This window comes from Rhamphochromis sp. 'chilingali' (assembly GCF_963969265.1).
Source record: "Rhamphochromis sp. 'chilingali' genome assembly, chromosome: 15".
Lineage (NCBI taxonomy): Eukaryota > Metazoa > Chordata > Actinopteri > Cichliformes > Cichlidae > Rhamphochromis > Rhamphochromis sp. 'chilingali'.
This window is the reverse complement of record NC_137942.1, coordinates 22,301,800-22,373,888: the sequence shown is the minus strand read 5'-3', so window position 1 is coordinate 22,373,888 and position 72,089 is coordinate 22,301,800. Positions and strand designations below refer to the sequence as shown.

Here is a 72,089-nt window from a genome sequence, read left to right as displayed (position 1 = left end):
TGGGGAAGGAGGACCCAGGCGCGGTGCTCTATGTATGGACAGTGTTTATTTACAAAGTGAAAACCAACGTAACAATAAATCGTGTCGTGTCTCCCCGTGAATAGTCCGTGTTGCTGTGCTCTCCGCTCCCGTGTCAGCACCCCCCGGTGCTCGCTGCTCCCGTGTCTTCCACGCTCCTCATATGGGAAACAAAAGACGCAGCGTCAGGACACCTACAACTGCGGGCGCGCACACACACACACACACACACACACACACACACACACACACACACACTAACTAAGTAACAGGACGACTAACGTGGAGTCACATGCAATGATCCCGCGTCGGTGGGAGCTCCAAGACTCTCCTAAGTAGCTCCCCCGACGAGCCCTGATCAGCGGCAGGTGTGTGGCTTTGGGTGTGGCCAGTCCTTCCACAGGGCCACACCCCTCAGGCCTGCAGGTGGCTGAGCTCCATCCTCCAAGCATACCCGCAGACGTACGTACACACACACACACACACACACACACACACCTACAAGCATGGAGAAGAGCAGCAGCAACACCAAAATACATATAATAATAATAATAATATAATACATAACTGCTCAGGGATCCTGGGTCGCTGTAAGGAAGAGGACTCCCTTACTGCATTTATTTATATTGTATTGTCTGTATAGCACTTTAGAGCACACCTTTCACTTTATTAAAAGCACCTTATCAAGCACTTTATGTAGCATTGCACTTTAAGCATGGATTTGCACACAAGAAGTTTAAATATTTATTGTCTATTTATTGGGAATTTTAAAATCAGTTGGTAGCCTTATTTCAGATCCTGCACAGCTGCTCCTCGTCAAGGAATGTGGTGGTTGTCTGTCAGGAGAAAAGAATGGTGATTGAGATTGTGATTAAGGTTTACCAATAAGGAAAACTAATGCAAATGTGTGTGTGAAATCTAGGGAAAAGTGTTGCAAATAAGTGTTTGTAAGTTAATGATTACTCACCTTTCTTGCCTGTGTCCTCTTCAAGGTGTTTGGGCAAATCTTTCCCCGGGGGTCCAGACACCATTTAAAGGTTCCGGGAGAGACCATTGGTAAAGAGAGTGTGGTGAATCTTTTTGTGCTTGGGTTTCTGGGTTTTTATAATATTGGGTTTGGTGTAACATTAAGTGTGAAATATTTATTAATATGTAAATGTGAAAATGTATTTATGTATTTATTTATTCTTATTGATATATTGTATACTGTGGTGGAAGGTTGGGATTTAAGAATTTACCTGAGAGTGGAATAATGGTTGAGTCTGTGACAGCTGAACATATTTAAGGCTGCCACCAAAAGTGGGAGAAGGATTTGTCACGTCAGGAGCAAAGGTGGAAAGGCATGCAGCATCAATTTCAGCAAATCCAGCTACAAGTTAACGCTGTAACTGATAAGCCTGACCCACCAGAGGCGCCAGCGCCCTCTACAACATCTGAAGAACAAGAACTTGGATTCAATGGTGAAGACATTCCAGTGGCCAGTGGGTCCAGGTCTTTAATTGAACCAAAACTTTTTCCTCTGTCACCAGAAGATGACATTGAACATTTTCTGACTACGTTTGAAAGAATGGCAAACGTGTGTCGATGGCCCAGAGATGAGTGGGCTATTTGTCTGGTTCCCCTGTTGACAGGTAAAGCCCGCACAGCCTACATTCTTATGGATTTAACAGACTCTGAGAATTATGATAAGGTGAAAGAGGCAATTCTGGCAAAATATGAGATCACTGCTGACACCTACAGACGCCGCTTCAGATCTCTGAAAGTTGAGCCAGGTGAGACGCCACGTGAACTTTATGTAAGATTGAAAGACCTGTTTTCAAGATGGATTAAACCTGAAAAATCAAGTGTAGAAGAAATATCTGAGCAGATAATTCTGGAGCAGTTTTTGAGAATGGTTAATCCAGAGCTGGAGATTTGGATACGTGAGCATGACCCGAAGACTGCAAAGGAAGCAGCTAGCCTCGCAGAGGTTTTCACTTCAGCCAGAAAAGGAAGCAAGAGCACCTACTTCAGCCGGGAAACCCACTACGCCCAACCAAGTAAGTCCATTGGGGGTGAACAGGGTTCTGGTCAAGTTCAGGCTAGAAATCTTTCTAGTTCTAGGCAGCTCCCTTCCCATAGACCTCACAATGTGAAGAAATCCTTTAAGTCTTCAGTTCAGGATATTAAATGTTATCACTGTCATAACTTTGGCCATACACAACAATTTTGCCCTGCACTTAAGTCAAAACCATCTCTTTTATGTGCAGTTCCAAGACCAGCCACAGAGCCAGTAGGAAAGAAAGCTTGTACTGTCCCTGTTTTAATTAATGGGCGTAAAGAGGAAGCTTTGCTTGACTCTGGGTGCTTTCAGACTCTTGTACATTCTAGCATAATTTCAGGAGAAAAGCTAAGTGGGGTTGGGGCTACAATAAGTTGTGTGCATGGGGACGAACACAGGTACCCCACTGCTGAGGTTTACCTGACAGTGGGAGGTCAAACCTACTTGTTAGTGGTAGCTGTGGTTCCCAGTTTGCCATATTCAGTGATACTTGGTAATGACATCCCCACTCTTTTTGATCTAATACATCAGTCAGATTATGACCCTCAAGTGAGTGCTGAGAAAGACATTCAAGGCTTAGGTGATGAATCTGGAAGCTCACTTCCTCTAGATATGACAATTGAACCATTTAAACCCTGTCATGTAGTCACAAGAGCACAAAGTGCAAAGGAAAGGATGCAAGAACTACCCTTTTTTGAGGAGTCTCTCGAAACGGAGCCAGGGAAGATTAGGAAGTCTAGGGCTCAGAAAAGAAGAGAAAAGTTCAAAGGCTCAGGGGAAAAAGGTACAGCATTGTTCCCTAAGCCAAATAACCAACTCGAGTTTGATGTTCCCTCAGATTTAGGTGCACTCCAAAGAAGCGACCCTACTCTAAAACCCTGGTTTGAGAAGGTAACAGAGGTAGAGGGGGCTAGTCAAGGTCAGGTAAGCTGTCTTGCAGACACTGTTTACTCGATTAAAGGAGGCATCTTGTACCAGAGAAAGGGGAAGTGCGAAGCTGTGGCACTCCCACAACAGTTCAGAGACAAAGTTATGGATTTGGGTCATTCAATTCCATGGGCAGGTCATATGGCTTTTCACAAAACACTGAATAGGATCAGCAGCCATTTTGTTTGGCCAGGGATGTATGTCCAGGTTTCTGAGTTTTGCCGTTCCTGTGAAAAATGTCAGTTGACCTCAGGCAAAGGAGTAGCGCGAGCCCAGTTGCAACCATTGCCAATTATTGAAACACCATTTGAGAGGCTAGGCATGGATATTGTGGGCCCTTTAGAGAGGAGCTCCACCGGTCATCGCTACATATTAGTCATATGTGACTATGCAACACGGTTTCCTGAGGCCTTCCCACTCAGATCAATTAAAGCTCGTCACATTGCTAATTGTCTTCTGCAGCTTTTCTCTAGGGTAGGCATACCAAGAGAAATTCTGACGGACTGTGGAACGAACTTTCTATCCAAGTTGTTGCAGCAGGGTTATAAGCTGTTAGGGATAAAGGGACTTAAGACCACCCCGTATCACCCCCAAACGGATGGGCTAGTGGAGAGATACAACCAGACTCTCAAAAGTATGCTGCGCAAGTTTGTCTCTGACACAGGTGCTGACTGGGATCAATGGCTGCCCTACCTTCTGTTCGCCTACCGGGAGGTCCCGCAGGTTTCCACTGGCTTCTCGCCTTTTGAACTTTTATATGGTCGCCAAGTGAGAGGCCCCCTGGATCTGCTTAAGGACTGCTGGGAGGAATCCAAAGCAGAGGGCGAAAACATCGCAGCCTACGTCATCACCATGAGAGAGAGGTTGGAGAAAATGGCATCATTGATGCAAGACAACATGAAAGCTGCACAAAAACATCAAAAGACTTGGTATGATCAGAAGGCCAGGGATAGGGTCTTCCTTCCAGGTCAGAAAGTACTGTTATTGCTTCCCACCAGCGATAACAAGTTGCTGACAAAATGGCATGGACCATACGAGATCGTCAGACAAGTGAGTAAAGTCACTTATGAGCTGAATATGCCAGAAAGAGTTAAAAAATATCAGACATTTCACGTGAACTTGTTGAAAGAATTCCACAGCCGACAAGAGCCGGTCTATCAGTTACTGGTGCGTTCAGTGAAGGATGAGGAGGTGACTGAGAAGTTCTTTCCAACTAACAGTCAAGTTTGTGCTTCAGTTGACCTTTCTCATTTGTCTCCTACTGAGCAGGCTGATATTAAACCACTCGTGGACCCACAGCTCTTTTGAGAAACACCAGGCTTCACATCACTGGTTCAGCACAAGATACGGGTGAAGGAGGATGCACCCGTTCGACAAAAGAGCTACAGAATTCCAGAACGGTTGGTGCCAGTGCTGCAGAAAGAAATAAAACTGATGTTGGACCTGGGAATCATTGAGGTGTCAAGTAGTGAGTGGTGCAGCCCGATTGTTTTGGTACCAAAGAAAGATGACACCCTGAGATTCTGTATTGATTTCAGATATTTGAATGCAGTATCCAAGTTTGATCCCTACCCAATGCCCAGGGTGGATGACCTGCTGGAGAGAGTTGGATCAGCAAGGTACATTACAACACTTGATCTGTGTAAAGGATACTGGCAAGTGGCTTTGGCACCAGAAGCGAGAGAGCTGACAGCCTTCAAAACTCCTTTTGGTATGTACCAATTTAAAGTCATGCCATTTGGGCTTCAAGGTGCACCAGCGACATTCCAACGATTAATGGACCATGTACTGAGAGATGTGTCAGCATTCTCTGCAGCATATCTGGATGACGTGGTGGTGTACAGCCAGTCTTGGGAAGAGCATGTCATTCACCTACAGAAGGTGCTACACTCCATCAGAATGGCTGGACTGACTATCAATCCCAAGAAGTGCTCCATAGCCAAGAGAGAAGTGGAGTACTTGGGCTTTGTAGTTGGCTCTGGGAAGATAAAGCCGCAGGTTGGAAAGATTGAAGCAATTCAGTCCTTCCCAGTTCCGACAACAAAAAGGAAGGTGAGAGGTTTTCTGGGTCTAGTAGGCTGGTACAGGAAATTCATACCTTCTTTTGCAGAGCGATCCACTGTACTGAATGACCTCACAAAAGGCTCAGCCCCCAACAAAGTGCGTTGGACAGAAGACTGTGCAAGCATTCAGAGACCTCAAGGAAGCAGTTTGCACACATCCAGTTCTACACAGTCCAGACTTCAACAAGCCATTCATCTTGCAAACTGATGCTTCAGGAGTTGGCCTTGGTGCTGTCCTTCAGCAAGAGGTGGATGGTGAAAGAAGGCCTGTGGTGTTTCTGAGTCGGAAACTACTCGACAGGGAGACGAGGTATTCGACGGTGGAGAAAGAGTGTTTGGCCATGAAATGGGCTATTGAGGCCTTGAGGTATTATCTTCTGGGATGTCACTTCACTCTGGAGACTGATCATCGTGCCCTCCAGTGGTTGAACCGCATGAGGGATGCGAATGCCCGCATTGCAGGATGGTACCTGTCTCTGCAGCCTTATGACTTTACGGTCCAGTATAGGCCGGGGAAGTCAAATGTGGTTGCTGATTGTTTATCTAGGATGACAGAGGACTGAAGCACTTCGTGCTTAAGAGAGGGAGGAGGAAATGTAAGGAAGAGGACTCCCTTACTGCATTTATTTATATTGTATTGTCTGTATAGCACTTTAGAGCACACCTTTCACTTTATTAAAAGCACCTTATCAAGCACTTTATGTAGCATTGCACTTTAAGCATGGATTTGCACACAAGAAGTTTAAATATTTATTGTCTATTTATTGGGAATTTTAAAATCAGTTGGTAGCCTTATTTCAGATCCTGCACAGCTGCTCCTCGTCAAGGAATGTGGTGGTTGTCTGTCAGGAGAGAAGAATGGTGATTGAGATTGTGATTAAGGTTTACCAATAAGGAAAACTAATGCAAATGTGTGTGTGAAATCTAGGGAAAAGTGTTGCAAATAAGTGTTTGTAAGTTAATGATTACTCACCTTTCTTGCCTGTGTCCTCTTCAAGGTGTTTGGGCAAATCTTTCCCCGGGGGTCCAGACACCATTTAAAGGTTCCGGGAGAGACCATTGGTAAAGAGAGTGTGGTGAATCTTTTTGTGCTTGGGTTTCTGGGTTTTTATAATATTGGGTTTGGTGTAACATTAAGTGTGAAATATTTATTAATATGTAAATGTGAAAATGTATTTATGTATTTATTTATTCTTATTGATATATTGTATACTGTGGTGGAAGGCTGGGATTTAAGAATTTACCTGAGAGTGGAATAATGGTTGAGTCTGTGACAGCTGAACATATTTAAGGCTGCCAGTTGTCATTAGAGGATGGATTTTTGTGCTGTGAAGAAGCTCGACAAGTTAATTGTTTTAAGGAGAGCCATATAGCAAATAAATACTTTGTTCCACTACACTTGCCTTGGTCTGTCTCACTGTGTTTCCAGCCGCTAAGGGCTGCCCTGTTACAGTCGCCCAGTCCCAGGACCCTGACAGAGCAAAGGATAAGATGTTCATGTTCCTCATACACAGAATCCTTGTGATTTTTTTATTGTTTCTCTCCAGTGTGTCGTTGTGATTGTTTTTGTTTTTTCACTGAATGTCACTGTAAAAACATTCTCAACTTTTAGGATGTATAAGTTGGGTTTGAGATCCTGAGTCACTCCTTTACCCTTTGTCCAAAGTGCAACTAAATGTACGTGACCTTGTTGAGTAAAACCCTTCTCTGAGCTTTGTGTTGTAGTTTAAAAGGCACTGGTCTTCAGGTGAAATTAGTGGGTGATGAGATTTGTCTTTTTCTGCTTTTCTAATCTCTTACATCTTTGAAAGCTTTCATAAGTAGCTTTGAGTTCTGGCTCCTGCATTAAATTCCATTAACAGCTAACTGGAGGCCCACTGAACAAAATCATATCAGCTAGCCCAAATTGCAGCTGATTTTGTTGTTGAGCCCTGCCTTAGTTGTTGAGAATCATCAAATTGCCTCAAGATTGTATTAATTTCAGCAAATTGGTGATTATTATAATTTGCACACTCAGCCAAGTCCTAAACTTTTTTTTTCTCTTTAGCTTGGCATTGGCAAAGTTATAATTAAACAAACTTTGTGCAAAGTTTAAAAAAGAAAAAAAAACTACTCTTTATATAATAGCATATACAGTGGCTTGCAAAAGTATTCGGCCCCTTGAACTTTTCCACATTTTGTCACATTACAGGCACAAACATGATTCAATTTTATTGGAATTCCACATGAAAGACCAATACAAAGTGGTGTACATGTGAGAAGTGGAACGAAAATCATACATGATGCCAAACATTTTTTACAAATAAATAACTGAAAAGTGGGGTGAGCGTAATTATTCAGCCCCCTTTGGTCTGAGTGCAGTCAGTTGCCCATAGACATTGCCTGATGAGTGCTAATGACTAAACACAGTGCACCTGTGTGTAATCTATTGTCAGTACAAATACAGCTGCTCTGTGACGGCCTCAGAGGTTGTCTAAGAGAATATTGGGAGCAACAACACCATGAAGTCCAAAGAACACACCAGACAGGTCAGGGATAAAGTTATTGAGAAATTTAAAGCATGTTCAAGGCTACAAAAATATTTCCCAGGCCTTGAACATCCTACGGAGCAGTGTTCAAGCAATCATTCAGAAATGGAAGGAGTATGGAAGAAGGTGCTCTGGTCAGATGAGACCAAAATGGAACTTTTTGACCAAAATGCAAAACGCTATGTGTGGTGGAAAACTAACACTGCACATCACTCTGAACACACCGTCCCCACTGTCAAATATGATGGTGGCAGCATCATGCTCTGGGGGTGCTTCTCTTCAGCAGGGACAGGGAAGCTGGTCAGAGTTGATGGGAAGATGGATGGAGCCAAATACAGGGCAATCTTGGAAGAAAACCTCTTGGAGTCTGCAAAAGACTTGAGACTGGGGCAGAGGTTCACCTTCCATCAGGACAACGACCCTAAACATAAAGCCAGGGCAGCAATGGAATGGTTTAAAACAAAACATATCCATGTGTTAGAATGGCCCAGTCAAAGATCTAAATCCAATCGAGAATCTGTGGCAAGATCTGAAAACTGCTATTCACAAACGCTGTCCATCTAATCTGACTGAGCTGGAGCTGTTTTACAAAAAAGAATGGGCAAGGATTTCAGCCTCTAGATGTGCAAAGCTGGTAGAGACATACCCTAAAAGACTGGCAGCTGTAATTGCAGCAAAAGGTGGTTCTACAAAATATTGACTCAGGGGGCTGAATAATTATGCACACCCCACTTTTCAGTTATTTATTTGTAAAAAATGTTTGGAATCATGTGTGATTTTCGTTCCACTTCTCACGTGTACACCACTTTGTGTTGGTCTTTCACGTGGAATTCCAATAAAATTGATTCATGTTTGTGGCTGTAATGTGACAAAATGTGGAAAAGCTCAAGGGGGCCGAATACTTTTGCAAGCCACTGTATGTACAAGAAAATACCAATCAGCAACTTTTAAACAGTATTTTGAAATAGAATTTGAAATCGATACAGGTATTAAGCATACAGTTTTGTTTTTGTGTTAATGTCCAGGCAATGCTGATAACACATTTTCTAAATGCAATATTTAAAAAGAGCACTTGACAAAAAGCTTATCTCATATCTCAAAACATATCTTGGCATGGTGTGCCCAAGTGGACAACCAAACAGAAGATGAACACTATCTGAAAGTCATGTCCTTAAGAAATGGGAAAGAAATCCAGCAAAGACCTGACACAGTATCTAAAAGATGCATCTGAGCCTTTGGATGATCATTCTACTGTTCACTGAATCCTTAATGGAAACAGTCTTTGTTTAAGGATGTCTGCGAAGAAGTCGTTCTTAAAAAGAGAAACAGGGAGAAAGAGCTGATGCATACCAAAGTACACAAGAACTGGACTGAAGAGTAATGAGTCCAAATTAGAATTCTTTAGTTCAAATCATCATCATTTCATCACCAATAGGGAAGATAGGGAACAGATCAGGAGAGAGGTGAGTATGAGTGACTATCTACAGGCATCTATACAACATCCACAGATGAGCTTTGAATGCCTTTCAAGAAGCCTGGAGAACTATTCCCGAAGACTACATGAAGAAAGCTGCCTGAAATAGTTCAGGTTGTGTTGAACAATAAATGTGGTCATACCATAAATTGACTTTCAAATATATTAGAATTGCACAGACTCTGTTTTTCCTTTATGAATTGTGTTTCCATTTTTGTTTTCACCTAGATTTGTCATTTTTTACTATTATCCAAAATACCATCAACCTGTTGTCGTCGCCTAAACTGTAATATCCTAACCTGTAGTTTTGATAAGCTTTATCTTACTGGGAGAAAGGATATGGTAAAATGATGGCAATTCTTTTTTTAGCCTCTTGAGAGGTTTTGTGTTTTCTGTCACTTCTCAAGGCTTTAACCCTCCTGCCATCCTTTAAAAAACTCACACCCATCACCCTAGGGACCATTCTCAGCCACGCCATAAAAAGACCATATATCCATATTTTATTCCACTTTAAATTAGCCAACCTTGTAAAACTACTTCTCCCTGAAATATTCATGTAAAGTTTTAATTATATTTTCGTTGTTTTAACCCTTCAAATCCCAGTGTTATTACATGAGCGCCCTGTGTTATAAGCCCCAAAAACCAAAAAACGAAACTAAATATTTCCACAAAAAACCAGTTGAAGTAATATGTGATTGTCATTATAAGTAGGCCTTTAGATGGACCAAAGATTGGCACCAACATACATTTTGACCTGCAATTATTTTTTTTGCATTTTTTTGCAATTTAAAAATTAAAACTTCAAGGCCCTGAGTCTTCATTGACATCCAAGAAAAGAAGAAAAAATAAAATCATATGATGATAATTTGGGGTTGAAAAATAGCGTTTATAATGGAAGTCAATGGGCAGAAAATGGTCCCCAGGGTGATGGGTGTAGGGATTTCTGCTGCTCAGCCATTTTAGGCTGATTTAAGGAATTCACACTGGAATATTAACATTGACAGGTAAAAACTATCCTGTGGCAAGTTTGGTTATATTCCACTGAACACAGTGGAAATGGCAGCCATTTAACACATAGCAGTGGCACAAAAAGGTCCCAAGAAGGCAGGAAGGTTAATGAATGATTAATGATCCCTCCATCAATATTTATTGATCATCAAGAAGCTGCAATGAGGCTTCCATGCAAAGGCTGATGAAAGTTTAATACTCCAATCAAAAAACTGGTCCCATCCTTCCTTTGACAGGAGGCAAGAAGTGTCCCATTATCTTGTACTGAGGCCTGCACAAATTCCCAGCAACACATTGTTGAATTCTCCCAATTCTTTGAATCTTTGGGCTGAAGGAAGGACAATACTCGGTGTATAAATGCTCAATCAACAAATCATTTATTTCCATACAATTCAACAATAAGAGCATTACAACGTCCGGACGGGAGAGATGCTACCAGAGGGTCAGGCACATGTCTCAAAATGGTGACGGGTTGCTCAGCTTTTTATAGTCTCTAGTGGCCCCCAGCTAGTCGTAAAAGCCAAAACATCACATTTTTTCTCTGTTACAGCGCCTAAGTTATGACCTCGGCAGTTGTTTCTCTGCTTTCTGTAAGGTGGGGGTGTGGAATGTGGTCTATCTATCTCCCCTGTCTTTAGACACAGAGTCTCCTGCTTACAACCTTCTCTTCATGATTCAACAATTAAGCATGTCAAGAAAACAGTGTAACACATTCCCAGCAGATCAAGGATACAGAGTGATGCACATTTATCTAATGAACTAATATGTGAATATGTTCTGTTAACTCAAAAGTATAATGAGAACTAAACTACATACAGCTCACCCACTCTATATTAAAGGGTATAATGTGATCTACAGCAGTATTCTAATTCAACTACTCTGATTACATATATAAGGTAACATATAATAACAGAATAATCTAATAACATAGAATTTCCCAACACAAAACTTGCGTTACTTTTGGGAAACTAAATGACGTTTTAGCGAAGCTAGAAGGTCATAATGTGAATTAGCACAGACTAAATCCTGGTTTTCTGACTTGAAAGTACATCTATTACACAAAATCACTGTTCCCATGTGTTTCATGATCCACACAGGCAACTTGATTATTTTCTAAGCAATGACGTACTGTATATGAAAAGTTATTTCACAAAGACATTTAGCAAATTAGGAGAAGACTGCGCTGAAGTAATTTAGTGGAAGCACAGCAAATCTATGTACTACCTGGTCGTGTTTAGGAAGCAGATAGAAAAATCTATTCTAAATTCCTAGAAAAATAGACACTCTTATTGGATATGCCTGCAATAAATTAAGTTACAGCTAACTCGATTATTGCTCAAGGATTGTACCTTTTTTCCTTTCCCCCCTTTAATAGCACATTTTTTGTGATTCAGTGTACTTTATATTTAAATCGACTTATTAAAAGACTTTAAATGTAAGGAACTTGCCAGTGTTCTTGATGACAGTGACCCAGCAAGCACAATAAAGTGAATCATGCTTTACTCATTCTCAAAGGGAGCCTGATTCTGTATACATAAGCACTGGGTGCAGCAGTAACACATAAACAAAGGCCACACCGAACACATCTTGCCACCTACAGGTGCATTTTGGAGTGAATTTGCATATGCCCTTGAGACAGCCTCTACTGCCTGTTAATATTCTCCTCACCATTAACAGCATTATTGCGTGCACGAAACCTCTCTCTCCTCAGGTCCCACTCTTCATCCGACCATTACCCTCCTTCGTGCGTATACGTGTTTCTGGTAATAATTCTCTGCATGGACTAGCACTTTTAGTCCATAGAGAGAAATCAGAGGTGTGTATGTTTGTGTTGTGTGTGTGCCTTGTCTCCCTGTATGTATTGGGTGTACTTGTGAACATTTATTATTCCCATCTCTAATAACTTGTTTCTGCTGTCGTTGTGACCTTGTTGGTGATAGTTTCTAACCTGCTTAGCTTGAACAGACCCAGTGAAACTTTGGGCTGACATCAACTCCAACACTTATTTACGAGTCCAGTAGGTTTAAAAGTATCTGACAAATGCACACAGTAAGCCAGATAGAGGAAAGTACAAAGGCAGTGTGGGGGCGGTGACTATAACTGACCAACCTGTGCTTCTCTGAGCATTAGGTGAAGTTGTTCCCTGTCCTCTTGCTCCTTCTGCGCCTCTTTTTTTACTCTTGCCTCCCTTCAGAACAGCCAAGGCAGCACTTTGAGGCTGTGGCTGTGAAAGGAGGCCACAAGTTGACCTCACAAATAAATCTCTCTCTCTCCCCACTAAGTTTGACCTCTGGGAAGAAGTGGATCAAGGCCTGAGTCAAGTTCTTACTTAGAGGAAAGTGCACTACTGCACAATTCTGTAACTGCCTAAACAAAGGTGGAGAGCGATACAAATTTACAGGCTGAGAGGAGTTTAGGGGCAGTTTTTTTTTTTCCATTTACACTTTTGGATCTCAGAAAGTTAGAGTTCTCTTTGATGATTTTCATTCAGCATATAAACTAGATGTGATGCACTAGAATCCTTTGCTGCTCTCCAATCACTGAGCAAATCATAGACAATTTTCTCTGGAATCATTTTAACCTTGCAGATTCCCTCTACTCAAACTTTTACTCAAAGCTATCCTTATGCTTATGCTTATGCTTATCCTTACGCAATTACAGGAGGAAGCTGGAGTGGAAACTCCAGCAGAACAGCATGAGAGAGGTGTGGAGGGGCATGAAGACCATCACTGGATTCAGGCCAACCAACAGCAGGGGAGCTGAGGGAGGTGAGAATAGAGCCGACGAGTTGAATCTGTTTTTCAATAGATTCGACACCACAGTGTCTGCTCCCACCCCCACAACCTCACCTGCAGTCAGCCTGGAATCCAGAGCCACACCACTGTGCCAGCCTCTCTCTTCACATGTTGCCTCCTGTGAGATTCCTGACACCCCTCCCCCACCCATCACCTTCACTCAATACCAGGTTGAGATGCAAATGAGGAGACTTCACTCAGGCAAGTCTGCTGGACCAGACGGAGTGAGTCCCCTTGTCCTCAAGGCCTGTGCCCCCCAGCTGTGTGGAGTCTTTCATAAACTGTTTATGCTGAGTCTGAGTCTGCAGAGGGTCCCGGTGATGTGGAAGACATCATGCCTCGTCCCTGTACCAAAGACGCCTCGTCCCAGTGGCCCCCAGGATTACAGGCCCGTGGCACTGACCTCCCACATCATGAAGACCCTGGAAAGGCTCATCCTGGACCAGCTGCGACCCATAGTAAGACCACATCTGGATCCCCTTCAGTTCGCTTATCAGCCTCGTCTCGGAACAGAGGACGCCATCATCTACCTGCTCAATCGTGTCTACACCCATCTGGACCAGCCGGCGAGCACTGTGAGGGTCATGTTTTTTGACTTTTCCAGTGCTTTCAACACCATCAGGCCGACCCTCCTGGGTGATAAGTTAGCAGCGATGCAGGTGGATGCTTCTCTGGTGTCCTGGATTGTTGATTACCTGACAGGAAGACCACAATATGTACGTCTCCCACAGTGTGTGTCTGACAAGGTGATTAGCAACACAGGGGCACCACAGGGGACTGTCCTCTCCCCCTTCCTCTTCACCCTCTACACCACAGACTTCAGCCACTGCACAGAGACCTGCCATCTTCAGAAGTTTTCTGATGACTCTGCGGTGGTTGGATGCATCAGCAGGGATGATGAGACAGAGTACCGGGCTGTGGTCGACTCCTTTGTCACGTGGTGTGAGCAGAATCATCTGCAGCTCAACGTGGCAAAGACCAAGGAACTGATCGTGGACTTCAGGAAGACCAGGAAACACTTGACCCCTGTTTCAATCCAGGGGGTCAGTGTTGACATTGTGGAGGACTATAAATACCTTGGAGTACACATTGACAATAAACTGGACTGGGCTAAAAACACCACAGCACTTTACAGGAAGGGCCAGAGTCGTCTCTATTTTTTGAGGCGACTGAGGTCCTTCAACATCTGCCAGAAAATGCTGAGGATTTTCTATGAGTCTGTGGTGGCCAGTGCGATCCTCTATGCTGTTGCATGCTGGGGGAGCAGGCTGAGGGTCGCAGATGCCAACAGACTTAATAAACTGATCCGTAAGGCCAGCAATGTTGTGGGGATGGAGCTGGACTCCCTCAAGGTGGTGTCGGAGAGGCGGATGCTGTCCAAGATAAAGACAATGTTGGATAACACCTCCCACCCACTCCATGACATGTTGGTCAGTCACAGGAGCTCGTTCAGTGAGAGACTGAGATTACCGAAAAGCACCACTGAACGACACAGGAAATCATTCCTGCCTGTGGCCATCTCCCTGTACAACGCATCCACTTAACACACTGTTTGCTGCTACAACTACACATGTTTCTTTTCCAAATATTTATTTATAAGTGACTTATGTATGTATGTATGTATATATATGTATATATTGTACTATTCTTAGTTAGCGTATTGTCTGTCTTGTCTTAATGTTGGTTTAAAATGGAGCACTGTAACAAAAAATAATTTCCCCCAGGGATCAATAAAGTATTCTGATTCTGATTCTGATTCTGATGCTAACTTTAAACTGAAACATGATTTATATACCCACAATATGAGTAATACGAGTGTACACTCTGTCAAGCAGGGATTTTGCTATTTCTGAAGTACTTCCCAAAGGTAGAATACAACTAAGAGCCACTACTCACACATTGCATACCATCACAGATGGACAACTGTTATAATGCACCGCTCTCTTTCAGCAGTGCATTATACTATAAAACTCAACACAGTATTTGTCATCATCTGGAAAAATGCATTCTGTATAATGTATGTTCATAACAAAAATGCACTGATGTTGTTGAGACAGCTAATAATTGTGTAACAGTGGTGTTACAATTATTGAAACTGAAATAATCGCTTAAACAGTGTCTGAACATGTTTATTCATGTACTTAAGTATTTATATTATTTTGCCAGTAACATCTCTAGTTATATGTTCCTCTACAAAGACCTTCTTATAGAATTAAAACTGTAATGTAACGAAAACAATTAACTGAGTCCAACAGAAATGACTAAAAAGATTGCTGTAAGCTACACAAATCCCATAAAACAAATAGACATGTCCAGTATCCTGAGGGTCATGTCCATATGTTTAGAACAGAAGATGAATCCAGCACTTTTAAAAGGCCAGCTTCAGCAATCAGCAAGTCTGTGCATTTTTATGTGCCCTCAGTGCAAAACACTTATCCTGTGTAATAACAATCTTTGCATGCATGCACATCTTTGGTAAAAAACATTCAGCTTATCCTTGACCTCAGTGTACATTGGGCTATTTTATTGCTAGCCATTAGGACATTTATGTAATCCATTTGTGGTATGGGGTAGTGTTTATTTAGTCATACATTTATTCATGCAATCAGCACAGTCCGAGCAGCCCAGGTTTCCAGTGTAATGATTTCCAAGCCTCACCTGACAAGCTGTCATATGCTTACCAAAGTTTCTTTCTAATGCAGCACGCGACAATATAACTTTGTTAGAAGCATTTTTGCTTTAAATTTGTTAGTTTAGTGACACCACTAAGTCTACATTTAAGGCTCAAAGTCACTTGTAGGCCTTTCAGTGGTGTGTGCACAGTTCCAAAAACAAAAGAAGCTCAGATTAATCCTGTTAACTTTTGTCGTTTGAATCTCCTCCTCCTTCAAATTGGCCTACTTGTCGCTCTTTATTTGTCTCTGCCTGCCTCATCTATTCCTCTCAACCTCGGAGTGTGACATACTGTTGACACCGGATGGGTTGAGGCAGACAGACGACTGATGAGATGAAAGTCAGACGTGATGAAAGCTGATAGAGCCAACAGCAAACTCATTTACAGACCGGTCTCTGCCCTCCTGGGACAGACCTCCTTTTGTCAATATTTTCTGGAGTATGACATGCTGCAAAATATTTAAACACACCTACTGATTTTTGAATTACAATTTTAGAATTAGTACTGCTGAAATTGCAGGGTTTTTTTTTTTTTTGTTTTTTTTTAATGGGAAAAGAACAAGGTGAAAAGTACAGGTATGATGTACAGATTATGAACACATCAGTGAAATTGGGCTTCCCACTTTCTAAAAATGCCTTTTCCCATTGCTAAACACAAAACTAGCACAAACTCCCAGGTAAATAAGTCAACGCTCATTGTAAAATATTGTGTATCCTCCTGATTTCTTTTTGATGTGTTACAGCAAGAAGGCTCTGCTTTCAAACATGCTGGCCAGTTCGGCCCTTTCTATGGGGAGTTTGCATTTTTCTATGTGCTTTTATGGGCCCTACAGATACACATTAGTTTAACTGATAATTAAATTAGCTGAGATGTGGGTTTAAAACTGTGCTGCTGTCTGGCTGTCTGCATTAGCCCTGTGATATACTAGTTGTCTATCTAACATGTACCCAGCCCTTTGCCCCTTTACAGCTGGAATGAGCTCCAGACTCCCTGTGATCCAGTGCAAGTAAAGATATGCACGTACCATCCGAGTCTTTTTTATTACCAACAAAACATTGGTTATTACCTGCCTCAGAGGTTGACTAAAGCTGACAATGAGCAAACAACAACAACAGCTAGTTGTAAGCTAACATTATGCCAGCTAATGTTAGGCTTGGGTTTCCTAAAAATCACAGTTTCCCTCTGATAACAGTTTTATTATCGTCTCATATTGTATGACACTTTATTTGCTTAGTCTAACAATGTTAGAACATTGTGACGCCCGGCGTCAGTTAAAAAGAGGTTAACTGCCAAACATAGAAAATGATGTCCTCTCAATACAAGCGAGGATTCTTTTTTTATTTTTTTTTTATTTTTGGCCTGTCCCGTTTGGCTCTTTTGCCATCAGAATTGTTGTCTAAAGGCAAAGAAAGATGCCCAACGGATTTACTTTACCAAACTGACCATCCCAGCCTTGCCGTAATGGTCCATTTGATTCACCTTTTATTGTTTATTTTATTTTCACTTACTGAATACGGGACAGACTTGACTGGGGGAAAGAAGGGGAGAAAGAAAGAGGGAAAGAGAAACAGCTGAGAAGAGGGACGGGGGAGAAGGGCGAGGATTCTTTCTTCCTGGATACATGAACATTCTGATCTGCCATGGCTAAATATTGAGGAAGTATTATGTAAACCATCCTCACCTGTTAACTTTTTAGGGAAATGTTTAAATGACTTACCTCACGTAATAAAGCATAACCCACTGATATATAATGCTATGTGGACGTGGGGAAAACTGAGAAAATTTTTTAACAGTAGTCTTCCGTTTAATATCTTGTCAACGTTTATAAATAATCCAGACCTTCTGCGACAAAACAAATTAATACTTAGTATATTACATTGACATTTCTGGCAAGGAGCTCAACTAATCAGGAAATACTGGGGACCTACCTTACCATTAATGTGCTGCAGTTGATCAAATGTTTTACACCGCTGTCTCGAAAGCCATTAGGGCACCTTATTTTCTTATGTGCTTCCTGAGCTTTTTAGCGTGTACTGGTGTGTTCCACTGTTGTGGGGTTGGGCAAAAAAAATAAAAAATCTCGCTGTCTAGTTTTGCCAGATGAAAAGACGCACACACAGATACAAACACATTAGATGGAGTATGAGTTTCTGCACCAGTGGGTGGTTTCAGTGAGCAAAGACATGATGTGTGTTTAATGTGTTTGTTCTTTAAAGCTGAAATAAATTTGGGACGGTATGTGAATGTCTGTTAGGTTTGCGCTTATCTCAAAAAGCAAGAGTGAGAGAGAGCACCAGAGACTGATGATGAGGGAGAATGAGTTGTTTTCACATCATGTCGAAAATTTAACACCTGTTTTCTTCTGCTCTTTGCCATTCAGGCTTTTATCTAGTCTTTATGCTTCGCTGTTTGTCTGTTAACTGTGCTCTTTGCCTTTATGTCACATCACTGCCATGGCAAATCCTGAGGCAGAGCCCTCCTGGTCATTCTTACTCATCCCTCCCAGCCATACTGTCCAGCCAAATATCCTGAGGGTGATTGGGTCTTGGCTGAATGTGCCTAAAGGCCTTGCAGTAGCCTTTCTGAAGAGAGGAAATGTTAGCTATTAAATCATTTCTTCAAAGTGTAAGGCTGGATTTTAAAATAATTTCATTCATCTTGTGACTTAATATTTTATTGCAATGCCAATAATGTATGAATTTAAACTTGTTCTTTGCTTGCATATACTCCCATAAAATGTCTGAAAATGGTAAATGGACGAAGTCTTATACAGAGCTTTTCTACTCTAACTGGGCACTCAAAGCAATTTATACAACTTGACTCATTCACACCAGAACATTTTTCTATGTAGGCGCTTCTAACACTCACACACATTCATACTCCAATGGATGTATCAGAGAGAAACTTCGGTTTAGTATCTTGCCCAAGATTATTTGGCATCCAGACTGGAGCAGACAGGGATCAAACCACCAACCTTCTAATTAGTGACTTGGTCTACTGCCTGAGTTACAGCCACACCACATGAGATTTAAATGTAGGATAAAATGCAAAAGCAGTGATGGCTTGAAGCAGCCTAACAAGATTAAATCTAAAAATCCTCAATTTTACTCCAAATATTTGACATGTTGGGATTTTTCCACTGCTGCCTAAGTGTACTAACATCACTAAGTGACGTATAGCTTATTTCATCACATTAGTTTTTGCACATTTCTTTCTGATTTTGCTGGCATGAAAGTAGATTTGAAAGCACACAGACATGAATGCACTTATGTAGCATAAGGAGCTGCACTGACGTATTGTTTGAATGTTTGAATGGCCTTATTTTAGGATGTTGTTAGTTGGTTTCTTGGCATTGTAACTTTTGTTACAGTCATAAAACGATAATGATAGGGTGCTTTCATAAGGTGTTGTAGGTGTATAAAGGCTGAAAAGTAAGTAAGTAAAGTAAAATTTTATTTATATAGCACCTTTCATGATAAAAATCACGAATAAAAATCAACCAAAAGCAAGTTTAAAAAGATGAGTTTTTAGCTGTTTTTTTAAAGCGACCACTGAGTCACTGAGAGTCACTGAGAGTTCCACAATTTGGGGGCCACAGTTACAAAAGCTTTGTCGCCTTTTGTTTTCAGCCTCGTGTGTTGGACAACCAGCAAGCCCTGGTCACATGACCTCAGGGACCTACTGGGAATGTATGAATGTAAAAGTTCACTTATATATGTTAGTGCTTGTCCATGCAGAGCCCTGAAAGTCAAGGTCAAAACCTTAAAGTGGATTCTGAATTTAACGGGGAGCCAGTGCAGCTGAATCAGCAGGGGTGTGACATGGGAGTACTTGGAGGACTTGGTCAGAAGCTTTGCAGCAGCGTTCTGAACAACTTGCAGATGCTCCAAAGAGGCTTTACATAAACAAGTAAACAAAGAATTACAATAATCCAGACGAGATGAAACAAATGCATGAATGACAATTTCTAATTCGGAGTGCAATACAATGGGACTCAGCTTAGCAATGTTTCTCAAGTGATAAAAACAGGAGCGAACCAGAGATTTTACATGAGCATCCAAAGTCAGAACTGAGTCAATAGTAACACCAAGGTTCCTGATAGACGGTTTGGCAAATGTAGCAAGTGGACCCAAGTTTTCCATAACACTAGGTACAAAATTTTTAGGAGCACAAACAAGGACTTCAGTCTTCTCCTCATTTAGTTGAAGAAAGTTTCCAGCCATCCAACCTCTAATGGAGTCTATGAACTTATGCAAAATCTGTAGCTTGGAAACATCATGGGGCTTAAAGGAGATATATAACTGAATATCATCTGCATAGCAGTGATACGAAATGTCCTTAAAAGTGCTCAATAAGTGTTGCAGAGGAAGTAAATACAGCAAGAACAATAAAGGCCCCAAAACTGAACCTTGTGGCACACCATAGGCAAGAAAAGTAGAAGAGGAACTGTACTTACAGGTAGCCACAGAAAAGGATCGTTCATGCAAATAGGATTCAAACCAGTCCAAAGCAGCCCCTGATATACCCACCCAGTGTCTCAGCCTATCTAACAGAATATGATGGTCCACAATATCAAAAGCAGAGGCCAGGTCCAACATCAACAGAACGGAGCATTCTCCTGCATCACATCTCATCAAAATGTCATTGGAGACTCTAAGAAGTGTAGTTTCAGTAGAGTGAGCTCTACGAAAGCCAGATTGGAATTTATCCAGAATGCTGTATTCATCTAGAACAGCTATAAGCTGCTTAGCCAAAACCTTTTCTAAAATCTTAGCAATGAACGGTAATTCTGAAATTGGTCTGTAGCTACTAAGAAGAGAAGCATCAAGCTTAGGTTTTTTTTAACAGTGGGAGAATAACAGCATTCTTACAATAAACAGGGACCTGACCAGAAACCAATGAGGTATTGATAATTGTGAGCACACAGGGACCAATAGACTGAAAGACATTTCTAAACAAACGTGTATATTAAAATACCCGGCTAGAACCAGTCTGGACAGCTTCAAAGTCGAGGATAAAAAGTCACCGAACTTTAAAAACATACTCTTTAGGCCAGGTGGACGATACACTACAGCGCAGTAAAACGGATCTTTATTTCCAATTCTAACCAGCTGTAGTTCAAAGGATGAAAAATGTCCGACCAACACTGTGCGGCAGTAAAACCGGCTTCCAAACACCGCAGCGACACCTCCTCCTCGACCCGACGTCTGAGGCTGGCTGATGAAGGAGTACCCACTCGGGCAAAGTTCAATGAAGGATGAAAAGTCACCATTGCGCTGCCAGGTTTCAGTTAGAAATAAGAAGTCCAGTTTCTTGGAAAGAATAAAATCGTTCAGCAAGAACGTTTTATTAGTCATTGATCGAGTGTTAAAAAGCGCCACGCTCAGCGAAGTAGAAGACATATTATTAACAGAAGCGGCCCGATTTAGGGGACGAAGAAACAGAGAGTTTGATCCATGACGCTCATAAATTCCACTCACCGCGGGGATGGAAGGCCAAACAACAGGAGAGTCTGGATGAACACTCCTGAGGTAGCGCCGTCTCATAGATCCAGGCACAGCTAGTCCCCGATTCCAGAACAGTCTGAGTTTTACCTGGACACCTGCTCTTTTTCCTCTCCTCCTCTGTGACTTGCGTGGACACAGAAAGGCACCACTGATGACACCTAACGAAGATCCAGACACCGGTGTCGGCAGCGGAGGATGGAAAATACCATAGGAGGATGAGGCATCTTGACTTATCATAAAGGATCGGATGGATAATAGCGTCAGGCGATCATAGCCGTGCATGCACAAAAGGATCCAGACGCAGACTCAAGCGCTAGCAGAAAAAGACACTTTATTATAATAACAAAAGGTGACCCGGGAAAACCAGAGAAGCAAAACGAGGAACTAAAAAAAACCCGGGGAAACAATGACGTGAGGAAGCCGGAATCGGGACCGTGGGAGGCTGCAACAGAAAGGGGAGAAGATTACTAGTGAGCCGGGAAGCGGGGGAACACATCAAGACTGAGTTAGAATAGTTGGCTTACGATCAGCACCGGGTGATCCAATTGAGCAGGAGGACAGGCAGGTGGCAGATACTGGACGCCGGATCGAAACCACAGAGAGGTGATTAACGGACTGGCGTGGAGCATCCGTCAGCGCAGGGTTAAGTAGCTCTTCAGGTAATCACCCCGATGGAAAGCAGGTGTGCCGGTGATGGCCCAGCCCGGGGTGTGGCTACCCGAGCATCACACACTCCACAGACACAGGACCACAGACCATGACAATTCTAGCCTGTTGCTAGGTGCTAGCAAGGTGATGCTTATCATATGTTATGCATAATTGAGCTTTTGTAGTTATAAATTAGACAGTATTTCCATGAATTGGTAATCAACTTGATGACATCATAATATCTGATATAGATAAGAACCTACAGGGACCTTGAGCAGTATCCACACTGGAAGTGACATGGCGACCAAAATGAATGACGTCAAGTGACTAAGGCTGAAATAATCACTGGCAACTTTTGTTATAGTCATAAAATTACTATTAATGTGGCATAGACTATAAATAAAATAGACGTGACAGTCAATGCAAAAGGGTTCAGACATTTTTTAAGGTGCACGTTTGAGACATTTTTTTCATTTCCCCCCAAAATTATTCGTTTAACACAAGTTATTGGGCTACATCTGATTTTGCTGGAATGAAAGTAGATGTGAAAGCACACAGACATGAATGTACTTATGTAGCATAGAAGATAGAAGCAAACTACTGATCCTATCGCATTAGTATAGATCCAGTATCAATACCAGGATTGATATATAAGGTGGGCCATTTATATGGATACACCATAATAAAATGGGAATGGTTGGTGATATTAAAGTCCTGTTTGTGGCACATTAGTATATGTGAGGGGGCAAACTCCTCAAGATGGGTGGTGACCATGGTGGCCATTTAGAAGTCGGCCATCTTGGATACAACTTTTGTTTTTCCAATAGGAAGAGGGCCATGTGACACATCAAACTTATTGGTAATGTCACAAGAAAAACAATGGTGTGCTTGGTTTCAACATAACTTTATTCTGTCATGAGTTATTTACAAGTTTCTCTTTGTTCACAGCCATTGACATGTCGAAGAGGTTAACACGTGAGGAGGGGATCGAAATTGTGTTGTATTGTACTGGTGAACGCAGTAACCAGGTCATTGCTGCAGATTTCAATGCAAGACACCCTACGAGACCACCCATCTCCCATGCTACAGTTAGCAAACTGCTTGCTAAGTTTTGTGAACTTGGTTCAGTGTTGGATTTGCCAAAATGTGGACGCAAGAAAACTGTCACTAATGAAGAAACATCAGTGGCTGTCCTCATTCAGCAAGAGCCCACAGCGTAGCACTCGCCGCATGTCACTGGAGAGTGGAATTAGTCGAATATCCCTTCGGCGGATATTAGCTACTCACAAATGGCACCCTTACAAACTCCAGCTACTGCAGCATCTCAACGAGGATGACCCAGATCCGCGCACAGAATTTGCAGAATGGGCAAACAAAAATTGGAACAGGACCCTCAGTTCACGCAGAAGATTTTGTTCAGCAATGAGGCAAACTTTTATGTGAATGGTGAAGTTAACAAACAAAACCACCGCTATTGGTCTGACACTAACCCACATTGGATGGATCCCTCCAAGACTGTTGGAACAACAAACAAGACTGTTTGGTGTGGTATATGGGGTACAACGATAGAGGGTCCATTCTTCATCAATGGAAACCTCAAGGCCACTGGATATTTGAAATTGCTACATAATGATGTGTTTCCCTCTTTATGCACTGAAGCTGGCACGTTCCCTGAGTTTTTCTAGCAAGATGGTGCACCACCACATTATGTGTGCCAGGTCCGAGCATTCCTAGATGAACAGTTTCCTGGAAAGTGGATTGGTCGTCGTGGGCCAGTTGAATGGCCCCCAAGGTCTCCCAATCTGACCCCCTTAGACTTTTATCTTTGGGGTCATCTGAAGGCCCTCGTATCTTCTATGGTGTGAAGATACGAGATGTGCAGCACCTGAAACTACAGATACTGGATGCCTGTGCTGGCATTTCTCCTGCAGTGTTGCTATCAGTGTGTGAAGAGTGGGAGAAGAGGGTTGCATTGACAATCCAACACAATGGGCAGCACATTGAACACATTTTATAAGTGGTCAGAAACTTGTAAATAACTCATGACAGAATAAAGTTACGTTGAAACAAAGCACACCATTGTTTTTCTTGTGACATTACCAATAAGTTTGATGTGTCACATGGCCCTCTTCCTATTGAAAAAACAAAAGATGTATCTAAGATGGCCGACTTCTAAATGGCCACCATGGTCACCACCCATCTTGAGGAGTTTGCCCCCTCATATATACTAATGTGCCACAAACAGGACTTTAATATCACCAACCATTCCCATGTTATTATGGTGTATCCATATAAATGGCCCACCCTGTAGATACTATCAAGATTTGGATTGATCCGACCACATTTAGCTCCAGTTTGGGAACAGCTTAAGATGTACCTGGGTGCCAAATTTGCTCACTGATCTCCTGATGTTTTAGACAGAGTTTGGGGACAAAACAATGACAGACCGATTTCATGTATTATAATAGGACATGCATTGTTTGGCTTTGGCTTACCGCTCATGTTTTTACAATACAATTTCAAAAATTTCTATCTCAAGATTTCACCTACCCTCCCGCATCTACGAATAATCTTAAGCTTCTTTGATGTTAATAGAGGCTCTAGGTCCCTTATATCTCATTCATTCATTAGGTAAATATGTTATGGCTTTATTGTGTTGCAGAACATCGACTATTTAATTCACTTCCCACACAATACATCTGCCTATAATGTTTCTGCTATGATTAACATAGGTATGATATGGTAAATTTCTGAGTAAGGACTTAGAGATTGTCCCAAGGTTTCAATATTTTGAGTGCTGAGAAGGGCAGAGTTACAAATCGTTGAAGCCTGGATGCATACAGCTACGTCCTGCAGGATCCGTAACCTGCAGAAGAGAATGGATAGGTACCCAGCGTCAGGGGTCAAAGATTTTGAGATGGGTTGTAGACATGAAGAAAGTTAGCGAGGTACTGATGGGCAAGAGTGTTAAGGGTGTTAAGGGTTAAGTAATTCACTGGGTGCCAGTGTAGAAGGATCTGGGACTTTCCTGGAGATTTCAGAAAGGATTCAATTATAGTAGTCCAGGCAGAAGGTGACAAAGGTGTGAATGAGTATTTGGACAGGATAAGAAACTGAAGGTTGGATAAATGAGATGCCTCAAAGGTGGACATATGCAGATGTGGCAGCAATATTAAGTGGGGTTGTTTTTGTGTCAGTGGGTGGCAGGTCAGCCCATTTATGCAGGCCAGGAAGTACTTTCTTTAAATTGGAAGACCTCAACTGACTACAGATTGGCTTGGTTTAAAAGTAGGCTTTCTGAGCATAGATCAAGCTGCTGTGAGCTACAGAGTGCAATATTGTTTCTGGGGTTCTTGCAATTGGTATGCACCAGTCTTTAAATATGTTATTTAAATTTTTTTTGTGTTTTTGTTCTTTTGAAATTATGTTTTAAGGTCACTTTCTTGTTTTAACTAGCTGGGATATGCATACAAGATGTTTCTTTTTCCTTCTCCTGAAGAATATACAGACTCTGCACTGTACTCCCAAACTTTAACATCTTTTAAAATATTGTTTACTTTGTTGTTACTTTGTTGTTACTAGCTGCCACTGTTGAAGTTTGTTTTTAACACTAAGCTATGTACTTTGTGGCACCAGAAGTTTGTAATTGATTTTTTGTTTTTTGTAAACATGATTCATTAATCTTTGAAAATAAATAGAAATACATGTATTTTAAATAAATTACCATTTGATTTGATACCATGTCTGATTTTCTTTTTTTTAACTTTGCAATTTTTTCTGGGTTTAGCTTTTCTCTTCGAAGTCACGCTAGTCACACAGATTTGCTAACAGATTTTATGTTGATGTAGGTGATGATGTAGGCGGATTGTGATCAGCAGTGCATTGAATGTTGAGGGATTAAGTGCAGATTACCTCTCCAAAGAGTAAGACTTAGACATTAAACAAGAGTGGTCTGAGAACTGACCCTTGGCTAACCCTTTGAGTGACAGGAAGTGAAGATGTTGATGCCATTGTGATGAGAGACAGGACTATTTTATCCTGAAAAAAATCTACTTGCTGAGGGCTACTGGTTTCTTCTGAGACTAGAGTAGCAGACTGTCAAAGGTTCAGAAGCCACCATGAACACACTTAAGTCCATCAGGAGAAGGGGCACTGACCTCTTTTATTTTCTTGAGTGAGATTTACTGTTTTTATTGCTGTTTATGTGGCTGTACAGATCAACACATTGTGATTTGATACTGAATTGGTGTTGCCACTGAAATAGACCAGATCGAGAGTGTAGAGTCTTTTAGGAGTCGGAGTGCAAACATGCTACTTCAAATCAAGGCTCTCAAACAAGTTCTAGCAATCAAACAGCTACTGGGCAGCCAACATGTGTTTGAAAATCCCAGAATAATGGCAGTTTACAGAGAGTTTACAGAGTGTTACTGGCTTTTTCTCTCAAAATGACAGCTCCTACAGAGATACTTGTCATAATCTTACACTGTACAAGAACAAAAACAATGAGATTTTTAAAAGAATTACATTACCTGACCCTTTCTAGCAGAGGTGTGGACTCGAGTCACATGACTTGGACTCGAGTCAGACTCGAGTCATTAATTTTATGACTTTAGACTTGACTTGAAAAAATGTTCTAAGACTTGTGACTTGACTTGGACTTTTACACCAATGACCTGGGACTTGAATTGGACTTGAACCGGTTTACTTGAAAAGACTTGATATTTTACCCCAAATATAAAATTTAACATGCATATTATATAGAGATTGAAAATGTGACGTCATTCACGGGTAGAACCGCAAAGGATTCTGGGAACTCGTGGCAAGCGGTACTAGCGCACGCAGGCTTTCAATTAAAATCAGTTATACAGCGATAAAAAGAAACACAAAAATGGCAAGAAGCTGTTGTATTATTAACTGCAATAGCCGGTCGCATGACAGCCACGGGAAGCCGACGGGTAAAGAGATCGGTTGTTATCGGATTACGTCGTTGAAGAGAAATTGTTCAGCCATGTTTCCGAAGTAACAAAGACGCGACTGGATTGCAGCCATTCAAAGACCAAATATAACATCCCAGAACACTCCAGCTCACAGGTTAGTCTGCTCCAAGCATTTACACGAAGGTCAGTGTTTTTTAGTAGTTAATACGTCATTTTCATAACATAATTGGTGATATAGGTTACAAGCAAGTCTGGCGCTGAACAGAAATTGTCGCGCTATGCTCCTTTATTTATTGTGCATAAATAGTGAATTGTCCTGACACAATATTGCGTTTCGCTTCTGTTATTATGGCACATTGACAAAAACATACTTTTATTCACAGGATAAAACAGTTGTTTTGTATCACTAATTGCCCAGTACGATTACAGCATACAATATTATTGTCACTGCTACATTTCTGTGATGCTACCAGAAATTATTTCCACTACTAATTAATTACCGTTGAGCTCAAAGGTCCTATTAATAAACGGTTAATGAATGTGTATTTATGACGACAATTTGTGAGACCGGTAAACTTATGATACGTACGATGGTCTTTACTTTCTACACGGTGCATTTCAAGGTCCTGCACCCATCCGTCGGTAAACTGTACCTGGGCTTGTTGCAGTGACCGGAAGTTACTAAACTTCATGAGTGTATGCACTCACTCCAAGAACCGTATAATTATAAATATGCATATAAATATGCTACGATGAGATAGCTGACTTCATCTAACTAGCAAATGTTGTCCAGGCTACGTTGGTGATACAGTTTTTTTTAATGTGTATGATATTTTTGTCATGCGATTTTAAAGCTGGTCCTACAACCGCATCCAAGAATAACATGCAGCTTATCTCAGAACTGTCGGTGAAAATTATTCTTGGAGCTAGGTTTAATTGAGCTGCATTTTAAAGAGGTGCAATTTCACAATTTGTGTATATTTTCTACGTTCACTTTTGTCATGTGTTGAGAAAAACACAGATTTAAAATTACATGGTCTAACATTTACATTTAGCATAACTGCAACATTATTTTTTCGTTGTTTTTTTTTTTAATGACTCGAAAGGACTTGAAATTCAAAGTTTCAGACTTGTGACTTGACTCGGACTTTTACACCAGTGACTTGAGACTTGACTCTGACTTGCCTGACATTACTTGAGACTTGACTTGAGACTTGAGGATAAAGACTTGAGACTTACTTGAGACTTGCAAAACAATGACTTGGTCCCACCTCTGCTTTCTAGTAAAGGTTATCCTGTTCCCGCAGGACTAATGACTTTACTTTCAGTTGTGCTAATCCAGTAGCAGGCTTATGAATTAGAAAAAGGACAGACATGACTGAAGGAAGACTAAATTTGGCAGAATTTGGCGAACTGAATCCCAGATTGAACAGCTGTATCTTTCCTTTTTTTTTGCCGGAGGCAGCAATCCACTCCTCTTAATCAGGCAGCAGGGTGGAATGTTTTCACCCGATGGGGTTTTTGGTTCAAGTCAGTCCCATGAGAGCAAACATCTGCTCTGCTGAAGTGCCCTTGGGCAAGACACTGAAACCCCAGTAACTTTATGAATGTGTGCTATTGTACATCTGCGGCAGTCAGATTTTTCTATGTAAACAAATCAATAGTCATTACTATTCAGGAGGGTTTGTTGGAGTTTATATCCCTGCTGTGTGTGTGTCACAAGAGGTCACTCACTTTTTAACTGCCATCAAATGCAGCTGTTTTAGGCACTGGCTGTGTCAACCCCTGACTCTGTGATTACTTATTATTTGGCTCACTGTGTGTGTTTCAGTTTACAGCAAACATCTTAATGTCTGCTTCCATCCAACTGCCTATGGCATGATCGCATCATTTAAAACCATTTTGAGGTTAAAAATGATAACACAAAAGAAATCATAATTTTACGTGACAACACATAGTTTGTTTGTGGCAGTTTTGCCTTTGTTGCCATAAAGTGCCCCCTTCGGTTAAATTTAAATGGATCAGACCAGAACACATCCATATGGAGCACATCGTAACTGCTAGGATTGAATGGGTGAAAAAGAGGAGGTGTGCAGTGCTGCGTTTTCAGCAGTAGATGGCATTTGGTGTCACTGTTTCTTTGAAGAGTAGGAGGGAAGCACTGCAGCAAAGCAGGGAAGAGTGACTACAGTACGTCAGTTTGGGGAGGGGGGACAAAAAAAGTCCTCTCAACTGGAATCCACAGCGGAGCAGAACTACTGGTGTGGTCAAAAATCAAAAGACTTGTTCAAGGTCGGCTGCTAAACCAGACTGACTGAGTCTAAATGAAAACTATGAGTACCTGTGAGATACAGATGGAGAGAGCACGAGGGAGAGACAGAGAGATTTTCTGGGCGAGTGAAAAGGTGAAAGACAAAGGTAGCGATCTAGATAGACAAACTTGCAGCCCGAAAGGCAAACGACTCACCTGCCAAATGCACAGCTAGACTGACAAATCAACAGCAGGCTCTCCACTGGGACAGCGGGCCGAGTCAAGCTCACAGCCTTGAAGATAGAGTCCAAGTGCAGAGAGGGTAAAAAGACTGCAGGACAAAAGGAAGCATTTGCAAGCATGTCATGTGTCCTTGATGCAACACATTTCCACAGATGAAAGCAGCATATCTCATATATACAATGAGTGAAATGATAGTATAATGTTGAGGGTGTTGGTAGTAATAACTAGCGGAGAATTTGGCTCTACCTTCTCACCTGAAACCCATCTGAGCTGCTGAGCATGTTGCAGTTTTTACCAAATGTGCTGAAATACCAAGTGTTTAGACTCTACATCATTATGTTGCTATTAGAATGCAAATTTTTTTTTAAAATGACATGATATAAACAAACAATACAACAATAAAATAAATAAGGTGATGTAGCTTTAAGGCAGACCAGCACTTCAATAACGCACAAGAGACAGATTTTAACAGCTCAGTATACGGCAGTTCCTATCAGTGATAGTATCTTTATACCATTCTCTGCTTCCTAAATGCCACCTTCTTTCAAATTCTACACCTGCAGTGTGGGTATGTTCTTAATTCTTAAGCACCAGGATTATTTCGTCAAGCTTTATAAAGCTCATCCACAGAAGATTTTACAAAACCGTTTTCACAAGCAAAAAGCTTTGCCAAAGTTGAAGGTAACGCCAACGTAACTTTTGAATTTATATGTGATTTAGTGAAATTTCAAATATGAAATATGCTTAATTTTTAAAATTTCCACAATATTTTCTTGGAGTGTGATCTAATGTTGGGTGCAGTCGAGTCCTGCGTCTCTCTGGATGTCTGCTGTGTTTAGTATCCAGGGCTATGGAGGCAGAACTGCTATTCAAGCCTACTGGATACTGTATCAATCAGTGCTATTTTGACATACTGAACAGACAACAAAAAAATTACAGTAATTAAATTTGATCTGAGAGCAATGACTGTAACAAAACTGCAAATCATAGGCAGTTTCACTGGAGCGAAACTGGAGCATTATTGTGGTTGCCGTTAAAAGCAGAGGCTCAGAGAAACAATGAGTGGATGCTGGGTCCTCTAACTTTGCAATTATATTAAAATTGCAGTGTGTGGGTGTACCTCAGAGATTTGGATGGAATTAGGTTAATGTATCTTGCTAAGTAAAAAGAAAGAAGCTACTTAAACTATTTGCCTCTAACATTGAGTCATGCAAATGCAAATTAAAGCTTGATATGGTATTTTAAAGTGAAAATGCATCTTTAAAATCTTTAATTTAAAGTGTGTAAGTTTGTCCACAGGATTAGTTCGAATGATGCTCAAAGTGTGCTCAAAAACACCCTGCCTATGTCAGGTGTTTGGAGCAAATGAGTTAGTGTTTGTGTGTGTATGCTCTTCCTTTACTTATTTCTTTATAGCCTACTTTCCACCAACTAGGTCACATCATGTACAGTGCCTCAGCCATAACCTCCGTCTGCTGCAGTATATGTTGGTAAGAATAGTAGGTAGTTATATGTGTGGCACAACCTGCATTCACAGTGACCATCTATTTATACTCGCTGTCCTGTCCCCATAAAAGATATGACACTAGCTCTAGCTCTACAGCACCTCCCCAGCACACACACACACCCACACACACAAACTCACTCGCTCACCTTTTCCTTGTTCCCTCCTTCCCATCTGCCTCGTGTTTCCTTTGCTGACTTCCCACCTCCATTCCTGATTTTCATGTACAGACAAGCAAAGACTCAAAGAAACAAACAGAAAATTAAAGGGAGTAAAGAGTAACTTTAAAATGCATTACACATGAGTTTAAATGTGACCCATTCAGTTTGCTTCATAGAAAGAAAATCTCTCCTTTTAGGTATTTTGCTCAGAGTTGTTTGGCTTTTTATTTGCTTTTTGTGTCATTTTCCTTAATATTTTCTGTTGTTTTCCAATTTCAGTCCTCTTAAACTATCTCTATCCATTCACATTATCTCTGTAACAACATCGCAACTCTCAGGATTTTATGATAGGTCTCCAGCATTTGTAAGAGCTCTGTAACCCCGACAAATACACATGTGTTTAATACAGTAGATAAGATACAATCTAGGCCAAAGAATGCATATCACAGAAGAAGGAGCACAAAACACACGCCTTGTATTACCTAAAAGGTTCCCTTAGAGTGCACATTGTTATATGTGTTGCAGTAAGGCATTCTTTTGGTGAGATTTTCGTAGGTTGGCCATTTCAGATATACGGAAAGATAATGTGACCTGCTTTACAAAAAGCGTTGTTTGATTGTGATATTAATTTGCCCGAAGCTGAGTTTGACAGAACCCCCCCCCCCCCCCCCCCCTCCCCCCTCCCTTCATCCCCTTCCCTGGGGGTACACTGTCACTGCCCATACTGAAACTATTTTCTCCCCCGCTGTTGATACAATCTTCCACATGGCAGAATAACTCATCAAAAACTCTGACCTTGAGTACAGAGCTAAACGGCTGCATGGGACTGCTTTGCTGGGAGGTTTGAGTTTTACTACAGGTGTTAGAGGAAATAAAAGTGTTTCTGTCAACCATTTCACAAATTAGAAATCACTTCTCTCTTCTCCTTTTCTGTTTAAATCTCTTTGCAGTGACAGATTTTCTGTGTGATGTAAGTCGGGGGCTTTTGCTTTACCTGAGCTAAGGTGGCCTGACTGTCTCTGTGTGTGTTTGTCCAGTGTTTCAAGGTGAAATGAGCTGATGCCTGATGACAGGATGAGTGCTGACCACACAAATGTTTCACCTTTCCCTTCTTCCCTTTGCTTACTGTATCTCTCACTCCTGTTGCACTGCATTGCCTTGCTCTATTCTATGCACCAATATAAATAGGCATGCTGTATGCTTACTGTATAACCTTAAGGTTTATTAATTAATTAAAACAAACAGGCTCACAGACTGTTACAATGCCACACATACTGTAGATATTGTAAAGTGGCATTACAAAACCATCAGCACTAAATAAATGTTTCCTTCTCACTTTCTATAGTTTATGTTTTACATTGTTGCATTTGCAGATTTAATAAATTAGATAACTCTGTGTCCAATCACAATTGCTTATCACATTTCCATAGCAACAGTCATCAATGACAAAATCTAGCTAGTGCACAAACTGTGTCATCATTATGTTAAAGTGGTAAAAAATAATGCAAAAGTGTCTATTACATATCTATCTGTATATCTATATAATCTGTAGTTTATATAATCTATATAATATGCATATATCTGTTACATCTGTGAAAAGAATGTAACATGTCTGTCTTCATTGGTTTTAGTCATATGTTTGGTGGGGAGACCTACAATTGGTAACTTGCTATCCAATCTATATCTGTGAAACCTGCAGTGTTGGGGAGTAACGGAATACATGTACTGCCTTTATGTATTTAAAATACAAAATATGAGTAACCGTATTCCGTTACAGTTACCGTTTAAAAAGGTGGTATTTAGAATACAGTTACTTTGTTGAAATAAATGGATTACACGGCGGTATTTTCCTGTTTCATATTGTGGCGGGTCAGGACTGTTTGGGTTTTGTTTGACAGCTACGTTCTGTTGTTCCAGGCGGCAGCGTTACGGTTGCCATGGTTACAGGGTGATGTGCTCTCTCTGTGACAGTGTGTTTCCTGGGTGAGAGAGTGCCTTGTTGCTACCCGATCGGTACCGGAAACCCGATCGGTGCCCCGCATGCGCAAATCTTACGTCACTTCCTCTCTTTGCCAACATTGCGACATTCAATATATTTGAATGATACGGTTAGCGCCCAGTTAGCTCCTAGCATTTCTCAACAGCTCTGCCTCCTTTTCGACTACCGGGACATTTAAACAATGGATAATCCGTGTACAAACAAATTCATGCTTTTCTCCTCAACAGTCTGTGTTTATTGTGTTATGGTGTGTTGATACCTGTGCATTCCTGTATTATCCTTTTGTGTTGCACATTTCAATGTTTTTTTTCCTCGCTACCTGGCCTGACCTGTCTCCCCAATGTGATGTTTGTATTGTATGTACGGTCGGCAAGGTCTGTCATCTTGGTTGTGGTACAGACTTTGTAATATGTCATGTGAAGATTCATCAGCCAGATGAAGTGTTTACTGACAATTGACAGTGATAGCGGACAGCATCATCACTATTCCAATCAATCCTCTCCACACAGACAGCATAAACACACTCGACTATCACTAAATCAAATTTAACACACGTTTGTAATAGAGCTAATTCAGTTTACAATAGGGTTCATTCACTCGGTCAGCAGGTGGCAGTATCGTACACTGGGGACTAAACTGCCATTAAACGAACAGAAGAAGAAGAAAACCCCTGCCCATGCCCGGTACGGATCGGGTAGACAAGTCCTGATCCGTAACTGTCTTTTTATTTTTCGTTTTTGTCTACATTATATTGAAATGTTTCATTATTGGAAACATTTTAAGAGATACTTGTTATTCTTAACATCTTAACAGATACTCTGACCCGTAACTATCGTAAAACGCTTCGACCGGACGTAGACACCTTTTGCACATGCGGGGTACCAATCGGGTTTCCGGTACGGATCGGGTAGTGACACGCCTTTTTGTTGTTGTTGTTGTGCTAAGGTAATAGGCAGAATGCTACAGGCATAGCCCGAAAAAATGTAGCCTTATGGGCAATGACGTGTCCAGCGGGGTGGCCTGGGGGGGCACAGGCCACCCCCCAAACCAGACTGGCCACCCCAGGTGCCACCCCAAAGGCAAAACAATAAAATTCAATCAAATATCAAATGTCCGATTATGTTTTCACGGTGACGCTCAGATATCTGAGTGTAAGTGAATGCAGCATCGGCTTCTGCGCTATGCGCATCACGTTAGCAAAGGTAGGAGAGCTAAGCGCGAAAGATGGCACTGCAGGAAACAATTTTTCGGTGAAAGAAAATGAGGACAGAATAAATGTCCCGGTAAGTAATATCAAGTTTGTTGAGTTTAGTAAACTTCGGTGAAATTAGAATACCAAGGGAAAAAATAACACTTAAAGAATTATTGCAGCTGTGGAATATTTCAGACAGTATGCTACTGAGGGCAGCTAACATAAGAGTTATGAGTTATAAGATATAATCTAAGTCGTAACATTGCTGTATGGAGCTGCAGATTTGGTTGCAGGTTAACATAACTGGACTGGCCATCGGGCATACCGGGCATATCCCCAGTGACTTATTTTTTTTTTTTTTTTTGTAATGGCATGAACAATGAGAGGTGGTGGATTGGCCAGATGCAGGTCGATGTGTAGAAATAACTCCGTTGTTTGGTGGTGGCTATGACGGGGCTTCCACAGAGGCAACAGGTGGATGAGGGAAGGGGAGGCAGGAGGAGAGACCCGAGGCAGGAGGAGAGACCCGAAGCAGCCACCAGTCCGAGTGTCAGGTGAACTGAACTTCAGGTAAGAAGTTATGACCTGCAGTCTATCTGGGTCAGATATAAACCAAGTTTAGGTGGAGTTTATTTTCATGTTGCTGACTTTTTACTGTCAGTTGCAATAACTCATACTGCGTTCTAGCCAGTTTGACGGAGTTTTTATACAGCTGGGTGGGTGCTATGATGTTACTGATAGTGAACTTTATTTTATTCATAAGGTTAGTAGAGTTGCCAACGGCTCCTTAAAAAAATGGAATGGTCCCTCATTCAGAGAAAATATTACGCGTTTCGTATTGAGCTGAGAAGAGACGCAGTTTGTCCCGGACTTTAGCTAGAATGGAAAAAAGACACAAAGCTGGATTTATTCTGTCTTTATGCTGCACAGCTGCCTCTTCTCTCATTCTCTCCCCCTCCCTCTCCTGTTGCTACTTCAATCATGAAACTGATCAATGATCAGCTGATCGGCTTTTCTCTCTTGTTTGTTTATCGCCCACTTTGCCAGAAAGAGGAAACCAGCAGATGTCGCGCTAAACAACAGCAGCACGTTTAAGCTTGATCAGCTGTTGTTAGAATGTATTTAATATTAATTTCTAGTATCAGCTGATGTTTGCTGGAGCCACAGCTGTAAAGCTGCTGGTCATGATGTCGGTTTGGATATGTGGTGAGAGGGAAACATGAAGATGAAACCAGGAGATGTCCTTACTGAACCATCAGAGCTGAACAGGTGATGGAGAAACAGGTTTACCTTTTAGTTCACATGAATGAGTTGAAGGGAAGTTATGAACTGTTTCTGAGAGACAAATAACACCAGGATCCTTTTTTATGTAGCTGACAGCTGGTAACTGTGCAGGGGCGGGTCTAGCAAAGTTTTGCCAGGGGGCCAGGTAGGGCATTAACAGGGAAAGGTGGGCACAAAGAAATACTTTTCTTTCTTATTCTCATTTAAAATACCTAGTTTTTATTAAATAATTATCTAAATCTTACAACCAAAGTTTTTATCTGACGTAAAATGTATAGAAATCATACATATACCAACAAGACTGTACATCACTGTCACAACAGGGTTTGTTTTCAGTCAAAGTCTTTATGGCTTTACTACCTGGTGGGTCGGTCTGTAGTAAAAATGCCCAATTTTTTTGTCCCAGTCCAGCCCTGCAGGTTAATACTGGCAGTGTCACCATGCCAGCTGACTGTATTTTATCATCAGCCAGTGTTGTTCTTTATCAATATTACCAAAGTTTACGATAAGGCAGCATAGAAAGTATTTACTTGCTTTCAGGTTTCATTCAAATGTTAGTCTTTTCAGTTGTTTCCCCACTTTTTTCCTGTTTCAAAATCAAACACCAGTTTGTGAGAAGATTATCTTCTTTTTTTAACAGGCAGATAAAGTTTTGCATTGGCATTGGCTAATTTGTCAATTGTTTGTTACAAATGTTCGTATTTTAATTTTCAAAAATGTTTTTGCCCAAAACACTTGTGCACTATATGTCAGTAAAAATACTATGCAAATATTGCTGTCCTTGAATGCTGAGTAAACACTGACAAAGCACTGATTGTATCTCTTGTACTTTATCAACGCAGTATCTAAAAACTTTGCACCGTAGTGGTTAAAATCTCATTCTAATAAGAATTAAAAGCGCATTCGGTTATTAGGTTTATAGGATTATTGAATTATGGTTAAGGGTTGGTAGAATTTTTTTTTAAACATTATCTGCCAATTAAATCTGCCACCCTTCTCCAAATCTGTGCCCCTACCTGGCCCCCCCAACAAAAATTTTCTAGACACGCCACTGCTTATGGGCAGTGTAGTCCGTGCTGAAGGGAGAATGGACTGCCATACCCGTTATGTGTCTGTGAGCACGAGGAGGGAGAAAAAGGAGAGTGGAAAACTATGAGTTGTCATCGAGCAGAAACGGGAGCTGGAAGCATGTAAATATAATAATAACCACTGCAGCCAAGAAGAGTGCCTGACGAGCCCAGTTGTAAGTAAGCTATTAAGACTCGACTGTACAACGTGTTCGTGTTTTCCTCCGAAACAATAAGTTCCGTTGGAGCAGCCTTTCAACGCCTCTCTCTGTCTCTCGCTAGCAAACTTGACCCAGACAACAAAGTAAAGCTATTTTTCGGCTACGAGCCCGACACGGAACCCGACGTATTAGCCAGAGGTCCCTACTACGGTTCGGAGCCGCGGACCTTCAGTAATAGTAATAAATCACATTCATGTAGTTGTAAACAGCATGATAATATATTAAGTAATCCAAAGTATTCAGAATATGGTACTCTCATTGAGTAACGAAACGGAATATGTTACAAAATACATTTCGGGGCATGTATTCTGTAATCTGTAGTGGAATACATTTTAAAAGTAACCTTCCCAACACTGGAAACCTGAGCTGTAGCGCTCAACTTTCATAACATTTCTGAATATGTTGTGGACTATCTTTACACTGCTGGGATGAAAGTGTACAAACATACAGTACACTCAAGAGTTTTCGATCTTGATGGGTCAGTGCTGCCACCGCTTAGAGGGTTATGGGCAAAATATTCATTTATGTTGATGAAACGTGAGCGCTGGTTGCCTGTCTTATGACATAAACGTACTATATCTAATCCAAACTTTATTAATTTTGACCATTATTACAGTTTACATAATCGACTAAAACCAGGGTTGCTGGTTTATTGTTGGCTAATGCATGTTCCCATTTTTTTTTTTTTTGCAAGATTTGTGCGAACATAATGTTTATATGTTTATTTATTTAAACTGTTTCTTTTTAGTCACTTAAAGAAAAAGAAAATAAAAACATACATCAATAATCAGTAAATAATGGCAAGACAGTAATTAATGCTTTGCTAGCAGCTACTGATCCTAAAGGATGTTTTACCCACCAGTAATCATCTTTAAAGAAAAACCCCTCTATTACTATATTACAACAATTACTATATTAATTTGCTTATTTGGTGATCAGTTCATGACTGTTATACTGAAGACAGATGTAGCCACCATGACTTTACAAGTTGGTTGGGTGAATCCAGTTGTAAAACCCTGAGATATATTGTTTCATAGGTAAAAGGAGCTGGAGGGTTTCTAGAAATTTTGTCCCCTGGGGGTCATAAGAAAGAATGCAAGTTTATGATATTTCCACACTGGCTTCAATTTTCAGACATGGAAACAATGTCTGTCTTTTAAATACTGAGTATGGCCACAATTCAGGTGTATGTTACACAACTAATGGACTGTTAGGACATGATGCTAAGAGTAGCTCTGGAACTTCAATGCTTCAGTGCAGTCCCACTCCATCACTCTTCTTTGTTGCTGGAGCCAGTGAAGATGCGTGACTACTGCAGAGTCATATGAATGACTTTACCCTTTCCTTTTGATGGTTCTTGCCCATTCTTACTTATTTATTGTAGTTATAAAGTTTATGCACTTTTATGTCTTTTTTTCTTAATTTCTCCTCCTCTCACTTGGCTGAAAAAATGAATAAAATGTTAAAGTTTTTAATTATGCTTTCATAGAATGAGTAGAGTTAATAATTACAGATTTAAACTTTTTACAGATTTCAAAGTATGCAAGTCATGACATTTAATGAGTCACTTTATGACATTCACGATTTTGATTTCACAGATTAAATGAGTATTAGAAATGAGAATGTCTATCAGCACACATCTAATAGCAGTCACTATCTATTGCAACATCCAGCTGCTTGTTATTCACCCATGCACACATTTTCTGCTGTGGTTACTAAACTCCTGTTGCTCCTGTTGTATCTATTTATAAGCCTGCAATTGTTTTATTGGAAAAACCAGCCTCCCTGTAGGAAAAACCGATGGAGTTTATTATGCTTGTCATAACTAAAATATAAGTTGGGTTTATTTGCCTAAAAGTATTGTGAATGAATATTTCAGACATTTAGGTCTTAACATGACTTCAACTCATTGAGAACTGTGTTTAGGTTACTCTGTCAGTAACCCTTTCGGCCAATTGCAGCAAATTTTGGGACAAGTGTATTCCTAGGAAATGAACAGACTCTATAAATGTGCCCGTTCTCCCCCACACCTACTCTTACTTTCCCAGCCTCTGCAACTTTTCCTCACTCATATTTTACCTCTCTCTCTTTCATCCTCTCATTTCTCCAGCCACTCCATTAACCAGAGGGTCACTTTTCCAGCTGGTTAGTCCAGGCCAGATTTCCATCAGGTTGCTGACATACGAGACTGTCCCACCATCTGTACATGTGTGAGTGCCTGTCTCTGTGTGTGTGCTCAGATAGGCAGGACAGGTTCATTTGTCAGTTTTACTCCAGTCTTGTCCTCCGGTGTGATGTTGTAATGACCCCAAGAGGCCCAGACAGACAGAAGAATGACATTTAGCAATACCACCTTCCCCAACACACACAGCACACTGTATTGTGACATCATAACATAATAACTTACATCTCTTTCCTGGAGAAACTCAAACTTTTCGTAACCTTACAATTGACTGATTTTACTTTTCAAGGAGTTGATTTTTTTGCTCCAAAAATTATGTAAATCCCAATGATATACTAAGTATGTTTTTTCAACACACATCTCCTTGCATCTCAAACAGTGTCCTGTCCTAAAGCTTCTCACCCTTATGCAGCCAGTCTTTAAATGACTGCCATCATGTGGCACAGTTGGCTCTGGTCTCTGGAAGCAGTCTTTACTGTGCTTGACTATTAGCCAGTAGAATTTATAGTGTCTCTCCATTTCATTAGTGTCCCATTAACAATTTCTTCAGCTTTTCAAGCTTTTAGGCTAGCAGCTTTTACTGGTTGTTTGTGTATAAACCTGTGGTCTTTGATGGGAGACTAGACATGCTCTATAAGCTGCCAATGGCTGTCCTTTTTACTGCTTTGAGGTCAGTTATGATCTATGGAAGAAATATAGTATCATCAGAATTCAAGTATTTTTAGACATTGAATTTATGACACTGAATTTTTATCCTCCAAATTTCCCTGCAAAAATATTCACCTGCAAAAATTCACCTGCAAAAAATTCACCTGCAAAAAATTCACCTGCAAAAATTCACCTGAAAAAAATTCACCTGCAAAAATTTACCTGCAAAAATTCAACTGCAAAAGTGATGAACTTTAATGACCCAAGCCAGAGCAATCAGCACCAGATCGAGTCGAGTGGCTCTCGGCCAATTAAATTACGCTGTTTGATCACATGACACCGTTAGCCAGCAGTTTGTCTCCTAAAAGAGAGCTGTTTAGAGGTGAGTGATTAAGTTTTTCTCCTAAATAGAGATCATTACAGAACGCCTAGTCCTACTTAAAATCCCATTTATTTTTATTTTATCATCTACTCGAACTAAGGAAAACGTTTGACTAACTCAAAGACAATTTCCACGCCTCCCCTGCCTGACTGCAGAGGCAGTTTTGAATTTAGGAGCAGCAAGATGGAAGCGGCAAACCCTGGCGATTCTCCGGTAAGTATATTGTTTTTTATCTTCAAGTTTGTCTTTTGAAACGTTAATTTTATTTAAATCCGTTGCTCACGTATAAAGTACACAGACGGGGTCTTTGCTCAACTCGTCTGAGGCGTGTCTCACTAAGCGCTACATGCTAGCATCCTGCTAACCGAGCTACCCTTTACATGCTGTGCTTTAGAAAATAGGATACTCGTTAAAAAATACTCCGCAGATATTGATAGATAGACGAACACTGCAAATATAATGTTGTAAACGAAAACGGCCTTTGGTGAAGTGGTAAAATACACCATGAATAAAGCCATAGATTGAATGGCTGCCATGGTTGCAGAACGGCCTGATTTAATGACAAGAATGGGGAAGAGTGAGGCGAAGTGAACCAAAGCCACAAAACACGGTCAGACAAGGCGGCAAAAGGGCAGTGATCTGTCCGTCAGTATGAAGTTGGTGTGTGCTTTGGTGAACAAAAACTCGAGACCGGTAGCAGGAAGGTGGGAGACTCGTGTTTCACTGGAATAGTGGTGAATTAAAACATCCTTTGTTGGGGACATTTAGGTGTAAATGCATCCATAAAGGTGAGACAAAGGCAGACCAGACAGTGAAGAAAACAAGGCAAACATTAGAAATATTAAAACGGAAATATAGGATTAATATAACATACAATTGGGGAAAATGTAAGGAACACAATGTAAATGATATTGTAAAGTCATTAAAACAGCATACTCTGATTAAAAGAAACACATAATTGGGTAGGAGGATGATGATGATAATAATAATAATAATAATAATAATAATAATAATAATGTTAAAGAACATGTACAAGATGGGTATGTATACTTGTAGCCAGAACTTAACAACTACAAAGTTGTAGCATGCCAGACCATCTTGATTGAATGTAACTTCACTCCACACAAGTTTTATGGTAGACATATTCATATTGGTATCTAATAAATGATTAATTCTTAGATTTTATCAAACGTTAATTTATAAATTGTTTCTGTCTTTATGTGTTTGTTTCAGATTATGCAAGATGTAATTATTCAGTCAGCAAGACACTTGCTGCAGTTACTGACATCATCCAACTGAACTGCTGCTGTGATGAATCAGAATACAAGGTTTACTTTAGCAAGACCTATGAGTTAATGCTACATTTAACTAAATTGTTATATATTTTGTGTCCAGTATTGTCTCCATATGATTTTGTTTTTTGCAACATCTTGCAGAGAACAGAGTCAAGGTACCAGCTTGGTCAACCCTAAAAGACCATCTGTTCATCAAGAAATGACCAGGTGAAAAAGTCATAAACTAAACACTCTGCATGAGCATGGAATTTAGGATGCAACTTTATATCTTACCTGCTCTACACTCAGGGCTTGAATTACAACAACAGTCAAATCACATAAAAAAAAATATACTTTTGGTAGTTCTGTGTCTCTCTCTCTCCTCCAAACCCAGATGGCTGCTGGTACTGAACCGGGTTCTGCTGGAGGTTTCTTCTTGTTAAAGGGGAGTTTTTCCTCTGCACTGTCACTTCATGCTGCTCAGTGTGAGGGATTGTTGAGGTTGAGTCCATATGTCCTGCGAACAACTGCTGGGCAATGACACCATGCAATCTTCTGGGATTCCTTGGATAGAAAACCTGTGAGCTGCACTTGTCCTTGGTCTTCACAGCTCACCTTTTTACTGTTTATTGAATCAAAATTCTCCAGTGACATGGATTCTACATTGTAACTGATGTGATGTTCTATAAAGTGGTTTTAATAAAAAAAAAAAAAAAGGCAAAAATTAGTTTGTTTCTTTATTCAATTTTTGAACAGTGATACTCATTCAGTAAATGCAAATTATTTACATGGCAGTGCACTATAGGCATAAATCTAGACCCCTAGATAAAACATGATGGCATTATAGCAGTGACAACTCCTCCACAGTAGCAGGTGGGATTTTTCTTTTTTGAGGACGGCTCCTTTTACCTGTCACTACAGATGGTCTGTTTGTTTTGATCAAGAGCCTTTTTTGGGCAGCTGAAGAGGAGAAGTCTATCTTATGGCCAACCTCTGACTGTATCTTGGTCATATTACCCAGCAAAACCCAGTATGCAGGTTCATCTGTAACAGTCCTTGTGCCACAGATCACTGTTGCTTCTACATTAAACAGAAGAGCAGTGACGTGGGTGCAGGTCTCCGTGACTCCGGCCTTACAGCTGCAGTGGGCGGCTTCAACCTTCCCTGTGATGCTCACAGTGACCCATGGCTGCAATGCTGGTTCATTCAGTCTTTGAGAGTGCAGGACCTGAAACACACACAAAGTTCTTGTCTTTAAATGAACTATGAGCCAAGGCTGACATAAATGTTTTATCTACTTAATCATTAATGTAACAGTGTTTAGAAAGTTAGCACATACATGTAATTTTTCATTTCTTTATGTGTCCATCTATAGAACGCTGCATGTTATAGTGTAAATCTGCCTGTTCTCTGTCAGAAACCTGCCTGCAGAAAATGAACCTAAAGGATGTAATGCAAGGATGTCATCACTTTCAAGATGGAGAAAGCATAAAGTGACAATTATGAATCACTTAATATGATAAGGAGATTCTGCAGGTCATTAATCAATGTATTAAATTAAATAAAATTATTTTTAGTGACACAAGATACAAATATGGAAGGAAGATGTATAATCGCTCAGTTTGGGGAAATTGTGGGTAGCCTGCAAGGGCCTCAACTTCTCCATACCCACAATGTGCAACAAATGGGCACAGCTATCTTCAACAGTGGAACATCGGCCAGTTACTTCCAACTTTAACGCAGCTTGTAGTCTTGGAGAGCAGCACACCAAAACTGCATGCACAACTTCTGCTAACAGTGGAAACAGATTAAGAAATCCATGCAAACAGATTCATAAACCGAAAGAATATTATTTTACAGGATTAATGATCATATCAGCCGCTGGCTGATCACAAACCCTGAGGGTGTATACGAGAAGCAGAAGAAGCAGAGGGGATATCCAGTTTAAGTTTAGATAGTATTTGTAAAGATATTGACCATATCCTTTTCTGAAAGTGTGGATATAATGGATGGGGTAAGGTACTGACATGCTACAACTTTATAGTTGTTAAGTTCTGGCTACAAGTATACATACCCATCTTGTACATTTTATTATTATTATTATTATTATTATTATCATCATCATCATCATCATCCTACCCAATTATCTGTTTCTTTTAATCAGAGTATGCTGTTTTAATGACTTTACAATATCATTTACATTGTGTTCCTTACATTTTCCCCAATTGTATGTTATATTAATCCTATATTTCCGTTTTAATATTTCTAATGTTTGCCTTGTTTTCTTCACTGCTACTGTGGAGGAGTTGTCACTGCTATAATGCCATCATGTTTTATCTAGGGGTCTAGATTTATGCCTATAGTGCACTGCCATGTAAATAATTTGCATTTACTGAATGAGTATCACTGTTCAAAAATTGAATAAAGAAACAAACTAATTTTTGCCTTTTTTTTTTTTTTTATTAAAACCACTTTATAGAACATCACATCAGTTACAATGTAGAATCCATGTCACTGGAGAATTTTGATTCAATAAACAGTAAAAAGGTGAGCTGTGAAGACCAAGGACAAGTGCAGCTCACAGGTTTTCTATCCAAGGAATCCCAGAAGATTGCATGGTGTCATTGCCCAGCAGTTGTTCGCAGGACATATGGACTCAACCTCAACAATCCCTCACACTGAGCAGCATGAAGTGACAGTGCAGAGGAAAAACTCCCCTTTAACAAGAAGAAACCTCCAGCAGAACCCGGTTCAGTACCAGCAGCCATCTGGGTTTGGAGGAGAGAGAGAGACACAGAACTACCAAAAGTATATTTTTTTTTATGTGATTTGACTGTTGTTGTAATTCAAGCCCTGAGTGTAGAGCAGGTAAGATATAAAGTTGCATCCTAAATTCCATGCTCATGCAGAGTGTTTAGTTTATGACTTTTTCACCTGGTCATTTCTTGATGAACAGATGGTCTTTTAGGGTTGACCAAGCTGGTACCTTGACTCTGTTCTCTGCAAGATGTTGCAAAAAACAAAATCATATGGAGACAATACTGGACACAAAATATATAACAATTTAGTTAAATGTAGCATTAACTCATAGGTCTTGCTAAAGTAAACCTTGTATTCTGATTCATCACAGCAGCAGTTCAGTTGGATGATGTCAGTAACTGCAGCAAGTGTCTTGCTGACTGAATAATTACATCTTGCATAATCTGAAACAAACACATAAAGACAGAAACAATTTATAAATTAACGTTTGATAAAATCTAAGAATTAATCATTTATTAGATACCAATATGAATATGTCTACCATAAAACTTGTGTGGAGTGAAGTTACATTCAATCAAGATGGTCTGGCATGCTACAACTTTGTAGTTGTTAAGTTCTGGCTACAAGTATACATACCCATCTTGTACATGTTCTTTAACATTATTATTATTATTATTATTATTATTATTATTATCATCATCATCCTCCTACCCAATTATGTGTTTCTTTTAATCAGAGTATGCTGTTTTAATGACTTTACAATATCATTTACATTGTGTTCCTTACATTTTCCCCAATTGTATGTTATATTAATCCTATATTTCCGTTTTAATATTTCTAATGTTTGCCTTGTTTTCTTCACTGTCTGGTCTGCCTTTGTCTCACCTTTATGGATGCATTTACACCTAAATGTCCCCAACAAAGGATGTTTTAATTCACCACTATTCCAGTGAAACACGAGTCTCCCACCTTCCTGCTACCGGTCTCGAGTTTTTGTTCACCAAAGCACACACCAACTTCATACTGACGGACAGATCACTGCCCTTTTGCCGCCTTGTCTGACCGTGTTTTGTGGCTTTGGTTCACTTCGCCTCACTCTTCCCCATTCTTGTCATTAAATCAGGCCGTTCTGCAACCATGGCAGCCATTCAATCTATGGCTTTATTCATGGTGTATTTTACCACTTCACCAAAGGCCGTTTTCGTTTACAACATTATATTTGCAGTGTTCGTCTATCTATCAATATCTGCGGAGTATTTTTTAACGAGTATCCTATTTTCTAAAGCACAGCATGTAAAGGGTAGCTCGGTTAGCAGGATGCTAGCATGTAGCGCTTAGTGAGACACGCCTCAGACGAGTTGAGCAAAGACCCCGTCTGTGTACTTTATACGTGAGCAACGGATTTAAATAAAATTAACGTTTCAAAAGACAAACTTGAAGATAAAAAACAATATACTTACCGGAGAATCGCCAGGGTTTGCCGCTTCCATCTTGCTGCTCCTAAATTCAAAACTGCCTCTGCAGTCAGGCAGGGGAGGCGTGGAAATTGTCTTTGAGTTAGTCAAACGTTTTCCTTAGTTCGAGTAGATGATAAAATAAAAATAAATGGGATTTTAAGTAGGACTAGGCGTTCTGTAATGATCTCTATTTAGGAGAAAAACTTAATCACTCACCTCTAAACAGCTCTCTTTTAGGAGACAAACTGCTGGCTAACGGTGTCATGTGATCAAACAGCGTAATTTAATTGGCCGAGAGCCACTCGACTCGATCTGGTGCTGATTGCTCTGGCTTGGGTCATTAAAGTTCATCACTTTTGCAGTTGAATTTTTGCAGGTGAATTTTTGCAGGTGAATTTTTGCAGGTGAATTTTTTGCAGGTGAATTTTTGCAGGTGAATTTTTGGCAGGTGAATTTTTGGCAGGTGAATTTTTTTCAGGTGAATTTTTGCAGGTGAATTTTTGCAGGTGAATTTTTGCAGGTGAATATTTTTGCAGGGAAATTTGGAGGATAAAAATTCAGTGTCATAAATTCAATGTCTAAAAATACTTGAATTCTGATGATACTATATTTCTTCCATAATGATCTGCATGTTGTGTGAAAACAAAGCATTAATGAGAAAGAAAAAACCCTTGTTTAGTCTAGTTTCCTCTCATTAGCCACTTTGATCAACATGTGATGTGGTGGAGTCAGCAGTGTAATAGTTTTCTTTAATAACTCCTTTAGCATGTTAGAAAGTAATGTCTTGATGATGGTTAGTCATTTGTTTTGTTTGTACACCACCTTCATTATTCATTAATATTTTGAATCCCCCTGCAGATACTGATTAGTTAATGTGTTACCCTTAAAGCCTTTAAATTCAGCCTTGATTTTTTTTTATGTCTTAATTTTAATTTTAATACACTTTTAAAATCCAGGTATAGGCCTGGTTGTCTGAGCATTTTTAATGTTATTTTGCATTTTTCAGTTATGAGGTCCTCACAGGACAGCCACAAAAGCCATGTGCTATTATGATCCACCCTTATAAAGTATTTAAACTGAACTCAACCTTAAATATTTGCAGGAGGAATAGGAATCTAGGTAGCACAGATGGGGAAAATTTTCTTCAGTAAAATACTTTTTACTTGTGATAACTTATGTAGAATTTACCAGTTACGTTGTATAGGTGTACTGAGATGGAGTGGTTTTGTTATTTCTACTAAAATAATGTTTCAGCTAATAAATATTTTGATGCAAACTATAAAAATAATAATAATTTACAATTCTTCAACCAGGAAGGAGCGCCGAAAGGTGATGACATCCGAGCAGAGTGCAGAAAGATGCAGGAGGCTGTCAGCATGCATAAAAGAATAAAGCACAGGCAGTGGATCAGTGTTGTGTTTTCTTTTTTTCTCTTTTATTCTGTGGAAGTTGGGGGTGGAGGGTGGGCATTGCCTCTGGTTGTCTTTCTGTATCCACATGCCAAATTTAATATTTATAAATAAATGTACATTTTTTGTAAGCTATATCAATACTTTATAACCTTTCTACAAACACCATTTTTTTGGATATCGTCCCTGAGCTGCAGAATCTACACAACTAGTCAGCCTATCTGTCAGTTAGCTCACATTTTCACATATCATGCTACTAGAAATTGAGGATGCTTTCAAAAGCACAAGTGGAATATTTACTGTCAACAACTAGTAAAGCAGCCTGAAGCTTCTAGAACAGTAAGTAAGTAAACTTAAGCCAAATATCATTAAAAACATAAAGTTAAAATACCGACTTGGCTTTCTGTCTTGCAACAGCATTAGTTTGCTCCTCCATACAAGCAGAAATCTACAAACATAACAATGACTTTAAACTCTATCCTATCCTCTGTCCCATCTACCGCTCTCCCTTCATCTGTTTTTCTCTTATGCTATCTAACTTTCTCTCTCTTCTCTTCAATTCTGTTTTAGATGGAAGGAAATTTACCGGGAGCAAGAGAAGAATTATTATTATTATTATTTGTTTGTGTGTGTGGGTTTGGAGAACACTCATCTTATTCAGAACTCACAAATTAGACTTCCTGAGGAATTACGTTTTATGACATTAAGGTGGGGTTTTTGTTTTTTGTGGTTTTTTTGCTTTTTTTTTGCTTCTTAAATGCATTTATTCAGTAAATAAATAACAGTTGACATCTTTTTTTTTTCTTTTTTTTTTTCTTTTTTTTGTGTCCTGTTTGGATCTTTAGCCATCAGAATTGTTGTCTTAAGGCCAAGAAAGATGCCAAGCGGATTTATTTTACCAAGTGGATCATCATGGCCTTGCCATATTGGTCCATTTGATTGACCTTTATTATAATTATGAATTTATTTTATTTTCAGTTGCTACAAACGGGACAGACATGACTGGGGGATAGGACAGGGAGAAAGAATGAAAGAAAGAGAGGGAGAGAAAAAAAACCAAAGGGGAGAAGAGACGGTGAGAAAGGGGGGAAGAAAGAAAAACAAAAACAAACAAAAAAAACAAAACACCTGGGTCACCTGTATGGAGAAAAAAAACAGAAGAGAACGCAAACAACAAAGAGCAACATAATTAAAAAAACCGGCACCATCACAATAAACTAGCTAGCAGTAGATATCAGTAGATACTAAATAATAAACGATATTGTGCAGCACGCAAGATAGACAGCGCACAATGTGCTTTGAGGCAGTTGACATCTTACTAAAAAAACTGAGAGGCTCATTAAAGAAAGCAATTTAGTGACCATAATGTTATCTTGCAGAAGCTGTAGATGGAAGACCATAGGTGTAAGGTGAATGAGGAAAGCACTAGCTTCTGAACTGCACATTGGTGCTGTCAAGTCCCATGTGTTAATATATACAACTGTGATAGAGTCTATTGTGATAAAGATAAAAATCAGAATCAGAATCAGAATACTTTATTGATCCCTGGGGGAAATTATTTTTTGTTACAGTGCTCCATTTTAAACCAAATGCATGTAAAGAAAGTATGAAAGTACATCTGGTTAATGAACCAATACCCAAGTGTTCATATAAATAAAGAGTAAGGAGCGAGAAAGTGTTAAATGAACAAGTTTTTTTGACTTTGTCTGTGCAAATTCTTCCATTGAAATACATATAATCTAAAATGGGGCCTCTTAAAGAGGTTTTAATGGACTTATCAATTTAGAATCTTTAAGAAATTTACCAGCAAAATGCGAGAGAGTAGGAAAGAGAGAAAGAGAGAACAGGGCTCAATAAATATTGTTCCAGGAGTGAAGTCATCTGACATTTAAGAATCAGCCAGCCATGGCCAGCCAGAACAGTGCAAGAGTGTGTGTGTGTGTTTGTACGTATTTGTGGGCAGACAGGAGAGCCCAGAGGGCACGCAGCTCAGACAGAGTCATTATTTAGTGACACACAGACGACAGTGTGGCCTTAACAGCAACTACACACACACACACACACACGCGCACACACACACACACACACACACACACACACACACACACACACACACACACACACACACACACACACACACCTATACAAACATTACATGTATAAGGCCTGGGGTGTCAGGATTTTAACAAGAAACATCAGTAACCTTACCTGTTGCTACTCCTGCTCTCTGCTTCTGAACATAAAAGAGAACGCACTGTAATTCATTGCTAGTCATTAAAACCACTTGACTTCTCAAATGTAATACCACCTTTCTACTCTTTGTATTATTTATCCAAACTAAATCATATTCTGAAAATGCACAGACATGATGTTGTGACCTTCAACGCAGTTCAGTTACTGACAGCATAAAATTTCCCTACAGCAATGCAAAAAGGGTCAAATACTATATTAACAGAACATCTTCAAAAATTGATATATGTCTCTAATGTCTATGTCCCATTTAGGTCTAACCCTTTATTTGAAAAGGAACCCAAAAAAATAGTAAAACTGTCAGAAACACCACCGACATCTTTATGTAAGCTTTTCAAAGCCTAAGGGTGTAGGGTGAGGTCATGTTAGCAATCCTTTAAAATTTTGGCTTATATCCACCAAGATTTTCAAAGTTAACTTAAGAATTCATCGGTTGAAAACTGACAAAACATCTTATTAATTAGAAACTATATTAGGGAATGATATGTGGCGATTCTAAATATCACATTACTTCTTCTTTAAAGTCAAATAAGGTCAAACTTTCATAAAACTTCTTTCATATTTAAAACTATGCTTAAAATTGTACCGCCTTTGGGGATTCTAAATATCACGTTATCGTTTGATCTCCCTCTGATCTCATTTTTACATTTCACATCTGCCTTTCTTTCAGGTTAACCCTGAATTACATCATACAGAAAAGATTGTAATATACTGTAGCATAATGATATTACATAAGTGCAAGTTATTCATGTCCAGCTCGTTACAAGTCAGTACCTATTATCCATCACCTACATAGTGTTAGTGTAATCAAAGTAAAGACTTCTTAAAATGTATTTAAAAAGAACAAAGAAAACAAAATGAAAATACAAAAAAGTACAACACTATTGCCTTAAAAGCAAATACTACCCAGTAAGTGAGATGTTTTGTGTGATTCTTGTTGATATATACATTTACTTCAGGAGACCAATGAAACACAGTGATATCAGAGTTGTACCATGTATGGTAAATCATTGTGAAGGTCTTTTTAGCAGTCCGAGATTGTTTCCAGCCAGCCTTTCTCCCCAGCATGCTGACCACTAAAGCTGGACCCTGAGTAGAAACTGCACAGCAATGTGAAAAACAACAACAGTCACTGACAAACATTTATGCACCACAGTTTCCATAATGAAATTCGCAGTTCTGTTTTGTTCTAGTGTGATTAAAAGTTGGGTGAGAATTTAATTCAAATATATTGAAGAGTGTACAAGGGAACATATCCAGCAAGCGCAGCTGTGTAAAAGAGGATTTGGGTTTGTTGTAAGGAGAGCACAGTGGTGCAGAGTCTGGGTCTGTGTGTGTTGGGAGGAGATTTTGGAATGTATTAGTGAAGGAGTCTTATCCTTAGTATGACTCCATGACCTAACCCTGGGAAAAACTGCATGGTAAAATGGCAAACACACATGCACGCCAAACACACAAACAAACAGACACTGCTGGAGGCAGCACTTGATGTACACCACTCTGTGATCGTAAGCCAAAGAGGTAGGAGGCAGAAAGAGGGAGAGAGAGAGACAAGCCCAGAGAGTCAGCACAGCTAAAATTACAGTGCTGTCACACCACATCAGTGCCGATGACCGTGTGTGTGTGCATGCGCTTGTGCAAGTGAAACAGAAAGTGTTGTGCTAGGCTCTGCCTAAAGACACTGGAAGTAAGTAAACAAACACACACATATATGTTGTTCATGTGCTGCCGTCATTAGAGCCTCTGTGGTGTCTTTTAGTTACACCCCCCACAGAGCAACATGGACAGAAAGATCAGCTCTGCCTAGATTTCTTAAAGATAATAATTATTTTGTAATTTCACAGTCAATGTTAAAAAAAAATCCAGATGACTTGTATGATACTTGGGTGACAAAGAGTTAACCCTTTTCCAGCCACTGGTAGGTTATATTGATGTCAACCACTGCCTTTATTTGCCAATGGTGCAACTCATGGACAGGCTTGGTCTTCCACAATTATTTCTAGACTGGAATTAAGTACCACAGTTCAGCACCCAGGTTGCTGGACTTTGTGTATTGTAAGGAGTTTAGTATTGATTTGATGCAAAACATTTCAGTGGGCTACATACTGAACTGATGTATTGATCCTATCACGCTAGTATACATCCAATACCAATACCAACTTTGGGATCAATATTATCGATGTATATTCTGGTGTATCTTTTCATAGGAGCTAAGATACTGGCTGTACACTTCTTCTCTGCGCATATTCTTGAACTTACAGTGGGGCATAAAAGTATTTAGTCAGCCACCGATTGTGCAAGTTCCCCCACTTAAAATGATGACAGAGGTCAGTAATTTGCACCAGAGGTACACTTCAACTGTGAGAGACAGAATGTGAAAAAAAAATCCATGAATTCATATGGTAGGATTTGTAAAGAATTTATTCGTAAATTAGGGTGTAAAATAAGTATTTGGTCACCTCAAACATGGAAAATCTCTGGCTCTCACAGACCTGTAACGTCTTCTGTAAGACGCTTTTCTGTCCCCCACTCGTTACCTGTATGAATGGCACCTGTTTGAACTCATCATCTGTATAAAAGACAGCTGTCCACAGCCTCAAACAGTCAGACTCCAAACTCCGCCATGGCCAAGACCAAAGAGCCAGGAAAAGTATTGTAGACCTGCACCAGACTGGGAAGAGTGAATCTACAATAGGCAAGCAGCTTGGTGTGAAAAAAATCAACTGTGGGAGCAATCATCAGAAAATGGAAGACATACAAGACCACTGATAATCTCCCTCGATCTGGGGCTCCACGCAAGATCTCATCCCGTGGGGTCAAAATGATCATGAGAACGGTGAGCAAAGATCCCAGAACCACACGGGGGGACCTGGTGAATGACCTGCAGAGAGCTGGGACCAAAGTAACAAAGGTCACCATCAGTAACACACTACAACGGCAGGGAATCAAATCCCGCAGTGCCAGACGTGTTCCGCTGCTGAAGCCAGTGCATGTCCAGGCCCGTCTGAAGTTTGCCAGAGAGCACATGGATGATACAGCAGAGGATTGGGAGAATGTCATGTGGTCAGATGAAACCAAAGTAGAACTTTTTGGTATAAACTCAACTCGTCGTGTTTGGAGGAAGAAGAATACTGAGTTGCATCCCAAGAACACCATACCTACTGTGAAGCATGGGGGTGGAAACATCATGCTATGGGGCTGTTTTTCTGCCAAGGGGACAGGACGACTGATCCGTGTTAAGGACAGAATGAATGGGGCCATGTATCGTGAGATTTTGAGCCAGAACCTCCTTCCATCAGTGAGAACTTTGAAGATGAAATGAGGCTGGGTCTTCCAACATGACAATGATCCAAAACACACCGCCCGGGCAACAAAGGAGTGGCTCCGTAAGAAGCATTTGAAAGTCCTGGAGTGGCCTAGCCAGTCTCCAGACCTCAACCCCATAGAAAATCTGTGGCGGGAGTTGAAAGTCCGTGTTGCTCGGCGACAGCCCCAAAACATCACTGCTCTCGAGAAGATCTGCATGGAGGAATGGGCCAAAATACCAGCTACTGTGTGTGCAAACCTGGTAAAGACCTATAGTAAACGTTTGACCTCTGTTATTGCCAACAAAGGTTATGTTACAAAGTATTTAATTGTATTTTTGTTATTGACCAAATACTTATTTTCCACCCTGATTTACGAATAAATTCTTTACAAATCCTACCATGTGGATTCATGGATTTTTTTTTCACATTCTGTCTCTCACAGTTGAAGTGTACCTCTGGTGCAAATTACTGACCTCTGTCATCATTTTAGGTGGGGGAACTTGCACAATCGGTGGCTGACTAAATACTTTTTTGCCCCACTGTATACCCAAGTAGTTCCAGTACTACTGTGGCAGTGGCATATACAAGCTCATTAGTTTTTCTGATGAATTTAATATCTGCATGCATTACTTCTTATGCGAGTTTCTCAGTGAGCCTGGGGATTTGCAGCCTTGGTTGTGTTGCTGTCTTCAGTCTGGTGAGACTCTTCATCCTCAGGCCAGTAGATACATCTCTGATTGTAGATGGTTGGGTATCTTGTAGTTCTTTAAAGGGGCAGCCACACATTTGCTAGTCGCGCATCAATTTGTCAGTGATGGTTTTCACTTATCATCAAATGAAGACACTAAATTTCATTGCCTATCTATGGTATCCGGTTGCCACAGTATGAGCACTACCAAAGCCCCACAGAATGACCTCCTCCAGGCCACTAGCTTGGATACTTCTGACCAAACATTCAGAAATATATTTGGCCTGATGTCCTTTTGTGGGCCCTGTAGTCACTGACCAGCCTGATTGCCATTTGCCAAAGAATACCAGAATTGAGAGGTCCATGACTGGTGCCCTGATAAGAGGAGGTTCACCCTGAGCATATGTAACAGTGGAAAAATGTTACTGCTGCATAGCCAGCTGGGTGGTGGGTCTGTAATAGTCTGGGGAGGTATATCAAGGTGGGATGCACAGACCTCTGCAAGCTAGGCAACGGCACCCTGACTGCCTGGGTTCCACCTGCTCCGTGGCAATGCCAGGCCTCAATTGGAAAAGGTATGCAGGCAGTTTCTTGTGGATAATGGAATTAATACCATTGACTGGCCCTATGCTCATCTGACCTAAATCCAATAGAACACCTCTGGAACATTACATTACGTTACATTACACGGAAGTGCGACCTTTGGGCAATACTGCCAGTTTGCACCTTAGACTCTGCTGGAGCTCAGTGATGCCCTTGTCTAGATCTGGGAGGAAATCCCCCAAGAAACCATCCATTGTCTAATTAGGAGCATGCACCAACATTGTCCGGCATGCATACAAGCACATGGGGGCCATACAAACTACTGAGCACCATTTTGAGTTGCTGCAATGAAATTTCAGAAAAACAGACTAGCAGATCTTGATTGTCAGGTGTCTTTGAATTCAGCTTTCTGTTGTTTGATAAGTTTCATTTCTATCAAATGATGTAGGACAGTGTAGATATTCAGTATGCTTTTTTCCCCATTGAGGTCTGATGTGTCTTCAATATTTTTGGGCAGTTTATATAGTCATTCTCATTAGTGGTATGGCAACAAGGATTTTTATTTTTTCTATAACAAATTACATGTTCTTGATCTGACAGAACAAGAGGAAGAGGGTGCTAGATCTACAACTTTGTCTTTGAGACAAACACAACTGCACATGAACAAAAATGAATGTAAACCATTGTGAGCTAATACGTCTTTGGGAATACCATATGCTGGAACAGGTGGTTTCTCTCACAGAACTGCATTCCCTTGTTAGCATAAAAAATGCCTCTATCTTCACAGTTGAAAGTTGTGCTAAATGAGAACCATTATTCTGTTTTGTATTGGTGTCAGCCTATCGCCACAGTTCATTGTTAAACCAAATGCTGTTTCTAAGTGACGTTAATATAGTGCTATGTGGTTTAAACAGCTTTCACTCAATTTTGAATGTTTTGTATGAGCTTAGCCATTGCTACTTTAGCTACAATTGAGCTATAATGGTGCAAATTTGTAAATCAAATTATAAATGATTAATCAATGGTAGATATTTTTTTTAATCAACAGTGATGTTTTGGACGGAATTATCCATAACAGGTGTTGGGAGAAGGAGCCATGTCTCGTAATTCTTTTTCATTCATTTGCTTCATATTTACGTTTCACTCCACAGAATGGGAGAACTGAGTTGGAAAAACGCACATTAGTATCCTAACTGTAATTCAGTTGTAGATAGGAGACATTTATGAAAGTTGCAATATCTCATATCTCTTTATTCATCTTTTTACTCAGTTGTATATAGTATTTGTATTTGTATTCTATTTTTATCTTATTGTATATTTATTTTATTTTATTCTACTGTATATAGTATTTTATTTTATTCTATTCTGTACAGTTGTGTACTGTATTTATTCTTATTGTATTCTAATTTTTGCCTCATAACTTTTGCACTGTCCACTTCCTGCTGTGACAAAACAAATTTCCCAAGTTTGGGACTAATAAAGGTTATCTTATCTTATCTTATCTTATCTTATGAGTCATTAAATGTTCTTCATAATTTGGTTAATGAGCTTTGCTAGCATACATATATTTATTTATTACACATACCAGGTTTTTTATCATTTATCTAATAACATGGTTAAGTGGCTGAGACTCAACATCTAATATGATCTTAATTTTTGATATATTCACCTTTTATGTATTTTATATCAATATTTCATATAACCATGATGGATTATTGTTTCTTTTAAACTAATTTGTATAATTTTCTGTTCATACTGAAACCAGATGCAGCAATTCAGAACGGAATGAAATATTCATGCCAAAATTTTTCTTTAAAAAAATCATAATATACTGTCATTTAAATATGCTTGTTCAATTTTAAAATCTGATCATAAAAGCCGGGTCATTTTTTGTTTTGGTCCTCAAGTAGAGTTTGTGAAATCTCACTTACAGTGAGCCCTTTGGTTCTAATTCCTTGAGTTAGTCGTAGCTGCTGTTGAACAATTCTGCATCCACTTCAATGCTGCTGTTGTATGTAGACTTCTCTCTGGTCCTGTCTTCAAATGAGGGATCTATGTGAGTTTGATAGAATATGTCTTATGTTTCTATCTGTGTCTGTTTTGTGTGTTATAGTGTGTGTTGACAATGACAAATGAGGTTTACATTAGAGCAATCTGCTACCATGGCTCAATAAAACAACCACACATTACTTCAGGAAATATGCTTTCAAAGAGCGGCTCCAATGTCAGAAGTTTGCTTGTGTGAATGCACCTGTTCTCAAAACATCAAGGATAGGTTTGTGTTTGTATGGCATGCATTCTTACCTGGTTAAAAATATTTCTATGTGATTTCCATTTAGTCCAGTGGACCTGAAAGAGGTTGTAAAATAGATAATGATGGACAATGATTGAATTGCATTAAGCATTATTTTACAAATACAATACAAATTATGTTTGACAATTACAAACTAGGCTAAAGGGCTAAATCTTTTATTGACCATTTGTGTTTGGATATTCTGCTCCTTCACTGTTCATCTTATAGGCAAGTATCTCTGTGATCACTGCTGCTGTCATGTAGATCAGCTGGTCACATGATGGGCACAGTAGGGATTGTGCTGCACTCCATGAGCATCTGGCAGCACAAATGTACCAGCTGCTTATTGATGAGAGACACCCCGAATAGCTAACTAAAGGCTGAATAGATCTGATCCACAAAGATTGCTAGAAGGGACCAGTCCCGTCCAACTACCGCCCAATAACCTGCCTCAGTACCACATGGAAGCTCCTTTGAGGCACCATAGCTGCTAAGATGAACAGGCATATGGCTCAATTCATGAGCAGGGCACAGAAAGGAATACTAGAGGGGTAAAAAACAAGCTCCTGGTAGATCGAGCAGTCGCCCGAGACTGTAAGACCAGGTTCACCAACCTGTGCACCACCTGGATTGACTACAAGAAAGCCTATGACTCAACTCAATGCACAGTAAGACCCCTCATAAAGAACTCAGTGGGGATGCGGCGAACAACACTAGAGGCCAACTTCAAGTTAACTGCATACAGTGGGGCAAAAAAGTATTTAGTCAGCCACCGATTGTGCAAGTTCCCCCACTTAAAATGATGACAGAGGTCAGTAATTTGCACCAGAGGTACACTTCAACTGTGAGAGACAGAATGTGAAAAAAAAAAATCCATGAATTCACATGGTACGATTTTTAAAGAATTTATTCGTAAATTAGGGTGTAAAATAAGTATTTGGTCACCTCAAACAAGGAAAATCTCTGGCTCTCACAGACCTGTAACGTCTTCTGTACGAAGCTTTTCTGTCCCCCACTCGTTACCTGTATGAATGGCACCTGTTTGAACTCATCATCTGTATAAAAGACAGCTGTCCACAGCCTCAAACAGTCAGACTCCAAACTCCGCCATGGCCAAGACCAAAGAGCTTTCGAAGGACACCAGGAAAAGTATTGTAGACCTGCACCAGACTGGGAAGAGTGAATCTACAATAGGCAAGCAGCTTGGTGTGAAAAAATCAACTGTGGGAGCAATCATCAGAAAGACATACAAGACCACTGATAATCTCCCTCGATCTGGGGCTCCATGCAAGATCTCATCCCGTAGGGTCAAAATGATCATGAGAACGGTGAGCAAAGATCCCAGAACCACACGGGGGGACCTGGTGAATGACCTGCAGAGAGCTGGGACCAAAGTAACAAAGGTCACCATCAGTAACACACAGTGAGAACTTTGAAGATGAAACGAGGCTGGGTCTTCCAACATGACAATGATCCAAAACACACCGCCCGGGCAACAAAGGAGTGGCTCCGTAAGAAGCATTTGAAAGTCCTGGAGTGGCCTAGCCAGTCTCCAGACCTCAACCCCATAGAAAATCTGTGGCGGGAGTTGAAAGTCCGTGTTGCTCGGCGACAGCCCCAAAACATCACTGCTCTCGAGAAGATCTGCATGGAGGAATGGGCCAAAATACCAGCTACTGTGTGTGCAAACCTGGTAAAGACCGATAGTAAACGTTTGACCTCTGTTATTGCCAACAAAGGTTATGTTACAAAGCATTGAGTTGTATTTTTGTTATTGACCAAATACTTATTTTCCACCCTGATTTACGAATAAATTCTTTACAAATCCTACCATGTGGATTCATGGATTTTTTTTTTCACATTCTATCTCTCACAGTTGAAGTGTACCTCTGGTGCAAATTACTGACCTCTGTCATCATTTTAGGTGGGGGAACTTGCACAATCGGTGGCTGACTAAATACTTTTTTGCCCCACTGTATGTCACCATCAAGTGTGGGATCTACCAAGGAGATGCCCTGTCCCCACTGCTGTTCTGCATAGGCCTGCAACTCCCTAGTGAGATCCTTGACAAGACTGGCTACGATACCGACTATGGAACGGAAATGAACATCTCCTCTAGTCAAAGGAGCTTGCAAAGAAAAGCGTCTGGACTTCTTTAAGTTGCTTGAAGACGTTTCACCTCTCATCCGAGAAGCTTCTTCAGTTCTAAGGTCAAATGGTGGAGAGTCCCAGATATAAACCTAAGATGCAGATGGACTGCTGAGTCTTGTCCTGTGGAGGTGGCTCTTCTGAGTTGTGCCATGCGCTTGTGAAGTGGCTGTTTGGTCTCTCCAATGTAGAGGTCTTACATTGGAGACCTCTACATTGGAGAGACCAAACAGCCACTTCACAAGCGCATGGCACAACACAGAAGAGCCACCTCCACAGGACAAGACTCAGCAGTCCATCTGCATCTTAAGGATAAAGGTCACTCTTTCGAGGATGCCAATGTTCACATTTTGGACAGAGAGGACAGATGGTTTGAAAGAGGAGTGAAAGAAGCCATCTATGTCCACTGTGAGCGACCATCTTTGAACAGAGGCGGGGGTTTACGACACCAACTCTCTGCCATCTATAATCCAGTTTTGAGATCCCTTCCCAGACGCCTTAACGCCCACTCACATCCTGGGCCATCTGACCTCAGGAATTCGCATGACAAGGTGGGGCCAGGTTTCACAATGAACACACCCGAAACTCTGGCTGATTGGGTCCCACACCCAATTTCACACCTTGGCTCAGGTGATTAGAGGATCATCAGGGGGTCCTTTTGTCCCTCTGTGGGGGGTTACTCCCACTAGGTTTATATCTGGGACTCTCCACCATTTGACCTTAGAACTGAAGAAGCTTCTCGGATGAGAGGTGAAACGTCTTCAAGCAACTTAAAGAAGTCCAGACGCTTTTCTTTGCAAGCTCCTTTGACTACGATGACCTGGATGACTGAGAACCTTCACAGACAACATCTCCTCTACATGGATGACATCAAGCTGTATGCCAGGACTGACTTTACCACACCACTAGGATCTACAGCAATGACATTTGAATGCCATTCAAACTGGAGAAGTGTTGTTGGATGGTATCAAAGAGAGGGAAGATATTCAGAACTGATGAGATTACACTACCAGAAGGCAACATTGCAACCACCAAATACGTCCAGAAGGCCAGGCAAGTCCTTAGAAGTCAGCTGAATGGGAAGAACAAGATCTTACCAATCAACAGGCGATCAGATGCCCTGTTGGAATTAAAACCTGGCCAAACAAGGAGATAGAACCCACTGACATCATGTGTAGAAGGTTTCGCCCCAAATCCAGCACCCTGAGACTCTGTGTAGCAATGACAGTGGGAGGTACAGGGTACAAAAGGGGGTACAGTGACAGTTACTTTCACTGTGTGCTGAAGGGCAAAAGCCCAGCATTGCCAATCCACTTGGAAAATATTATTTTTCTAAACCTTGAAATAGAGTGTAGATTGTTCTTTACATCTCCCTCTTTTTCACTGCCTGTTTACTCCTAACTTATTGCTCCCAATTTTAACTGCCTCCCTTTTTTTCCACTTTCTAACTCTTATAACACCTGTAATTTGTGCTTTCTCCCCCTAATCAGATCCTAATAGAAAAAAGATGCAGTTGTCAGCACTAGTTAATTAATGTTCTCTTCCTCTTTGCTCTCACCCTCTCTCTCAGTCTCTCTCTGGTGCAGACACATTTATAAATTCATGACTAGAGGAGCAAATTAGAAGGCCTGCTGTTTTGATATACTTGTGTTATATTGTAATCTTGGGGGGTACAGATAATTATTATCCAATCAATAAGCTTTCAGCCAGTGACTTGGCCAGTGAATTGTTTTCAATATGAATTTACATATTTTTGGAGTAACATGCATTTGGGACAAACAAATCAACATTTTGTATTTTGGTAGTGCTGGATAAAGTATGCGGGTTAGGACGGGCAAGAAGACAGGTGCTTTGGTTCACTTTCTGAAAAATAACAGTACACTTTGTCTATCCGGAACAAATTGTGCATTAGCTCAGGGCGGGCATTAATGCCACTCTCAGCCACTATCCTGGCAGATAATCTGATGTCAAAACCACACACAGCTGATGGCTCAGATGAGATCCTTCTATATACACCATATGCCATTTATGTCTCTTTAGTCAGGATAGTTGCTTTGCATATGCAAGCTGCTTTGCAGCCCACCGCAGACATCTTCCTTACATACTGTGTCTTATTCAATCAATGCAATAGTTGTTTCTTTTGTCACTGATTTGTACGTTGTTCTGTTGCTGGTGGTCCTGTTTCTAATGTCCAGAACAGAGCCACACTAACAAGAAAAGGTTTGTTTAGATACTCAAATGCAGGACACAATTAAGAACAAATACATGGAATTTAATGAACAATTTCACAATTTCGGGCATCTGACAAGGATGCCTCCTGGGCGCCTCCTGGGTGAGGTGTTCCGGGCATGTCCCACCAGGAGGAGGCCCCGGGGCAGACCCAGGACACGCTGTAGAGATTATCTCTTGGCTGGCCTCTTGGTGTTCCCCCGGATAAGCTGGAGGAGGTGGCTGGGGAGAGGGAGGTCTGGGCTTCTCTGCTTAGGCTGCTGCCCCCGCGACCCGGCCCCAGATAAAGCGGATGAAGATGGATGGATGGAATTTCACGATTAATTTAAAACAGTGACAGTTCACCAGCAATTTTCTCATGAACCAGATTGTAAACTCTGATAAGTTTTAGAGCAACTCAGATCAGGTGAATCCTCCTTTCTTTCCACTTTTCCACAGGACCAGCTTCCAGTTTTTAACTCTGCTTAGGGGAGGTGAATTTGTAGAGAAAGTGGACTAGGCAAAATCACTGGTAAGTATTTTAGCAGGCACACTGACAAGGAGGAGGAGAAATGCAGGTAAAAACAGTTAATCTGTTGCAGGTCTTCAAATAAGCAGGTAATGGGAACAAGGAGAGACTAAAACATGATATAAGTACTCCCAGGTTTTGGAAATGGAAAATATGTGTACCTTCCTTCCTGAACCACACCCACTCCTACTTGAGAGTGGTTAGTGCTACACCCACACAGATAGAAGAGAGAAAGCGCAATACAAACATAGAAGTGTGCACTTGGAGGATGGGGGAACCATGACAAAAACAACCTTCTTTTAAATGGCTGTAGCGTAAGAGGTAGATGAGGTTGTCTAGTAATCAGAAGGTTTGTGGCTGCTCCAGTTTCCAGTCTACATGCCTAAGTATCCTTGGGCATTGAGTATAAATGGGTGTGAATGAGTGAATGAGGCATGCTGCATAACGTACTTTGAGTGCTCAAGCAGAGTAGAAAAGCACTATGTAAGAACCAATCCATTTACCAAATGTCTTCTAGATAGTTTTTTAAATGTTTTTAATTTGAATTCTGTATTAACAGTGTGGTATTACACAACCAGACATTTTGGGATAAAATAATGAGCATGGCTATTCTCTGAGCCCTTTCAGAGCTCCGCTTTACAACAGCCCTCAGTGCAACCCCTGCTGAGCGCATGTGTACATGAAAAATGCACACTGAAGAAGCACATCTTTGCTTTGTGAACATCCATTCAACTTACACAGCTGGATCTGTTTAATGGCAGCATCTGCCGAAATCTGGAGTAACAATTCATTTTGCTGCCTCCACAACTTTCTCATACAATTCTTGTTGCTATCAACTCAGTTTTGTTGTTGTTGTTATTGAATTGTTTATCTCATTGCTTTCTGTCTCCCCTTTATGTCTTCTATTATTTAATTTAGCCAAACCAGCATTGGTGAAGTCAGGAAAGTCTTGCAAAACTCAGAATGCAAGCGAAGCCTATTAAGAGACACTCATAAATGGGTTACACCTGCATCGCTGTAGTCAAAAGGCCAACAACACAAGCAACAAAGCGAAAACTGGTATGATATCAATAGAAACAATTCTAATGAAAGTAATCTCCTACTTTGCACTGAGACGCTAAAGTCTGTTAAATTATAAGTAGCAAAATTTTTTGTTTTACCACATCAGCTTTGCATTTTGCAAAGAAAGCCTTCATGTGAAGCATTATGCATAATTCCAATCTTAAAATCATCAAAAGCTCATTATCATGATAGCTCTGTCTTTCATGGAAGACTACCACAGAGAAGATAATTTCTGTTTCTGTGATTAGCGCTGAGAACACAAAAGTTATGAATTCTTTTTTCACTCACTCTGATGCAAAACATTACGTACACTTTCAAATCTAAATGAACGTGTGAGGGTGCGACATGCCAAGTATCATTTCATCGAGGTACTTCCACCTAACTGCCCCTCTGTGTATTTTGATGTCGTCTACAAAGGTCGTGTTTGGTTTTTGTGTGTAATTGAGTTTGTGTGTTTGTGTGCAAAGTCTCACTGGCAACACAGTCACTAATAACTGATATGGAAAAAGAAGACCCATGAAGGTCTTCATGTAGAGTGGAGCGTGGAATTGACATTTCCTTGTTATTACCCCACAAATCATCACATTTGTGAGCGTGTGTGTGTGTAGATGATTTACAGGGGCTAAAAGGGTGTCAGAAGTCATTGTTTTGTGGGCAGAAAACACACACGGACATCCAAACATGCACAGAAGCATACACAAAAGTACACAAATAAATTATGTTGCTCTTTGTTGTTTGCTTTCTCTTCTGTTTTTTTTCTCCATACAGGTGATCCAGGTGTTTTGTTTGTTTTTGTTTTTCTTTCTTCCCCCCTTCTCACCGTCTCTTCTCCCCTTTGGTTTTCTTTCTCTCCCTCTCTTTCTTTCATTATTTCTCCCTGTCCTATCCCCCAGTCATGTCTGTCCCGTTTGTAGCAACCGAAAATAAAATAAATTCATAATTATAATAAAGGTCAATCAAATGGACCAATATGGAAAGGCCATGATGATCCACTTGGTAAAATAAATCTGCTTGGCATCTTCCTTGGCCGGCTAAAGATCCAAACGGGACACAAAAAAACAAAACAAAACAAAAAAAAAGTACACAGATAAGAGGAGCTAAAATGACGCAGGGACAAAACCTCAGTGTCATTCAGACATTTGTTGTTCTTCCTCATGTATATATATATATATATATATATATATATATATATATATATATATATATATATATATATATATATATATATATATATGGGCGTGCTGGGTGTTTTTTTATATATATATATATATGTATGTATATGTATGTAGTATCATATATGCAAGGATGGAAGTGTTTCACCTGTATGCATGCATGTGTGGATTTCAGCATTGTATGCGTGTGTGTATGCGTGGGTGTGTGTTGTGTGTCTTGTGTACATAATGGGCATGTGCAAATAAATGATGCTGACAGTTTTATTCCTTTACCGTTACTGTGTAATCTGCAATTACAGTGTAATGGCCAATCATTTGGAATAGGATCTTAAAATGTGCGACTGTGTGCATCTGTGTGTGTGTGTGTATGCATGTGTGTTGGGGGGGGTGGGGGGAGTGGGTGCTATGTGATAAGGAGCTAAATGCTAATGAAGACTGTGAATTGCTTTTGCAGTTAGAGCTCAGTTAGGCTGGTTATGATTATTATACTAGTGGCTGTTTCTCATAAAATAGTCTCCACAGTAAATCTGCCGTATTTATCTGCTTCTTTGAATGTGTTTGCTAATGACATACAGAGAGTAACTGCTTGTTAAAAAGTTATTGCAGACCTGAATGTTCTCCATACTGAGATACTCTCGCTTATGATTACAGTGTCTATGCTTGGCCTTGTTAATGTGGCTGTGATTATTTTCTCAAAATAAAATATATCTCCATCCATCCATCCATCTCTATACAGATCATTGCTCCAATGATCTACAAAGTTAGCACGATACACAGTCTAACATCTGCAGCTTGTCTATGTTTTACCTGTAGTATCTTTTGTAAGACTTACATATCTTCTAACATGTGAAAGCTACGATATGGTCCAAATTTGGATCTTGTTAAACCTTTTTACTAAACTTTTACTTTTACTAAAATAAAACAAAAGAACAAAACAGATTTTGTGTCTCTCTTTGTTTACATTCTATGGATTTTTAACTTGAAGATGCTGAATTTTGTCTGTTCTTTGGATGATTGTGTTTTAATAATGATGCAAATGGATAAATACTTCCTTGTAGTACATTCATAAATGATTACACTTGTGATAACAACAACTTTTGATCGATCACAGTCACCGCAGTGTTACAGCCACAGACCAGAGACGGAAATGTCACAGCATCAAGAGGGCAAATTTTGCTGTGTGTATGGTTGCACCACTATGCCTGTGTGACTGCGCTGAGCTGAAATCTCCCCCTTACAGCCAAGAGACATCAAGTCAATGAACTACATTTTTCAGACATAATTTTGAGAGCTATTTACAGCCAGTCACATGACAATAATAATAAAAGCCTAGTTGTTCTTGATTGCATCATTACTTCTCTCCTGGGCTGGGTGTTCAGGTGTTGTTGTTGTTTACTAATAATAGTTCCACCTATTTTTCTTTCAGAAAATAGGAAACAGTTTGAAAGTTTACAAGATTGGGAAGCAGACCCTTCAGTTTTCAGATCCCTCTTCTGTAGAACCAGCTCCTAGCTTGGATTCAGCACATAGACACCATGTGTCACGGTTGGACGGCCCTTTCCGGACGACCCTGCTTGTGTTTATGTTTTCTGTATATGTGTTTGCTTCTCCCTCCCTGGCCCTCGGGGTTGTTTACGGAAGTGCGCGCCGTGGGAGAGGCGTGTCCTGGCGACTGTCGTCATTGGGAGTCCCTCTTCGCTGTTGCCGGCCCACCTGCAGCTGATTACCTGACCAGTGGTTGGTAATCATTCCTCCAGGCTAGAAAGGGGTATTTAACCTGGACTCACGGCGACAGTCGACGTGGGATTATTACTCCGAACTGGTATAGTCTGTGCGAGCAGTGTGAGTGTGTTATTCGGCTAGCGTGTGGCTAACGCTGGATTTTCCTTCTTCCTCCAGGAGGGGCGAGCGGAGAAGCGAGTTGGGGAGCACACACACTAAGGGAGTTACTACACGGAACGCACTGGGAGCAAGGGACGAGCACGATTGGAAAATTGCACTTTTGAATGGATTGTTGGACTTGTCTGTTTCACTGTAAATAAACGCACTGTGTTTCTGTGAGCAAGAACCGCGCCTGGGTCCCTCTTTTCCGTGACACCATGTCTACTTTTAAGGTTAGGCTTAAAACATTCCCTTTTGATAAAGCTTATAGTTATGGCTGGATCAATTAACCCCGGCCCCTAAGTTAGTTACGCTCCAATAGGCCTAGGATGCTGGGGCTTCCTAGGATGCACTGTGTGTTTCTTCTTCACTCTTTTATCACTCTCTATGTAGTTATACACCACTTTGCATTTAAACATCAGTTATTATTAAACTCTGGCTCTCTTGTGTTTTCTGTTCCCTCGCCCCCAACTGGTCACAGCAGATGGCTGCCCCTCCCTGAGCCTGGTTCTGCTGGAGGTGTCTTCCTGTTAAAAGGGAGTTTTTTCTTCCCTCTGTCACCAAGTACTTGCTCAAGGTGGTTATTGTTGAGGTTTTCTCTTTAAAGTTAAAGATAATATAAATAATATAATGTAATTATCCATTGTATATTATATAAATGTAAAGGGCCTGAGGTGACTGTTGTTGTGATTTACACTGCATTGAATTGAATTAAATTTAATTAGGTACTAATTAAGAAAACGTTGCTTTGTATTTAAAACATTTCTAAATTATAGGTTGAGATCTATATGACATATTCAGCAATCTATATTTTGTCCCAGAAACAAAAACCTACTGGACCTCTTAAGAAAACCTGCACAACTATACGAAGAAAAAGCATATAAAATTCCTCACAGATGGGCCCTGCTTGGGTTTTAACCCAAATGTACAGAGCAAACATTTACTATTGGAAGATTTTTATTTTCTCTATGGGTTTAAACCCCAAAATGAGCCTTGCATTAGTTCAGCCAGGCCATCAAGTCAAGCTCTGCCAGAATCCCAGCAGATCTCAATATCAAAGCCAGCCCTGATGGTACAGCTCACAAACTTCTATGTATCCAATTGTTCTTTTCATCAAGAGAATACTTTTCAAGATGCTTTTGTCTGCTGCTTTGCAATTGACTTTCATCCCAGTTCTTCCCTCCGAGCTGTGCTTGACTTGATCATTGCCTGTCGTCTCTAATACTCTTTTCTGTGCTAGCGTGGTTGCTGCTGGTTTCTCCAGAACCAAATATATCACCAAATATAGAGAAATAATATTCTTTTATAGCTATAATGGTTGTAGCTGACTCCCTGTAGCATTTAAATCAGGCTAAAAAGCTTAAATTGACCAGTGTTTTATATGCACAGTTATGATTTTTCACCAGTATAATGCAGCAGTGGGAAATACTTGGTTTGTACTGGGATTCACTCAATGCAATTCTGATATGGTTGTAGGAGATTGAGCACAGAAGATTACCCACTAGGTTGGTTATTGTTAATCCCCAGTGTTTGTAAAGGCACTGCTGAATAATGACACACTTGTCCATAAATCATGAATTGTTTCTCTTAACTTGATCCTGTGCAGAATTGAAAGCATATTTGCCATGCTGCATGCAGGCTTTGGTCAAAAGAACGAAATAGAAAAGAGTTTATTGATTGATTATTGTGATCGCAGGTCTTTTTCTGTAATTTAAATTTTAAGATTTAAAGTAGGAGTTGTACATAACTGTCACACTGTTCAGTTACTGTGGAGTTAACATCACTCATTTTCCTCAACTAAAGATCACCTCTCCGCTTGCCTCAGGTCCTCGCAAAACCCAGTCAGGCTCTTTGCTGCCTCTACCGAAGCGAAGACACCATTTAGTAAACTTTAACATTAAACTGATTTAAAGAAGAATTTCCAAGCTTTTCCTGTTTCAGCAAAAGCCAGAATGAAAGAAAGAAAGGAGAAGAGAAGCAACACTGTACAGCATTTGCTCCTTCCTTATCCCCCCTCCTCTTTGGGATGCTCCAGAAGATAACAGGGTCAGGGAGAAAGGGATGCACAGTTGGAGGAAAAGAGAAAGGAAGAGAATGTCAAAGGAAATGAAGCAAAGGTTGACACTCGCACAAGGAAAGAGTTACATTTTCCTGCATGTGAATGCCCAATATTTTGTGTTTGTGTGTGTCTCTTTTGTATATGAATGCATTGCTTTGTGCATGTTTGCCTGCATCCCTGTGTTCTGTGTAACAATATGGCTTTCCTTGGACCATCCTTGTGAGTGTGCAGTTTGACAATATGTGTATGAGTGTGTATGATGAGTATGAGGCTGCTTAGGGAATCACTGTGGTCAGCAGTCTGGAATTTTGTGCGAAATATGTGTGTTTGTAAGAATTTACAGTTGGATTTGATTGTTCAGGGTTCCTCTCTCTTTCTCTCTCTGAGTGTGTACGTCTGTGTGTGCGTGTGTTTTTTTTTCTCTCTCAGGGTTATTTTTAACCTCACATCACATAAAGAACCACAGTTTCACTCCAAGTAGGTCACAAGTGATGATCCCAAATAAGGATAAATAAAAGGCACACAACAATTGGCTAGCAAGTTTGTGTTTGGATATATTTAGTGTTATTATAATCAAATAATAGGAAGAAAGGTTGCAGAGTTCAGGTACACAGAAATGCAGAAATGCAGAAATGCACTGAATTCCAACAAATCCAAACCAAAAAAAAAGGAAGTAAAAACCAAGTACGGACAAGTAAAGACAGGCAATGCAAAAACATGAGATGACACTCAGGAAAAGAAGGCTGGGTACACAACTAAATAAGTCTTGGAAGTAAGTAGTCAAAGAGCAAATACAGCAAAACATAGACATAGAGAGATGAAAAAGTTCCAAGAAACAAGTAACACTAAGAAGCAACCTGAATATTGCACTCAGGCTTATTTTTAAAAATCGTAGCCTCTTTGAGTTTTAGCTGAGTGCGGTAAGGTTAACGTGTGCACACAGACATGGACAGAGTTCCAAACTATGGCTGACATTAACATCAGCACCAAACCTTTGCTCTGGGAACTTCATTGCATGACCAGCTCCTGTAATAATGCGACATCTTTAAGAGTTCTAAACAAATGTCTGCCCTCCTCCAGAAAATCTTATGTACACAAACGTGCGTTGCAACTTCTTATCTGGTGCGCGTCTTTTATTTTGACAGCGAATGTGCACCTGCGGAACACTTATGCGCACCCCTGATTATTGGCACATGGACGCTTTAGCTACAATATTTTCTTTTTTTGTGCATCTTCCAGCTGCCTTGTCCCCCACAGCACATGGTGCTCCCATCAGGTCCTGGCAGTCTCCTGATAGGAAGGCATGGCCAGGTGTTGCAGAACAGCTGTGTGGGGCAGCCTCATCTGACACCACACCCTGAACCCACTGCTCCAGACCTCCCCTGCAGCTGAGCTACAAACCACGCCCCACCACGGAGATGTTTTAACACCACATTTGTCGTATCTTTAAAGGTTGTGGGACTCATCATCTTGTAAGAGGTATTGAGGAAAGGCTGTTGCTCCTTTTCTGGTCTTTGTTGGTGTTTGTCACCAGATGGAAAGTCCTTTGTTTGCATCCTCAGCACTGTGCCAAACTTGTTTCTTGTAACCGGTGTTTGATCCTCTGTTTTTCTGATGTTGTGAGCAGAGCTTTTCCTACTCCACTGGTTTTAATATTGTTGTGTTTGGAACATGTCTGCTACCTTTGGCATTTCATTTTGTAGTTTATTATTATTTTTGTTTTGTTTTTATTCTGCAAGTGCTTTTCATTATGTAATTCGAGCTCTGGTTTCTGAGTGTTATTGGATTTTATATATTGTGATTGTGCTTCACTCTAAACTGCAGTGATAACAGATTATTGCTGAAGCACATCTATCTTTTTGCCATTTAAAACAAATAATAAAGTATTTTCTCTGGGAATGCTGGTGTTATCTTTCTTTTTTAAACTTAGCAGAAAAAGTAAAGACATTTGTGTTTGGTTGATTATTTCTCTGTTGTAACAATGCCCACATCTACTCTGCCAATGCCAACCAGGTCATTCTGCTGCTGACTCTTGTTTGGTGTTGTTTATTGGATTGGATAATTGAATAAAGTCTGAAAAAACAGAACGCCCATATTGGCAATTTAACATTTTATTTATTTAACAAATAGTGGCCTACTGAGGCCACATGCTACTAAGCACGTGGAAGGACCATACCAGATAAGTTCAGTTTGGAGACTTCATTAGTTTGGAGAAGCAGACCATCAGAACACTTAGAGATACCTGGGCAGATACCTAGTTTCTGTCATTAGTCTGTAAGAGTCTCTAATTTCTAATAAATTATGTAATTTGTGCCATTCGAAACATCTATTATCTTTTCATGTTTTTTTTCTTTGCTCAGTTTTCTACAGGAAGTGTTTTTGCAGTTTCACAAATCTTATTTATAACATCATCAGCAAAGTGAAGAAACGTTTATATCCTAATGCAATAAATCCAGCGGACACTGATGACTAAAGAAGCAGTTCTAAAGAAATGTTATTGTACAGTGGGGCAAAAAAGTATTTAGTCAGCCACCGATTGTGCAAGTTAACCCACTTAAAATGATGACAGAGGTCAGTAATTTGCACCAGAGGTACACTGCAACTGTGAGAGACAGAATGTGGAAAAAAAATCCATGAATTCACATGGTAGGATTTGTAAAGAATTTATTCGTAAATTAGGGTGGAAAATAAGTATTTGGTCACCTCAAACAAGGAAAATCTCTGGCTCTCACAGACCTGTAACGTCTTCTGTAAGAAGCTTTTCTGTCCCCCACTCGTTACCTGTATGAATGGCACCTGTTTGAACTCATCATCTGTATAAAAGACACCTGTCCACAGCCTCAAACAGTCAGACTCCAAACTCCGCCATGGCCAAGACCAAAGAGCTTTCGAAGGACACCAGGAAAAGTATTGTAGACCTGCACCAGACTGGGAAGAGTGAATCTACAATAGGCAAGCAGCTTGGTGTGAAAAAAATCAACTGTGGGAGCAATCATCAGAAAATGGAAGACATACAAGACCACTGATAATCTCCCTCGATCTGGGGCTCCACACAAGATCTCATCCCGTGGGGTCAAAATGATCATGAGAACGGTGAGCAAAGATCCCAGAACCACACGGGGGGACCTGGTGAATGACCTGCAGAGAGCTGGGACCAAAGTAACAAAGGTCACCATCAGTAACACACTACAACGGCAGGGAATCAAATCCCGCAGTGCCAGACGTGTTCCGCTGCTGAAGCCAGTGCATGTCCAGGCCCGTCTGAAGTTTGCCAGAGAGCACATGGATGATACAGCAGAGGATTGGGAGAATGTCATGTGGTCAGATGAAACCAAAGTAGAACTTTTTGGTATAAACTCAACTCGTCGTGTTTGGAGGAAGAAGAATACTGAGTCGCATCCCAAGAACACCATACCTACTGTGAAGCATGGGGGTGGAAACATCATGCTATGGGGCTGTTTTTCTGCCAAGGGGACAGGACGACTGATCCGTGTTAAGGACAGAATGAATGGGGCCATGTATCGTGAGATTTTGAGCCAGAACCTCCTTCCATCAGTGAGAACTTTGAAGATGAAACGAGGCTGGGTCTTCCAACATGACAATGATCCAAAACACACCGCCCGGGCAACAAAGGAGTGGCTCCGTAAGAAGCATTTGAAAGTCCTGGAGTGGCCTAGCCAGTCTCCAGACCTCAACCCCATAGAAAATCTGTGGCGGGAGTTGAAAGTCCGTGTTGCTCGGCGACAGCCCCAAAACATCACTGCTCTCGAGAAGATCTGCATGGAGGAATGGGCCAAAATACCAGCTACTGTGTGTGCAAACCTGGTAAAGACCGATAGTAAACGTTTGACCTCTGTTATTGCCAACAAAGGTTATGTTACAAAGTATTGAGTTGTATTTTTGTTATTGACCAAATACTTATTTTCCACCCTGATTTACGAATAAATTCTTTACAAATCCTACCATGTGGATTCATGGATTTTTTTTTTCACATTCTGTCTCTCACAGTTGAAGTGTACCTCTGGTGCAAATTACTGACCTCTGTCATCATTTTAGGTGGGGGAACTTGCACAATCGGTGGCTGACTAAATACTTTTTTGCCCCACTGTAATGCTTCCTGCCACAACCTTATGGACTGCTTTGTTATAATCTCAAGGTACACAGCGGGTCCTGAGAAACAAATTTTACTGTACAGCAACGCTTCTATTGCCTTATGAGATTTAGCACAGATGCTGTTTTTACACTAATTTTATATGCCAAGTGCTTTTAAAGCTACTCTATTAGTTTCAACACAGTAAACTGTGTTTCACACTTTGTGACATTTTAGCAGTCACAAAATTAACTTACCAGCTACATGAACTATACCTTATACATGTTAAATACTTATTCATGTGTCTTACCACTCATTGTTAAGTTGCTACATGTGATATACCGATAAAATGCTTCTGCGGTTCCCCCATTGGTTACAGCAGTGGCAACAGATGATGGACTTTCCTCCCTTTGTATATTTGTCTGCTGTCACTCTACAGCTACCAGAAAACAGCTTATGCAGTGCACTTCAATGAGGCTTCAAGATAGATAATCTATATTTCAACCTAGGCACACAAAGCCAACAGTGAGGCGTGAGATGTGAACAGGCAGAACACACTGATGCAATATTTAGGCTATGTTGCAATGTTATTTTCTAAAGAAAGCATGCTTTTGAAAGCATTACCATGACAGTCTGCTTGGGAGACTTTTCTGCAAGTGCGGTGCATTATATTCCAGACAGAGTAGCAATCCTGCCTGCTCAACTGAGATCTTGACCCTTTTTTTTATTAAATGCTGTAAAATCACCCACATTTAGGCTGAGTAAGAACTCAACTACACCTACCACAAAGCAGAGGTTATTGCTTTCTCATATATATATATTTGGGTTTTTCCAAGTTTTCATAAAAAGTAAAACCATTTTTAGAAAATCTGTTATGTGAAGGGGATACAAAAAGCATGGTCAAAGCATCACGGTGCTGATGCACTCCTCAGAAAGCAGGATCAGCACCTTTATGCAATTTAAACACTGACAGTACGCACCCAGGCTTTAAAGGCCATCAAGACAAAATAGTTTCCATTCTGGAAAAGACAGGGAATGGAAGTGGAAGAAGGGAAACAAATTATATTTATTCAAATAGTAAACCGGAGGGTAAATAAAATACCTCCCCTTCATGGAGGTAAATTCTGAAACACCTGGCCTTCCTTGTCCCCAAAGACACTTGTTGATGCTTAGGACACAACATTTATAATTTTCTTTTTTCCCT

The 72,089-nt window shown here is 40.4% G+C and overlaps 3 long non-coding RNA genes across 8 annotated transcripts; 1 reads left to right on the top strand and 2 right to left on the bottom strand.

The window, feature by feature from the left end:
• The first annotated feature begins 39,682 nt into the window (after positions 1 to 39,682).
• On the top strand, positions 39,683 to 41,705 carry LOC308410730. Of its 4 annotated transcripts, none has more exons than XR_013974236.1 (4): positions 39,683 to 39,754; positions 39,910 to 39,967; positions 40,988 to 41,082; positions 41,191 to 41,376. It is a non-coding gene; the product is annotated as an uncharacterized lncRNA (long non-coding RNA). The 4 variants fall into 4 exon arrangements; XR_013974237.1 differs by having other exon boundaries at positions 39,703 to 39,754; positions 39,855 to 39,967; positions 41,191 to 41,375; XR_013974235.1 differs by lacking the exon at positions 39,683 to 39,754 and adding an exon at positions 41,423 to 41,705 and having other exon boundaries at positions 39,762 to 39,967; positions 41,191 to 41,256.
• A 47-nt stretch (positions 41,706 to 41,752) lies between these two features.
• LOC308410732 lies at positions 41,753 to 42,630 on the bottom strand. The gene is made up of 2 exons (XR_013974242.1): positions 42,368 to 42,630; positions 41,753 to 42,256 (listed from the first exon to the last, which is right to left on the bottom strand). It is a non-coding gene; the product is annotated as an uncharacterized lncRNA (long non-coding RNA).
• Positions 42,631 to 43,463: 833 nt separating this feature from the next.
• On the bottom strand, positions 43,464 to 45,513 carry LOC308410731. Of its 3 annotated transcripts, none has more exons than XR_013974240.1 (4): positions 45,249 to 45,455; positions 44,137 to 44,231; positions 43,963 to 44,028; positions 43,464 to 43,796 (listed from the first exon to the last, which is right to left on the bottom strand). It is a non-coding gene; the product is annotated as an uncharacterized lncRNA (long non-coding RNA). The 3 variants fall into 3 exon arrangements; XR_013974239.1 differs by lacking the exon at positions 43,464 to 43,796 and adding an exon at positions 45,462 to 45,513 and having other exon boundaries at positions 43,842 to 44,028; positions 45,249 to 45,361; XR_013974241.1 differs by lacking the exon at positions 43,464 to 43,796 and having other exon boundaries at positions 43,843 to 44,028.
• Positions 45,514 to 72,089: the final 26,576 nt, after the last annotated feature.